General features: G+C 43.7%; 7 protein-coding genes and 2 pseudogenes across 7 annotated transcripts; 6 read left to right on the top strand and 3 right to left on the bottom strand.

Annotated features, from left to right (window-relative positions):
• Window positions 1–1054: 1054 nt before the first annotated feature.
• Window positions 1055–26377, bottom strand: znf248.L (zinc finger protein 248 L homeolog). The gene is made up of 9 exons (XM_041576349.1): window positions 26189–26377; window positions 23706–23879; window positions 23252–23375; window positions 20806–22097; window positions 12247–12432; window positions 10177–10347; window positions 9936–10073; window positions 5151–5274; window positions 1055–3707 (listed from the first exon to the last, which is right to left on the bottom strand). The coding sequence occupies exons 1-9, from the start codon at window positions 26363–26365 to the stop codon at window positions 2245–2247; spliced, it is 3849 nt and encodes a 1282-aa protein (XP_041432283.1). The 5' UTR covers window positions 26366–26377; the 3' UTR covers window positions 1055–2244.
• Window positions 26378–41261: 14884 nt separating this feature from the next.
• On the top strand, window positions 41262–42642 carry LOC121398059 (histone H1B-like). The gene has a single exon (XM_041576610.1). It carries the CDS (start codon window positions 41316–41318, stop codon window positions 41979–41981), a length of 666 nt encoding a protein of 221 aa, XP_041432544.1. The 5' UTR covers window positions 41262–41315; the 3' UTR covers window positions 41982–42642.
• A 165-nt stretch (window positions 42643–42807) lies between these two features.
• On the top strand, window positions 42808–58412 carry LOC121398064 (histone H3). Its single transcript, XM_041576614.1, has 2 exons — window positions 42808–44915; window positions 58093–58412. The coding sequence occupies exon 1, from the start codon at window positions 43179–43181 to the stop codon at window positions 43587–43589; it is 411 nt and encodes a 136-aa protein (XP_041432548.1). The 5' UTR covers window positions 42808–43178; the 3' UTR covers window positions 43590–44915; window positions 58093–58412.
• On the top strand, window positions 44873–58412 carry LOC121398092 (annotated as a pseudogene).
• Window positions 46072–46536, bottom strand: LOC121398071 (histone H2A type 1-like). The gene has a single exon (XM_041576621.1). The coding sequence runs from the start codon at window positions 46509–46511 to the stop codon at window positions 46119–46121; it is 393 nt and encodes a 130-aa protein (XP_041432555.1). The 5' UTR covers window positions 46512–46536; the 3' UTR covers window positions 46072–46118.
• LOC121398082 (histone H2B 1.2) lies at window positions 46831–47286 on the top strand. The gene has a single exon (XM_041576634.1). It carries the CDS (start codon window positions 46853–46855, stop codon window positions 47231–47233), a length of 381 nt encoding a protein of 126 aa, XP_041432568.1. The 5' UTR covers window positions 46831–46852; the 3' UTR covers window positions 47234–47286.
• On the top strand, window positions 54566–55285 carry LOC121398058 (annotated as a pseudogene).
• An 836-nt stretch (window positions 58413–59248) lies between the features above and the next one.
• Window positions 59249–59711, bottom strand: LOC121398072 (histone H2A type 1-like). Its single transcript, XM_041576622.1, has one exon. It carries the CDS (start codon window positions 59686–59688, stop codon window positions 59296–59298), a length of 393 nt encoding a protein of 130 aa, XP_041432556.1. The 5' UTR covers window positions 59689–59711; the 3' UTR covers window positions 59249–59295.
• Window positions 59712–59989: 278 nt separating this feature from the next.
• On the top strand, window positions 59990–60465 carry LOC108705671 (histone H2B 1.2). The gene has a single exon (XM_018242546.2). The coding sequence runs from the start codon at window positions 60030–60032 to the stop codon at window positions 60408–60410; it is 381 nt and encodes a 126-aa protein (XP_018098035.1). The 5' UTR covers window positions 59990–60029; the 3' UTR covers window positions 60411–60465.
• The last annotated feature ends 10578 nt before the right edge of the window (window positions 60466–71043 follow it).

Raw genomic sequence — 71043 nt, 5'->3', positions numbered from 1 at the left:
CATGCAATTAATTCCAGGTCTCCCATTTTACCTGACAAACTCCGTGCATTTGCAGCATACAACGGAGTTTACTAATTTCCTTATATAATTTACATTACTTAATGGAGAATTAGATCTTAAAGGGGTGGTTTACCTTTAAGGTAACTTTTATTATGTTATATGCCATTGTTATTGCTACTTTTTATTACTGATCCTTCTATTCAGGCCTCTCCTATTCCTATTCCAGTCTCGTATTGAAATCAATGCTTGGTTGCTAGGGGAATTTGGACCCTAGTTACCAGACTGCTTACGATGCAAATTGAAGAGCTGCTGAATAAAAAGCTAAATAACTCAAAAACCTTCAAAAAAATGAAAGCAAATTGTAAATTGTCTCAGAATATCACTGTTTACATCCTACTAAAAGTTATCTCAAATGTGAACAACCCCTTTAAGTTAGTAATAGCATGTTTTCCTTGTAACAGAGGGATCTCCTTAGCTGGTAAATTGTATGTCACCTCACTCCTCCCTCATGACTCCTTTCTAATCCCACTGCCCAGTCTACCCTAGCTTCCCCAGAATTCTTTAGCTCAACCCCACCCCTGCCTAGTTTAAACACTCCTCCAACTTCTTATCCATTCTTTCATTCTTCTGGGATGGTACCTATGGATTGGAGGAAAGCTACAGTATATTATTCCTTTTTTAAAAAGTAATTCCAATGTCAGCCTGGAAATTATAGGCCAGTAACTTTAACATCCATGGTCAAATGAAATTATGAGGAAAGACTGGCCAAATTGGGGATGTTCACGCTGGAGAGGAGGCGCTTAAGGGGAGATATGATAACTATGTATAAATACATAAGGGGATCATATAATAATCTCTCTAATGATTTATTTACCAGTAGGTCTTTCCAGCTGACACAAGGTCACCCATTCCGATTAGAAGAAAGGAGGTTCTATCAAAATATTGGGAAATTTTGTTTTTTCTAAACAGTGAGAGCTGTGAAGTTGTGGCATTCTCTCCCTGAATCAGTCATACAGGAAGATACAATAGAAAGCTTTACAAAGGGATTTGCGGCTTTTTAGAAAGCAAGAAAATAAAGTTTTATTGAAAATAGCTCATTACAAAGTTGATCTGGTGATTCGTTCAATCTTAAGATGGCCATAGACGCAAAGATCTGATCGTACAAATCGAGGATTCGTACGATTTTCGGACCGTGTGTGGAGAGTCCTGACATTTTTCATCCGGTGGAGATCGGTCGTTTGGTCGATCAGATGGGTTAGAAAATTTCTGTCGGCTGCCGATAATATCTCTGCGTGTATTGCCGATCGTACGATTTTCAGTGGGAGACTGTCAGCAGCTTTGGTTGGACATAGATATCGTACGATTGCTGTCAGGGGCAGAACATTGCTGATCTGTTCTTTAACTAATCTAACTGGTAAGACTTTGATCTGAATGGTTAGTGGCGGGTCGGGAGATGGGAAAGTCCAATCGTACCATGATTCGTACGATCGGATCTTTGCATCTATGGCTAGCTTTAGAGTCAGGGAGGATTTTTTTCCTCATCTAAGGTAAATTAGAGATGCTTCAGAAGGGGCTTTTACCTAAAACATATTTAAGTATTACACCCCCTTTTAAGTTATAGTAAAAACATATAACATATCCCAGTTGGGTACATCTCCATTATTTTATCCTCTGTGAAAGTGTTAGGGAAAAACATCTGCCAAAGTGATATCCTGGGAGTCTTGTATCCCTTGGAATAGGACTTGTTGTTCAATAAAATCCAGAATAGTATCTGTTGGTGACAAGCAGCGATATATCCCAGTGTCTCCTTAGACACGTCAGCTGCAAAGTATTAATAAAAGGATTGTCCTAAAGATAAATGATATTGTACATAAAGTTGTTCTCCTCTATAAATACTGAAGTACATATTAAGATCTAATCATTGTATAAGAAATGTTTGGCTGAGGCCTGATTTGTAACACATTTCCTACATGCAAAACAATTAAATGGTTTCTTCTCTGTGTGGGTTTGTCATCGATGAACATCTGATGAAGTTTGAAAATATTGGAATATGCATATTGAGATACATGTTTGGTTCATATGTTAAAACAAACTTATGGTTTTCCTTCTGTGTGAATTTAAAACAGTATTTTTAAATTACTGTTACATGAAAATCATTTTCTGTTTTAATAGAATAAAGAAAATGGTTCCTCCCCATGTGGGTTATTTTATGACGATTAAGGGATAATCTCGTTAAAAAAACATTTAAGGTTTCTCTCCCGTGTGAGCTCGCCCATGGACACGAAGGTGTGATGAAGTGGCAAAACATTTCCCACACTCGGAACAAGAATAAGGTTTCTCCAATGTGTGTTTTAGTCGTCGATGGACTGTAAGTTCTGTTGAACTGGCAAAGCATTTCTCGCATTCAGAACAAGCAAATGGTTTTTCCCCTGTGTGAGTCCTCTGATGACGAATACGGTTAGCTCGACTTGAAAAACATTTACCACACTGAAAACAGGAATAAGGTTTATCTCCCGTGTGGGTTCTAAGATGATCAACGAGGCACGATCGATTCGAGAAACACTTTTCACACTCAGAACAAGAATAAGGTTTCTCTCCTGTGTGAGTTCTCTGATGGGCAGTAAGTTCTTTTGATCTAGTAAAAGATTTTCCACATTCAGAACAAGCAAAGGGTTTCTCCCCTGTGTGGTTTCGTCGTTGATGAACAGTAAGTTCTGATGAAGTGATAAAACATTTCCCACACTCAGAACAAGAAAATGGTTTCTCTCCTGTGTGAGTTCTCTGATGGACAGTAAGTTCTTTTGGTGTAATAAAACTTTTTCCGCATTCAGAACAAGCAAAAGGTTTCTCTCCTGTGTGGTTTCGTCGTCGATGGACAGTAACTTCTGTTGAAGTGCCAAAAGATTTGCCACAATCTGAACAAAAAAAATGTTTCTTTATTTTCTGTTTTTTTTTATGTCCATCAAAGTCTAAAATGTGCATAAAATGTTTATGGCCCTCAATGGCATCATCATCATCATTATATTCATTACCCTTTATTTTTAAAGGGCTGCTAACCAGGCTGTATCCCATGATAGGAGTAGGTGTATCTGTTCCCTGTATCTGTTCAGTAAGTGGATTAATACTGTAATATGATTGGTTACTCTCTTCACATAAGGTTACTCCCCTGTTGACAGCATGTGAATCAGAATTAGATAAGATGCTTTTTTCACATGAATCTGCTTCCTCTTTTATAACGTCCAATATATGATTGGCTGACATGCTGTATCTCATGATAGGAGTAGGCATATCTGTTTCTTGTATCTGTTCTGTAAATGGATTAATGCTGTAATCTGATTGGTTTCCCTCTTCACAAGAAGTCACTTCCTCTTTGACAGCATGTGAATCAGAATTAGGTAACAAGATGCTTTTTTCACATGAATCTGCTTCCTCTTTTATAATGTCCAATATATGATTGGCTGACATGCTGTATCTCATGATAGGAGTAGGTGTATCAGTTCCCTGTATCTGTTCTGTAAATGGATTAATGCTGCAATCTGATTGGTTTCCCCATTCCCATGATGCTGCTTCCTCTTTAATCCAATTGGCTGGTGGGGGCTGTTCCACTGGAGAAATGTCAGGGATTGTGATATTTCCATCATTATTACAGGATAATGTTGCTTGCACATGTGATGTAACATTGCTCTCATCTTTATATCCACAGGCTGCTAAAGACAATAATAAGAGACTTATTTATGATTGATCAGAGTTATGTCAGATTTTAATGAGTTTATATTTTCTGCTGTTTTTTTTCTAACAGTAATCATTCGGGATGTTAGACGACGAGCACTACAATAATTAAAGATTACTTTCCCACTGTTGGGATTGCTTTCAGTGTGTCCGCTTGCTCTCCCAGCTCCTAAGCAAAAAGGGACAATATGTGGACTTTATGGTGTGATCACCCGAATGGTCCAGAACAACTGCAGACATGTGGGAATCATGTGCTTCTGCCCAGCCTCCCTAGACCACTATGAGCTTCCCCTCAAAAAAGATTTTCTGCCTCCCAGTGTTTCCTGCCCCAGGTAAGTGTCAAGCACACTCACATTTTACACACAGTTACATTTACACTTAAATATAAACATTCATTTTTAAGTGATTGGGGGGTTTTCATGCGCACAATTTGTCAACTTACACATACATATAAACACACAATTTGGTAGAAACCAGCGAATAGATATTTAGCCATTCTGCACTTCCAAAAAAATATATATATTTTCCTTGGGTTAAACCAACTACTAAACTACATAAAATTTCTACCACATTTTGAAAGCTTAGGTTGTTCTGAACAAACAATACTAATAGTCTGGTGTAAGGATGTGCAGCCACTCAACACCTATAGGTTGGGCAGGTTAGGGCTGACTATCACAAATTTTCGGGTGCACACCTACCCTGCCCCACTCCCTTTCTTGATATCAGAGATGGGCCAGTCAGGACTATAAATGGAGGTACTGGGCATGTTAGGGTCGGGTGTGGGTTGAATTTAACAATATCACTACTTTGGTGGTAATGTCAGCAGCTATAAACAGAAACAATTCTTTTTTTTTTTTAATCTTGGTTACCTTGGGGCAATAAACTTACAAAAGTAAAGGTCCCCATACATGGAGAGATCCACTCGTTTGGCGATGAGGCAATATCGGGCTGATCCGATCGTGGGCCCTAGGGCCCAACGATCGGATCCTAACGATGCCTAACGGGCGGTCAGATCGCGGGACCACATCAACGAATAGATGCGGCCCATCCGATCGAGATCTGGCCGACTTTCGGCCAGATCTCGATCGGTGAAGCCCATCGGGGGGGCCCATACACGGGCCAATAAGCTGCCGACACGTTCTGTCGGCAGCTTTTATCGGCCCGTGTATGGCCACCTTGAAAGATTTTTTTTAATTAAATGGATCTCTCCTGACATCTAGGTAATGAAGGGAGGGAGGGGGCGGTGCTAGAACTGAATTTTGTGGGGGGTTGGACAAACTGGATATGAAAAGTATGTGTCTCCTTTAATGTCTACATTTTTACCAAAATTAAAAATGTTCTATGATGGCTTGATGGCTACAGACCAACTATACCGCATAGATTCTATGCTTTACATATTATGTAAAATAACCATTACTCACCCAGTGGGTGGAGCTGCTGGGGCTCCGCCTTTATCCCTTCCCTGTAAAGGTCCTTGTTTCCTTTTATATAGTCCCACTCGTCCAAGGAAAAATAGATGGAAACATGGTCAGTCCTTATGGCAACCTGTCACACACAATGTTCCAGTCATCCCCCAGCCAGATTATCATACATTGAATATACATATATCAAAATTGGGACTTAACCACCAGTCTTATGCCCTGGCCTTGAGTATTGCAATTAGGGTTGCCACCCGGCCGGTAAAACACCTGCCACGGCCGGGCCGGTATTACAAATTTACCGGCAATGTAGCTGCCGGTAAATTTGTAATACCCTTCAAAAAGACCCCTCGGCCTGCCCCTAATCCCCTGTAACTTACCTTTTCTCCTCAGTCTATGGTTCTCTGTGATGTGGCCCCGCCCCTTTTGTTCCGCCCCCCCCCACCAGCCGGTAAAAAATATAAGAAAAGGTGGCAACCCTAATTGCAATATTATAAATAATCCAGACAAAAAAGATAAAAAGGCAATATTTATTCACAACCATGCCATGAAGTACTTGTTAATCAAATTAAAAGCAAACAGGGGGAGGGATCCCTCTCCTTGGAGTGCTTAACCCCACCACCCAATTATTGTAAATCAGATGTGAGGAAAATGCGTATGATCTAAAAGTAAAACAACTGCTGTTCTATGTAAAAAGCAGTGTACAATAAAGGGCTGGTATGGCTGTATAGTATACATTATATCCACATTAACAATGCACAATAAAAGGCAAAGCAGCATATATCATGTCCGGACCGATGTTTGTTGGTGACAAGATGGTTCCAGAGGACAAAGCCTTGCAGTGTATTGGATCAAGAATGGGGTGATGGTCAGAGATTAGCAGTATGGCTATTAGCTCAGCGATTGTGTATATGAAAGATATTGGATTAATAGGGCTGGTGATCTCAATGGGTCTTTGTGAGGCTGAGAAAGTCTCAAATGTATTGCAACTGAAGACCCGGTGTGGTGATTAAGTGAATACTCAGTCAGTGAGGTCTATATTGAAATAAACGCTCGATTGGATTGAATATCCATGAATAAAGTACTCAGTCCAGCGACATAATTAGCGATTAAGGAATTAGCAGCATTTCGAACATCAGTTCAGCACTCTGTGTCGGTGAAGTGGATGTTGTATCGCAAGGGTCCCGAATATTAGCAATGTCCTACTCGAGCCAGAAATAGAAATGTATACAGACTACATGTCCAGATACATCACCACCGAGCCATATTACATCAGTTGGATCCACCAAATACCCATAAGTGCCTTGAATCCTCTTACACTGCAAGTCCTTGGAGAGGGGCCCCATCTCACCGATGCAGCGCCGCGCATCGACAGCCATTTTGCCACCAATGGTAGATTTGACAAGAGGCCGAGCACCAGAAATAACATGGTCTTATAGGTACCGTCACATGACCGTGACATAACCCGCAACAGTGATGAATTAGCCAAGCAAAATTTATTTTTATATACGATTCTATACTGTGCATATGCACTTCTAATCTAAAATTGTCCACATAAGTATATCCAGTCCTCCATATGATCTGCAATGTCTTTAGCATGAAATCTAAGTATATGAACATTTATTTAGATGCATTATGATAGCGCAGTGGACCTATATTGTGGGGGAAAGATATAACCAATACAAAGTACAACGTGTGGCATCACTAAGGCTATAATACATCTCTGTTATATACTATAATGAAGGTAGTTACAATAATGATATAGAGAGAATGGAAATCACAATCCCAAAAAGAATGTATAAGCAATAAAAAATGAAAAAATAATGAAAAATAAGTAAAAAATTAAAAAAAAAAATAAGAGAAAATAGTGGAGGAAAATAAATTTAAATATGATTCAAAAAAAATAAAAAGCCAAACTAAAATAAAATGAGATAAATAGCCCAAGCGATGTCGGATGGGATAGGGTACGACAAGCTCCACCACATACAGATGAGCCTACTTGTAAATTTGAATGGCCATTTAGTCCAAAATCCGATTTATAAGTGTTAAGCTTTAATATACAAGTTGGAGTAATCGATTGTCGAGGTCACCAAGGACTCGGTCTATACCTTGAAAATAAAGCCTTACATATCTTCCCTTGTGTATACAATGGCTATGCTTGTGATGTTTGACAGAAGGACTTTCTTATGTCCAATAGGTGTTCATATATCCGCCTTTTTGTTTTTCCCAACATATAAACTAGCACAATGGCAGGTGAACAAATATATTACATGAGTGGTAGACCAACAAGTATAGTGATGCATGTTAAACCCTAAACCATCTCTCCCAAAAGTATTGGTCAATTTTTATAAGGGCATTGTTCTCAGGAGCCACATCTAAAGCTTCCCTGTGTTTTACAACAAGCCATGCCTGATCATTTCTGAAAGTGACTTTGGGTCATCAAATCCCCAATGCTGCTTTTTCTCCCATAGGTAAATAGTGGATGGGGAATGACCCGTTGGCTTAAAGTGGGGTCTTTGGATAAGATATCCCAGTGTTTATAAAATATACACTGAATGTCGCCATCATTTTCATAAAAGGTCAAAATAAATCTGGTCTGACCCTGATTACTTATTCCTCCTTTCCGGATCTTAGATTTATTGGGTTTGTAAAGTAAATCCTCCCTATACTGGGCAAGTGCCCATTGGTAGGCCTTATGGAGGGATTGAGTTTTATAACCCCTGCATCTTGAATCTCTGGTATAGTTTACAAGCCTCCTGCTTAAAATCCTCATCCTTAGGAATGCCTTCAATGCATTTAAAGAGTTGCATAGATTTAGCATGAAGGAGGCTGTTACTCGCTGTCTTTTTCCTATACAAACTGGTGGACACTAGGCCCCGATGATCCTTTTTAATCTCTATGTCCAGAAATTCCAATCTGGAACTATCATAGTTCATAGTTAAGGATAAATAGAAGTTATTGGTGTTGAGTTTTGTCACAAATTCTTTCAACAACAGCTCTGGGTCCTGCCAAATACGCATAATATCATCGATGTACCTGTGCCATCTGAGAATGTGGCACAGGTACATGTCATATTCATCAGCTGAAAATACGTGGCGTTCCCATTCACCTAAGTACAAATTAGTATAACTAGGGGCACATTTAGCACCCATGGCCACACCCTGATGTTGTAAATAATGGATGCCATCGAATAAGAAAACATTATGGTGCAGAACAAAATTTAAGGCTTGTAAAATGAAGCTATGTTGTTCAGTAATAGGTCTATGAATTCGCTCAAAGGCAAGCTTAAAGTGGACCCGTCACCCAGACACAAAAATCTGTATAATAAAAGTCCTTTTCAAACTAAACATGAAATCCAATTTCTATTTTTTATTAAAGCATTCATAGCTGTTGTAAGCTCATTTAAAAATCTCAGCTGTCAATCAAATATTGTCTGCCACTCCTCTATGCCAGTGGCATAGAGGCGGGGCAGACAATTACTTTCACTTTCCATTCAGCACTTCCTAGATGTCACTGCTTTCCCCACATTCCCCCGTTCTCTTTACTATTTAATTGTGTAACCAGGGCATTGGGATGGATATCGGGTCCAGCATTCTGGTGCACAAACAAGATTCTGAGATGATGCAAGGCTTGTCTTAATATTAAGTGTCCACAAAATGGCTGCTGCCTGCTTCGTATAATTTTGAATCCCCAGACTGAAGGAAGCAAGATTCAAATAATTTATATTGTGTAATTAAAGTTCATTTTGCTTGACTAATGTGATAAAATAGGATTTTGAATAATTTTTTTGGGTGACGAGTCCCCTTTAATGGTGTTTAATCCCAAAGAATGTGGTAAACTCTTGTATAGGGACTCCACATTTAGCCCTACTAGTATACAGTCAGAATCCAAGGTTAATTCATGCATTTCCCTCAACAAATGAGATTATCTAACACAAAATAATCCAGTTGTGTCACCAAAGGTTGTAATACCATATCTATAAATTCACTAATGGGTTCAGTAAGTGACCCACAACCGGAAACGATGGGTCTCCCCGGTGGTTCACTTATGGATTTATGGGCAGGGCATAGAAAGTTGGAATTCTTAGGTGATTGACCTTAAGAAAGTCACATGTACTCTGATGAATGACACCAGCCTGTTATGCTTGGTGAACCAAAGTAAATAATTTGTCCCTATAACTCTTTAACTGGAGCAATAAAAACGGGTTGGTACCATTGTTTGTTTTCCAGGATTTTCTTACACATGGAAACATACGTAGAGAAATTCATGATCACGATATTGGAGCCCTTGTCTGAGGGTTTTACAATAATATTGGAATTCATTTTCAATTGTTTAAATTCCAAGAATTCCTCTCTAGTGCGTTTGGGGTATTTGATATTTTTCGTGATATTAAGTAAGTCCTCAGTCACTCTGCTACAAAAATTTCAATGCTCCCATTTTCAGTGATATTAGCGACAAGATTTATTTTTAGATAGTAATTTGGTGCTGTCACCTGAATTGTCTAACTATAATTCCTGGATGTTTAGCAACACCTCATCATATTCTTCCTCTACTCTTGGCTCATCCCATAATTCCAATAGAATTTTAAGAGTTTTAAAGTCATTTCTATCAAAGTGGCTATAGTCTATGTTGCCCCTGGGATTGTTTTTCACCCGTTGAAGTTTCAGGAGTAATTTTCGTGCAAAAAGATGGACATCTTTGATCGTAGAAAAGTGATAAAAAAAATGATCAATTGATTTGGAGATTATCATCCACTGTTACTAAACAATAAGGGGCCGCTGTACCCACCTCTCCAGTCAGCAGCTGGATGATGTTGGACATGAGTTCCAGGATCTTCTTGTCATTCTTGTTATTTTCCTTCTGTATGACGGAGCCAGGGGCATGCAGGGCCCCCCCATCATCTGACTTCTTCCTAGGGATGTAGTGCTAAATATTGAAAGGAAGAGAGAATGGTGTTTGAGCTGCAGAGAGACCCCCTTTGTACAGACAGACAGTCTCTTGTCAGTGTGCCAGTCACAGTGCCCCTCACCTCTCCAGTCAGCAGATAGATCATCTCCAGTGTCAGATTCACCATTCTCTCCTTCTTCCCCCGCTCCTCCTCCTCATTTTTATCCTTCTTCTTCCCCTTCATCCCTGTGTCACTCGCTTCCTCCCACATTCCCATTGGCTCCTTGTGGGAGGGACTGACCTGGAAGTGACCCTGGAATTAAGCACTTACACATTTCTATACAGGATTATTCCCAGCAATTTCCCCCAATAGAATTACAGGGGCCTAAACCTATACCACATCAAGGCAAACCTCATATACTGGTCCTAACTAAGCTCCAGTCATATTTTTCATAGGCCGGTACCTCCCTGTACATTTGCATTTCTTTAGAAAAGTCTCCCAAGCCCACAGCATTGGTCTTAATCATGGGCGTGATCCTCTCTCACCATTAGATTTTAAAGGAGAGAGAAATTGCTAAGAATAAACTTGTAGCTAATTTGCACAGATAACAGCAAAGATAGTTCCTATCTGTTCTTAGGCTACAGTGCAATATATTGATTGCAATTGTCACTAGAAAACCCAGTCAGCCACATTGCCTCCTCTACACACACATGTAAATGTATGAGCATACGTGAACAATCACATGCCTGATTTGCCGACAGGGGTGGTGAGAGGACGAAGTGGCTAATGCAGCGACAATTTGCCAGCGTTGCCACCCACAGGGACATCCGCAATTCTCTAGCGGAAGAGACCCGTCACTAGCATTTGTTCGCACTCTATCGGCAGGTGACTTTTCGCTCTGGTGAAAGCTCATAACTCTGCAAATTCAGTAAAGTGCGGATTTTACTGAACGTTACCTTTTTCGCTAGACTTGACTTCGCCACCCCAGACCAGGTGCTAAAAAGAAGTTGTATCTTCCTCAACCTTCTGTCACTTACATCATATCCTGTGTGCCCGACAATGCATTAAAGTTACAAAAACGCTGGCAAAATGGGATTCCCTGCAAAAGTCCTAACAAGCTTTTTTTTCACAAGACAAAACATATGGAACATTCATTGTACAGTGGGTTCATGTGCAGGGAACTATATGAACTGTCTTGTCTTTATTAAGGTTCCCTGGACTTGTGTAATAAAAAGTGGTAACTTCAAGCACTTGCAGCAACATTTATAATAAAGACGTCCATACAACTTTAAATTACCCGCCCTATGCAAATTGATTAAGCGCATGATCACTAGGCACAAACGAACACTAGCGCATCTTCAATATGAAATGCTCTCACAGCCGAAGTAACTCTAGCGAAAAGCCACCAGCGTTCAGCGACCAGGACGAAACTCTGCATATTAGTGAATTGGTGTAGTCGTATTGCATTTGCGCCTGATGAACTGGTGTGAGCTGTGCGAAGCTGACGAAAATTTGCCTGTCAGTGAATCTACCCCCAGGTGTAGTCTACATATGAGGTACATGCCTGTATTCCACTAGCACTGCTCCCTATACACACGTCTCTTGTGCCTTCCCCTAGCTCCAGCCCTGCTCCCCTGCACAGCTTGGGAAAACAACCAGTAACAAGTGGAACATATTGGTGGGACTAGCAGGGTTTGGGGGAGGGAATTATTAAAAAAGAATCTCTAAACACTACTTTTCTCAGCACATTGTTTCTATAGCTAGAGGAGCATTAAGCTCTGGTACATTCTTGTTATTTGCATAATATGTCTCCTTTACAGGAGCAGTATTCCTAATATATCACTAATGTCCTTCCATTTCTATTGGCCTCAATGTGCCCCAATCCCCCCTCCCCCAAGCCTCCCCCTTATGTCACCACAGAGTCAGCCGACAGCCTATTCTTATCCCTACTATTCCCCCACTCTCCCTACCTGCTCCCCAGTATGTATAGCTGCCCCCCACACAGCTCCAGTCTGTATCATCCCCTCAGGCTGCAGGACTAACAAATAGCAATTCACTTGTGCTGCCTGGAGCTGCTGCTGCTGCTGCTGCTGCCACATAAACTGCACTGAGTCAGTACAAAGTGTCCCTGGGAATAATCAGCTCATGTGTTGGGAACAACAAGGTAACGCTGCTCCTTTATTGCTAGTGCAGCCCCGATCCCTTACTCACCTGTTTCCCACGTGTGATAAGCCAGTGCAGGAGTTGCACAACTAGAGGAATCCACACAGAGATGCCAGACTGCAGGCTACAATTCAGCTTTATTCCTCGCTCTTCTCTCCACACTCTCTGCTCCTCCCCCTCACTTCCCCTTCCTCTGTCCATAACCTTTCTTATAACTCCGCCCACATTCACATTCTCACAGGAATGAATGGTACAACATTACACCACACTGCTCTGCTGCCTGGAACTGTGCTGGACTGTGAGGAGAGCTGGGACCTCTCTCATTGGCTGTGACTGGAATGTGGGCGGTGCAGAAAGCAGCAGAGAACAATGATTGGATTAGTGAGCACGTGGGAGGGACAAAGAGTTAGGGACAGAGGGAAAACTCACAGATTGATTTGTGGATGTAAAAATAACTTTATTACTCAGGACTTTCAATCCCTGGAAACAGGAAGACTTATTAACAGCACAACAACACAACAGCTAGTAACTACAGCACAACAAATAGTAACTATAGCAACCCCTCAGCAATAGTTGAACTAATGTGTGTGGAGACGGAGTTAAACGTGTGCCTAGGAGTGTATACCTCCCAACTGTCCTGTTTTCAGTGGGACAGTCCCGCTTTTGACACCTCAACCCAGAGTCCTGCGCGGGTCCATTTTTTGGGACCCGAACCCGACCCGTACCTGCAATCTGCAACCCGGACCCGCAACCCGCATTCTTACCCGCTTGGACCCGCTACCAGACCCGACCCGCAAGTACCTTATCTGCAACCCAGACCCACTGACCATCAAGAATCAAGAACTGCTGTCATTGGAAACCGGAAGTGACGTCATCAGAAGTAGACGTGACCATAAAAAGGGAGTGGCAGAACCGCCGACCCGTGGGAACTTCTAAGCACAACCCGCAGGGTACTGCAGGTTTTTGCGGGTAACCAACCTGCTACAGGACTCTACCTCAACCCGTAGTCCTGCGTTTGTACTGGAAAGTCCCGACTTTCTTTGCACTGAACAGTCAGAAAAAGACAAAGTTTCTAACTTAATTGGCCCAGAACAGCCACAAAATTGTTACTTTTGTAACAATTTTGAGATCAGCAAATAACTAAATTGTAACAATTTAGATAAACAGGTCTCTTGGGAGGAGTTAGACTCACAGCTTAAAGAGATCCTGTCACGACTGAGGAAGGAAATAAAACTATTACAACAAACCACGTTCCTCAATTTATTTAAATCAAATCTCAGTAAATATCAATTTATAACTATATTTGAAAAAGTGCAGGAGATAGTGACTGAAGCAAGGCATCATGGGTAGAATCAGCCGTGCAGACTCGGGATATCCCCAGTTTGTGCAGCCGTCAGGGGCCGCAGGACTCCAGTGAACTTTATCATAGTGTAGGATTAGACATAGAAAGGGAACAGGGAAGCACAACATGAGTAGGTTTATCAGCAGGGAGGAGGTGTCAGATCTCAGATGAGTTCCATTTGTTGGCATTAGTAGCAACTAACGTTTAACCATGTGGCTGCTGCTTTAATTTGTAATAAGTTATAGAATGGCAATTCTAGGCAAACTTTCAATTGGTCTTTAATATTTTTTTGCCTTCTACTTCTGACTCTTTCCAGATTTTAAATGGACGTCACTGACCCCATCTTAAAAACAAATGCTCTGTAAGGCTACAAATGTATAGTTATTGCTGCTTTTTATGCCTCATCTTTCTATTCAGGCCTCTATTCATATTCAAATCATGGTTGCTAGGGGAATGTGGGTCCTAGCAACCAGATGGCAAAAATTGCAAACTGGAAAGCTGCTGAATAAAAAGCTAAATAAGCAGCTAAATAAGTCAAAACCCACAAATAATAAAAAAATGAAAACCAATTGCAAATTGTCTCAGAATATCCCTCTCTACATCATAGTGAATATTCATTTGAAGGTGGACAACCCCTTTAACCTTAAATCCCAGCAGTGCATTTGCATTATGACATATTACTGAATTTTACAACCAGTGCCTATATAAGTGGTATTGATTCATGTATGTGCCACTTCTCCACCAGATCTACAGACTGACAGACTGGGGATGCGCTTCTCTCAGCCTGCGTTTATGTAGGACCAATCCACTCAGTTCTGTATGTGACTGTGTATTATTGAAGGCTCTGCTCTGAGACAATTACTGATGATTTCTCATGATGTACTTTGAAAATGTAATAAGGTTCTGCTGGGAGTTAGAAATCTACATAAAACTATACATATTTACTATTGGTGCATTTGGGAGTCACGAGACTTTCCAGATCAGTTGTATTTAAGTGCATAATATGTTTATAGTATCAGGGCACAAAGGTGAGGGGCCTGGGACACCTCTTCTACCTACATTACCCCAGGTTTGCCCTGTTCCAAGTCTGGTGCACCAAATCTCCCTGCTTACAGTGTGTATCTCTGTGGGGGGATATGTAGTGTATGGGTCTGACCTTAGGTGATGTGTTGGGGGGTAGGATGGAGTATTATATGGGGGTGATCGGGGCAGAAGGTGTGCCTTTGTCACCCTCACATGTAGTTCCAACACTATCTAGTAAATAGCTTTTTATTATGAAAAGTATTTACTTTTTGCATTTTTCTTTATTTAGAGCCCAGTGGACTTACACAAAAAAAGCTTTTAAAATTCAGGATGTCCTAAAACAATATTCCAGGCATAATGAATTGCTACAGGTCTCTCTGATCAGTTCAGGAGTGCCAAGATTTATCCCTATAAAAAAAATCTGTGGCACAACTACCAGGGGGGGGGGGCGCAGGAGGTGCACCTAGGCCGCAATAGGGAATATTGTAAACAGGGGAATTTCCCAGTGCATGTGCTCAGCAACCGGATTTAGTGGGTGGGCACCCGAGGCCACGTGGTCCTGGTGCCCGGCCATAAGGTCCTAGCTCCTACCCACATACCCTCTTCCGGTGCAAGCTCTTCACCAGAGCACTGGGGAACTGCGCTCCCCAGTAAGCGACTGGCCGTGCCACCCCTATTATTCTGCCGCCCTAGGCCCGGCCCTTTGTGGCCTCGCCATAAATCCGGCCCTGCATGTGCTCAGAGGGCAGGGGAGCGCAAGTTTGGAGGGGAGATGATGTTACTCTGAAACAATTACATTATTTGATGTGTCAATAAGTCAGTCAGTTCATTTGGCTTAGTGAGATTAGTTTTTTTAATTCATTGGGGGGGTTAGTGGAATATGAATAACTTTTGAAGAATAATCCCAAAATCATGCTTATAGATATACAATTGGTTTTATTGTGGGGAGGGCCTTTGAGAGCAAATATTTAAGGTGCAGAAGCTATTCGTTTTATGAACGAATAGCGCTAAATCCTTCGACTTCGATATTCGAAGTCGAAGGATTTAACTTGGTTGGTTGGTTTGCAGTTTAGTCGTTTGTAGTAGAAAGACTGCAGCAGCGAGAGTGTCCGTCGTGAAAATTAAGCATGAGACTGTTCAATCTTTCATATTTATTGTGTTTTATTTCGCTACCTCGTCATATGTAAGAGAGAAAAAAGCTAAAAATGGAAGCTTTGAGGCAATTTTCAGAAATATCAAAACCACTAACAGAAAAGCTTTGTAGTTTGGAGTAGAAAGACATATTTACCCATTTTGGGTTCAGTGTACTTTCCATTGCAACTTGGTAGCTTGCAGCAAATAGACCTATTTACCCTTTTTGAATTTGGCTGAATATATGTGCTTATATTAAAGAGATTGTGTCATGATTTTTATGGTGTAGTTTTTATTTCTAAATGACACTGTTTACACTGCAAATAATTCCCTGTACAATATAAAATGTCATTCCTGAACCAGCAAGTGTATTTAGTTATAATATTGGTGTGTAGGTGCATCTCAGGTCATTTTGCCTGGTCATGTGATTTCAGAAAGAGCCAACACTTTAGGGGGCAAATTCACTAAAGAGCAAAGCGGCTAACGCTAGCGCAAATTTGCCAGCGTGACGTCATTTCGTTACTTCGCCAATTTACTAACGGGTGCTGGCGTAAATTTGCTGGGGAAGTGGACCTATTCTAGTGCTACTTTGCACCCTTACGCCAGGCGAAGTTGCGCTATGGCGATGGGACATAACTACGCTAATTCACTAACTTGCGCATTTTACTGAACGTTACCTCTTGCGCCAGACTTGCCTTCGCCACCTCAGACCAGGCGAAGTGCAATAGAGTAGATAGGGATTGCTTCAAAAAAAGTTCTAAGTCCCAATTTTTTAAGGGTGATAGGCTGAAAAAGGTTGTACATTTTTTTGGGGCTCCCCTCCTTCCCCCCTACATTTTCTAACATATGGCACCTTAATTATACAGTGGGCTCATGTATAGGGCAAAATAACAACTCTAATTTATTTTATAAAGCTTTCCCAGGTTTGTGTAGTGTAATGTATTTGCTGCTACATATACGTCCATTCAACTTTAACATGGCGGCATATGCAAATTAGGCATCACTAGCGTAACTTCGCTTTCCTTGACGAATTAACGCTAGTGCAACTTCGCTATCATTCGCCTCCCTGAGCGCAACTTCGGATTTTAGTGAATTAGCGGTGCCCTGGCGAAACTTTGCCTGGCATAGTGCGGCAAAGTGTGGCGAAGCCTGTGCTAGCGCAACTCCGCAGGTTAGTGAATTTGCCCCTTGGATGGAACTGCTTTCTGGCAGGCTCTTGTTTCTCCTACTCAATGTAACTGAATGTGTCTCAGTGGGACCTGGATTTTACTATTGAGTGCTGTTCTTAGATCTACCAGGCAGCTGTTATCTTGTGTTAGGGAGCTGATATCTGGTTACCTTCCCATTGATCTTTTGTTTGGCTACTGGGGGGGGGGGGGTGATATCACTCAGACTTGCACTACAGCAGTGACTGAAGTTTATCAGAGGACAAATAACATGACTGGGGGCAGCTGGGAAACTGACAATATGTCTAGCCCCATGTCAGATTTCAAAATTAAATTTAAAAACATCTGTTTGCTCTTTTGAGAAATGGATTTCAGTGTAGAATTCTGCTGAAGCACCACTATTAACTGAAAAAAAACATGTTTTCCCATGACAGTATCCCTTTAAGGAAAATATTACTTTATTTAAAAAATGTTATAAGCCTATATCTTGTTAAAGAAGTGGAATGACACAACAATTCCGCATATTTTGAAAGCTTAGATTGTCCCAAAAACAACATAGTTTTCCTAAGTAAACTAAAAATTCCCCTTTGAAATGGTTCTAAAGCAAAAGAGCACAAAATGTTCAAAACCATGTGGAAACAAAAGTGCCAAGGGGGTGGTGTTATAAAAGGGGTTAGCATTTAAGGTGGCTGCTAGATTGACACTGCACAGGCAGGATGATTAGTGCCAAGCAAGATATTACAATAGGAAGGATTCCCAGTTTCCCACTGAAGACTGCAGGGGGGCACAAGTCACATGACCAGGGGCAGCTGGGAAATTGACAAAATGTCTAGCCCCATGTAAGATTTCAAAATTGAATATAAAAAAATCTGTTTCCTCTTTAGAGAAATGGATTTCAGTGCAGAATTCTACTTGAGCAGCACTATTAACTGATGTTTTCCCATGACAGTATCCCTTTAATGGGAACAACTTTATAAACTGTTACATGACAATTTTATGGCACAGGTTGTTGAGGAACCAACCAGAAAAAAATGCTATTTTGGATCTAGTGATCTCTAATGACCCAGAACTTATAGCAAATGTGCAAGTCATTGAACCACTGTGTAATAGTGACCATAATGTTATATCTTTTAATGTCTGGTGCAAAAAAAAAATATACACTGGGGCAACAAAAACCATGATTTTCAGAAAAGCTAATTTTAGTGCCTTTAGGGCTGCCCTTCAGAGCATAGATTGTGGCATTATGTTTTAAGCTAAAAATGGTTGTCATTTAAAATGATACTAAATTGTTACTCTTCTCAATTTATTCCCTTACTGAGTAAATGTAGAAATACTATGAATGACCCTATGTAGCTTAATATAGAAGTAAAGAAGTTAATAGGAAAGAAGAGAAAGGCGTTTTAAACTACAAGTCTGTTGGGACAGAAACTGCATTTAATGAATATAAACAATATATATAATGTTGTAAAACAGCAATCCGGAAGGCAAAGGTAGGAAATGAGGAGTGCACTGCGGCTGAGGCTAAGACTAAAACACAATTTTTTTAAATATATTAAAAGTAAAAAGTTACAGGTTGAGAGTGTTGCTTCTTTAAATAATCAGTATGGTTGTAACTGATACAGAAAAGGCAAATGTGCTAAATCAGTTCTTTTCTTCAGTGTATACCAGGGGTGCCAAGGACGTTGATCGCCGTCTACCAGTAGATCCCGGCATTGTTCCTGGTAGACCGCGACCTGCCAACTGGCTGCGTGCGCCCTCCAAACATAAAGAGAATGCTGAAGAAGGCAGAAGAATGATGAGAATGCAGACTTGCCTGCAGTTGTGATCTCCCCCCTCGTGGCTCATTCCTCAGCCCTACGTGCTCAGCTTAGCTTGTAAACCAGCTGATGGCTGAGGGGAGCGAACTCACAGCACAGCCTCTTGTCTGGTTGCCCATCCCTCTCATGGAATGGTGCAAATCAGCTCCATCCAGTCTCCCTCCATCAACTGCCAGCCCCCTCTCCATCCCTTTCCCCTCACATAGAATGGTACACTGATGTGTGCATTTCCATCACTGTGGGCCCATAGGTTGAATTGACCAGTAAAAGGGTGGGTTTCCTATATCCTGCTGCACTGCTAATGAGGATGCCCCTCTCCCATGTGTCATGAGAAAAGGTTCCTGTCCTCTGCCCAAGGTGCCATTCCTGGGCCCATCCTCATTACTGTGAGTGTGGGGCTGGGCAGTGTGTCATAATAGTCAGCGCATATTTTATTCAGCGTGTGGTGAGTACTGCCTGCTAGTGTATTTTTAAGGCAATAAGTTATTACATTTACCTCTTAGTTAAGGATACTAGCCTGGGGCTTGTACCACACATCACCCTCACCTTACCTATAGCTGCCTGTGTATGCAGACCGTTGCATTTTAATAGCAGGGAGTAATGTAGGTTGGACTTTGCTTAAGTTTTTTAAAGGATCTGCTAAGGCAGGCAAGTCTGCATTCTTCTGCCTTAGGAGCCGGGCAGCACCTGCCATGAGGCAAGGTGAGATTGGTCAAGTCCCTAAGGGCCTGCAGCTCCTTTTCCTCTGGCTTCTAGTAGGTTAATATGGATGAGGCAGAGTTTTGCAGCAGGCTCCAGGGACCAACTATATATAATACACTATAGTATTATAACCATTTTATGGGCTGGATACTTGTTCTTGTGCCGTATGGTAGACGGCCCACTATTTTTATTAAGGTAGATCTCCTGATGAGGGCCAGGTGTCAAGAGTAGATCCCAGTGTAACAAAGTCTGGGCACCCCTGGTGTATACAATAGAGGAGCCACAGTTCCCAGGCTCACTTCATAGCTGCACTGTTGGCTCAGTTTGATCTAGTCAGTGGCTGACTCAGGATATGGTTCATAAAGCTTTAATAAAAATCAATGTGAACAAGGAGCCAGGGCCAGATGGCATACACTACCAGCCCCTATTTCTGATTTTCTCTGATTCACTTCCATCTGGTAAGGTACCTATAGATTGGAGAAAATCTGATTTCATTACAATATTTAATAAGGGGTTACAATCTCAGCCAGGCAATTATCAGCCAGTAAGTTTGACATCTGTGGTGGGCAAATTTTGTCCTAGTGAATGGCATTATGAGCAGCAATCAGCATGGCTTTATGAAGGATAGGTCATGTCAGACAAATTTGATTGCTTTTTATGATGAGGTAAGTAAGATGCTGGACAGGGTGATATGATAACTATGTATAAATATATCAGGGGATAATATAATAATCTCTCTAATGCTTTATTACTATTAGATCTTTTCAACTGAGACCGGGCATCCATTCTGATTAGTAGAAGGGAGGTTTTATTAAAATATTGGGAAATAGTTTTTGTGAGAGCTGTGAAGTTGTGGCATTCTCTCCCTGAATCAGTCATATTGGAAGATACAATAGAAAGCTTTACAAAGGGATTGGGAGGCTTTTTAGCAAGCAAGAAAATGACGTTTTATTGAAAACAGCTCATTACAAAGTTGATCCAGTGATTAGTTCAACTTTAGAGTCAGGAAGGAATTTTTTTAGGACTTGTTCAATAAAATCCAGAATAGTATCTGTTGGTGACAAGCAGCGATATATCCCAGTGTCTCCTTAGACACGTCAGCTGCAAAGTATTAATAAAAGGATTGTCCTAAAGATAAATGATATTGTACATAAAGTTGTTCTCCTCTATAAATACTGAAGTACATATTAAGATCTAATCATTGTATAAGAAATGTTTGGCTGAGGCCTGATTTGTAACACATTTCCTACATGCAAAACAATTAAATGTTTTCTTCTCTGTGTGGGTTTGTCATCGATGGACATTAAAGTCTGATGAAGTTTGAAAATATTGGAAGATACATATTGAGATACATGTTTGATTCACATGTTAAAACAAACTTATGGTTTTCCTTCTGTGTGAATTTAAGAGAGTATTTCTAAATTACTGTTACATGAAAATTATTTTCTGTTTTAATAGAATTAAGAAAATGTTTTTTCCCCATGTGGGTTCTTTCGTGGCGAGTAAGGGATAATCTCGTTGAAAAACATTTCCCACACTCCGAGCAAGAATAAGGTTTCTCTCCTGTGTGAGCTCTTCCGTGGGCACGAAGGTTTGATGAAGTAGCAAAGCATTTCCCACACTCCAAGCAAGAATACGGTTTCTCTCCCGTGTGAGCTCGTCCGTGGGCACGAAGGTGTGATGTAGTGGCAAAGCATTTCCCACACTCGGAACAAGAATAAGGTTTCTCCCCTGTGTGGTTTCGTCGTCGATGGACAGTAAGTTCTGTTGAACTGGCAAAGCATTTCTCACATTCAGAACAAGCAAATGGTTTTTCCCCTGTGTGAATCCTTTGATGACGAATACGGTTAGCTCGATTTGAAAAACATTTACCACACTGAAAACAGGAATAAGGTTTATCTCCCGTGTGGGTTCTAAGATGATCAATGAGGCACGATCGATTCGAGAAACACTTTTCACATTCAGAACAAGAATAAGGTTTCTCTCCTGTGTGAGTTCTCTGATGGACACTAAGTTCTTTTGGTGTAATAAAACATTTCCCACATTCAGAACAAACAAAAGGTTTCTCTCCTGTGTGGTTTTGTTGTCGATGGACAGTCAGTTCTGATGAAGTGCCAAAAGATTGCCCACAATCAGAACAAAAAACATGTTTCTTTATTATCTGGGTTTTTTTATGTCCATCAAAGTCTAAAATGTGCATAAAATTTGTATGGCCCTCAATGGCATCATCATTATATTCATTACCCTTTATTTTTAAAGGGCTGCTAAGCAGGCTGTATCCCATTATAGGAGTAGGTGTATCTGTTCCCTGTATCTGTTCAGTAAGTGGATTAATGCTGTAATATGATTGGTTACTCTCTTCACATGAAGTCACTTCCTCTTTGACAGCATGTGAATCAGAATTAGGTAACAAGATGCTTTTTTCATATGAATCTGCTTCCTCTTTTATAATGTCCAATATATGATTGGCTGACATGCTGCATCCCATGATAGGAGTAGGCATATCTGTTTCTTGTATCTGTTCTGTAAGTGGATTAATGCTGCAATCTGATTGGTTTCCCTCTTCACGTGAAGCCACTTCCTCCTTAATCCAATTGGCTGGTGGGGGCTGTTCCACTGGAGAAATGTCAGGGATTGTGATAGTTTCATCATTATTACAGGATAATGTTGCTTGCACATGTGATGTAACATTGCTCTCATCTTTATATTCACAGGTTGCTAAAGAGAATAATAAGAGACTTTTTTTTCTAACAATAATCAATCAGATGTTATACGACAAGCATTAAAGTAATTAATTATGACAACATCCCACTGTTGGGATTGCTTTCAGTGTGTCCGCTTGCTCTCCCAGCTCCTAAGCAAAAAGGGACAATATGTGGCCTTTATGGTGTGATCACCCCAATGGTCCAGAACAACTGCAGACATGTGGGAATCATGTGTTTCTGCCCAGCCTCCCTAGACCACTATGAGCTTCCCCTCAAAAAAGATTTTCTGCCTCCCAGTGTTTCCCCCCTGATTTCCTCCCCCAGGTAAGTGTTAAGCACACTCAAATTTTACACATAGTTACATTTACATAGTATACATTTAATATGTACAATATAGTATACCTTTTTGAGTGATTTAGGGGTTTTTTTATCACTCATATATGTATGTGCACAATTTGTCAACTTACACATACATATAAACACACAGTCCTTGGGGTAAACCTACTGCTAAACTACATAAAATTTCTACCACATTTTGAAAGTTTAGCTTGTCCTGAACAAACAATAATAATACTTTGGTGTAGTGATGTGCGGGCCACTCAACACCCGTAGGTTGGGCGGGATAAGGCTGACTATCACACATTGGGTTACGGGTGGGGAGAGCAGAAAAACAGCAAAAAAAACCCCTTAACTTGCCAGCTTCCGGCTGCACCAGCCTCCATTTTTAGGTGCACACCTGCCCTGCCCCACTCCCTTTCTTGATGTCAGAGCTGGGCTGGTCATGCGCAGAACTATAAATGGAGGCACTGGGCATGTTAGGGTGGTTGGGGGTTGAATTTTCATCGATATCACTACTTTGGTGGTAAGAAACAATTCTTTTTTTTTTATCTTGGTTACCTTGGGGCAATAAACTTACAAAAGTAAAAAAGTTTTTTTTTTCTTAAAATGTATCTCTCCTCACTCTGACATTTAGGAAAGGAAGGGAGGGAAAGGGGCAGTGCTAGAATTGAATTTTGTGGGGAGTTGGACAAACTGGATATGAAAGGTATGTGTCTCCTTTTATGTCTAAATTTTTACCGAAATGTAATATGTTCTACGATAGCTATAGACCAACTTTCCCGCATAGATTCTATGCTTTACATATTACAGAAAGCACCCGTTACTCACCCAGTGGGTGGAGCTGCTGAGGCTCCTCTTTCATTCCTTCCCTGTAAAGGTCCTTGTTTCCTTTTATATAGTCCCACTCGTCCAAGGAAAAATAGATGGAAACATGATGAGTCCTTATGGCAACCTGTCACACACAATGTTCCAGTCATCCCCCAGCCAGAGAAAGGGATTATCATCCACTGTTACTAAACAATAAGGGGCCGCTGTACCCACCTCTCCAGTCAGCAGCTGGATGATGTTGGACATGAGTTCCAGGATCTTCTTGTCATTCTTGTTATTTTCCTTCTGTATGACGGAGCCAGGGGCATGCAGGGCCCCCCCATCATCTGACTTCTTCCTAGGGATGTAGTGCTAAATATTGAAAGGAAGAGAGAATGGTGTTTGAGCTGCAGAGAGACCCCCTTTGTACAGACAGACAGTCTCTTGTCAGTGTGCCAGTCACAGTGCCCCTCACCTCTCCAGTCAGCAGATAGATCATCTCCAGTGTCAGATTCACCATTCTCTCCTTCTTCCCCCGCTCCTCCTCCTCCTCATTTTTATCCTTCTTCTTCCCCTTCATCCCTGTGTCACTCGCTTCCTCCCACATTCCCATTGGCTCCTTGTGGGAGGGACTGAGCTGGAAGTGACCCTGGAATTAAGCACTTACACATTTCTATACAGGATTATTCCCAGCAATATCCCCCAATAGAATTACAGGGGCCTAAACCTATATCAAAGCAAACCACATATACTGGCAGTAACTTTAAGCTCCAGTTATATTTTTGACTAGGCTGGTACCTACCTGTATAGTTGCATTTCTTTGGAAAATTGTCTAAAGATCATGGGCTTGATCCTCTCTCTCACCATTAGCTTTTATAGGAGAAAGATTGCTAAGACGGAGGGTCAGATTTATCAAAATGTGAGTTTAGAGCTTAATAAACAAAAAAAAAACTCATCCGCATTCTTTTCATTCCTATGGGATTTTTAGAACTGTATTTATCAAATGGTGAGTTCTAACTTTCACTCATTTATAAAAACGGTTCTGAACATCCCTCAGGAATGAATAGAATGTGGCTGAGTTTATTTTTTATTTTTTTTGTAACTTGCATTTTATTGATTTTCATAAAAACAAGAAAAGTACAGACATTTCCAATAATGCCAGGTAGCTAAGGTAAGTAACAATGGAATATCACTAGCAAACGCTGGCTACATTCAATACATATCCGTTGAAAGAAAAATCATAGGGAACAAGTGGGGGGAGGGTTAACAAAAAATAAGAACAAGCCCTACGAGATGCCTTCAAGTGTACAAGGTGGAGCAGCCCAGGGAGCCATTTCCTTACACATATACAATCAAACACAATGAATCATCAGCTCTCGTAAGAGTGAGCTTCTGCAGTCGTTAGGAAGTAGTTCCAGTTACCCCAGACTCTATCATGTAAGTGCAATGTGTTACTTATTCGGGAGGTCATTTCCTCAAATCTCTTATTACTCTCAAGCCTAGAAATAACCTCCCGAATAGTGGGAAGTGCAGGGGACTTCCATTTGGAGGTGATTGCCAACCGTGCCACCGTCGACACCTGGTTAACCCACTTTTGACCAGCGTTGCCTATACCAGTGACAGGGAGGGCTAACAACAAATGGGGCATCTCAATATCCAGAGAGGTTTTAAAAACCTTTGTTATCAGCTTAATAATATTTTCCCAAAAGTGTGTTAGTTTCGGACATTCCCATAAAACATGAAATAGAGAGCTCTTTTGTTGGCAGCCTCTCCAGCACATAGTACTGCATTGAGCAAACATTTTAGAGAGTCAGTCTGGGGTGAGGTACCACTTCATCTTCGTTTTATAAATACTCTCTTTCTGCTGGGTACACAACCGTCATTTTCTGCGCGTTCTCCCACATCCTTCCCCATTGGGAATGGGACCATTCCTTCCCCCCAAGCTTTTTCCCAGTATTGCATATAAGAGTGCTTAGGGAATGGCTTGTCCGGCATGGCATTGAGTAGGCAATATAATTGTGAGATCAGCCCCTTGTAAGGGAAACTGCTACCTAATATTTTCTCAAATGGAGACAGCTGTATCTGGGAATGTCGCCCTAACAAAGATGTAATGTAATGTTTAATCTGGAGATATTCCAGCTTTTTCCCCGTGCTCCAGTTACATTTTCTTAACAATTCGTCGTATGTGTATAACTGCTTCCTCAGCGGGTTAATAAAATCATTTATCCTATTAAACGCATGTGCTGCCCAATCCCATTGGTATGATGGCCCTTGGAGTCCGGATTAGCAGAGAGCAACAATAAAGCTGAAGGATATTTGCTAATCCGATATTTCGTTAAGCAATGTTTCCAGATCGAGAGGGTGAAAGTTATGGGCTTTGGGGCCAACGGTGAGTTTATTTATTAAGCGCTAAACTCACATTTTGATAAATCTGCCCCTAAGCTTGTAACTGATTTGCCCTGTCAGAGATATTTCCCTCTCAGGTCTCAGGCTTTGTTTCTATAGCTAGAGGAGCATAAAGCTCTGGTACATTCTTGTTATTTGCATAATATGTCTCCTTTACAGGAGCAGTATTCCTAATATATCACTAATGTCCTTCCATTTCTATTGGCCTCAATGTGCCCCAATCCCCCCTCCCCCCAAGCCTCCCCCTTATGTCACCACAGAGTCAGCCGACAGCCTATTCTTATCCCTACTATTCCCCCACTCTCCCTACCTGCTCCCCAGTATGTATAGCTGCCCCCCCACACAGCTCCAGTCTGTATCATCCCCTCAGGCTGCAGGACTAACAAATAGCAATTCACTTGTGCTGCCTGGAGCTGCTGCTGCTGCTGCTGCTGCCACATAAACTGCACTGAGTCAGTACAAAGTGTCCCTGGGAATAATCAGCTCATGTGTTGAGAACAACAAGGTAACGCTGCTCCTTTATTGCTAGTGCAGCCCCGATCCCTTACTCACCTGTTTCCCACGTGTGATAAGCCAGTGCAGGAGTTGCACAACTAGAGGAATCCACACAGAGATGCCAGACTGCAGGCTACAATTCAGCTTTATTCCTCGCTCTTCTCTCCACACTCTCTGCTCCTCCCCCTCACTTCCCCTTCCTCTGTCCATAACCTTTCTTATAACTCCGCCCATTACTGAGCTGCTAAACTGCTTCACTGTAACTGTGAATGTGATTGGGACCTCTCTCATTGGCTGTGACTGGAATGTGGGCGGTACAGAGAGCAGCAGAGAACAATGATTGGATTAGTGAGCACATGGGAGGGACAAAGAGTTAGGGACAGAGGGAAAACTCACAGATTGATTTGTGGATGTAAAAATAACTTTATTACTCAGGACTTTCAATCCCTGGAAACAGGAAGACTTATTAACGGCACAAAAACTAGTAACTATAGCAACCCCTCAGCAATAGCTAAGTGTGGAGTTAAACGTGTGCCTGGGAGTGTATTGTGGCTGCACACTTGTTACAAGAGGCTTGATAAAGGGCCCTGCAAGGCCCCAAATGTTGCCATTTGTTGTCTACTTGATAAAATGAGCCAATAAATTCCCATTGCTGAAGAATCACTACATTTAACAGTGTGCTGCAGTTATTTGATTTTACATGTTAATTCCCTGACCAGTGGCAGGTGGGGTAAATCACTGCTGAGCACCTGATCCCAAGGGATTATAGACAAGGTCTGAGCGCTCCATTATTGTGTGCAGCAGGGAGACACATTGGGGGGAATTCACAAAAGTGTCGGGAACGAAAAAATGTCTTTAAAATGTCGTAGAAAGTGTCGTAGCAACAGCCGACAAATTCACAGAGCATTTCTCCGCCAATTTCCCGACATGCACGTCACTTTTGAATTAGTGATGTTAAAAATGGGCGTGGATTTTTCGGCGCCACTTTTCCCAACATTTTTATGAATTACTCGTAAACTCATTTTTTTTTACCGACAATTTTTCAGACACTTTAGGCTCTCCAAAATGAAAATGTCTGTCAAATTGTCTTTTGTAAATGACGTTTGTACGATGAAAAGATATACGACATTTTAGAAAATTGTTGGACTTACGAGACATTCAGAGATGGTAACATCTGCCTTTGTGAATTTGCCATTCGTTTGACATTTTACAAATTTGTCAACCGCCACTTCTGGGTTACTTATTTTACTGACACTTTTGTGAATTCCCCCCAATGTCTGCAATGTCTCAGTGCATGAGCATTAACTGATCAAACGGAAGGGGTTGGGGTACATAGAGGTACCAGGGACAAAGTTAGAGGAGGTGGTGAAGTTCTCAAGAACAATTTTAAAAAACTAGGAGTAAAGTTGAGGGCGAGGACTTCCAAGGTAATTTCCTCAGATATATTCCCTGAGCCACGAGCAACACTAAGAAGACAATGGGAGATTAATGCCTGGCTGAGAGATTGGTGTAGGGAGGAGGGTTTTGGGTTTTTGGAGAACTGGGCTGATTTCTCAGTAGGCTACAGGCTCTTTGCTAGGGATGGGGGCACCTCAATGATGATGGGGCAGCTGTTTTGGGAGAGAAGATGGCTAGAGGGTTGGAGGAGATTTTAAACTAAGCGTGGGCAAAGGAAGGGAAAATGCAGAGGAAATTTGGTTGGGGTTAAGGATAGGGAGGAGCACATGTCATATGTTCAATGTGGTACCAGTATTAAATGTATGTTTGCAAATGCAACAAGTCTGACTGGTAAAATGGGAGAGCTGGAGGTGCTGGTGGGAAAATATGATGTGATTGGCTGAAACATGTCTGAATGAGTCACATGACTGGGCAGTAAATATCAGTGGCTATACTTTGTTTCGGAGGGACAGAGGCAATAGAAAAGGAGGAGGAGGGGTATGTCTGTATGTTAGGCAGGATTTAAAAGCTTATATAAAGGAGGAGGTTATGTTAGAAAATGAGTGACGAGGAGGAGGCGAAGCTCCTTATGCAAATAGATAAAGGCTGCTAGTTTGGGTAAAGTAATGACACTACCACAGTCAATGTCTGGATAATTGTAGATACCCATAATAATAACATGACCTAGTTGTGACATTGACTCTATTTGAAATAGTATCTGGACTTCCTTTACATCACTTATACAAGGTGGTTTATAGCACACACCAATGATAATTTTCTTTGTAACCTTTTGCCCAGTCAAAATCTCTACCCCAGAGGGATTCTACTCCCTCCCCTGTGCCATCCATGGTTATTGCTTTAGAACATAGCTTTAATTCAGGCTTTACATACAAACACACTCATCCAGCCCAGTCACATGTTTCATCCCACCAGGTCTCAGTTATACCGATATCATAATTTTTAGAGCATGCAATAAAAGGAGCACAGTAGGAGGGGGACAGCCAATCACAGCCCTGCAGTCACACAAGCACAGACAGGCTTCAGTTCCCTATCAGGTCCTGCTAGCTGCTGATTGGTTCCTGTCCTACAGTGCAGTGAGCTGAGTGCACAGCCTGGGAATTCAGGGAGCAGCAAGTGGAAGAGAAGGGAGGGATTATTAGGGTTTTTGCAGAAATATTCAATAAATCAGCCTGAAACACTACTTTTTAAAGCACAATTCTTCTATATCTAAATGAGTATAATGTACTGGTACATTCTTATTTTTTACACAACATGTCTCCTTTAACTCTAGCTTTCCCATTTCACCTGTGCATTTGCCAGAATACAGCAGAGGTTACTACTTTTCCTTATGTAATTTACATTACTTAAAGGAGAATTAGATCTTAAAGGAGAACTAAAGTTTAACTAAAGAAGGTAGAAATGTTGTACATGATGTTTTGGGTTTCTGTAACAGCCCAACACAACCACAGCCCCTTAGCAGTAAAGATCTGTGTCTCCAAAGATGCCCCAGTAGCTCCCCATCTTCTTTTCTGCTGATTCACTGCACATGCTCTGTGCTGCTGTCACTTACTGAGCTTAGGGAGCCACTCACAATATACAGTACACATAGAATAGAAATGTCACAATATAAGGTTGATTAGTAATTAATACACATAATTACTACATGGCAGCACAGAAACCAGTGCAATTAGCATCAGCATTTAATAATCAGCAAACCTGTAGCATCAGCTTATATTACAGGGGAAGCTCATTTTCTGCTGGATAATTAGTGACGAGCCCTAAGCTTAGCTTCTCAACAGCCAATCAGAGCCCACTGAGCATGTGAGTGTCACAGACACTTTCCAAGATGGTGACCCCCTGTGACAAGTTTGAAGTCCTGGATCATTGCTGCTATTGACAAGCTCAAACTTTAGCCTCGTGCAATAAGTTCACTATATAAAATATGCCATTTTTAGCCATATTCAGTTTTAGGGTTTAGTTCGCCTTTGAGTTAGTAATAGCATGTTTTCCTTGTAACAGAGGGATCTCCTTAGCTGGTAAATTGTATGTCACCTCACTCCTCCCTCATGACTCCTTTCTAATCCCACTGCCCAGTCTACCCTAGCTTCCCCAGAATTCTTAAACTCAACCCCACCCCTGCCTAGTTTAAACACTCCTCCAACTTCTTAGCCATTCTTTCATTCTTACTTACATCTGGGATGGTACCTATGGATTGGAGGAAAGCTACAGTATATTATTCCTTTTTTTAAAAAGTAATTCCAATGTCAGCCTGTTAGTTTAACATTCGCGGTCAAATGAAATTATGAAGGAAGACTGGTGCTTAAGGGTAGGGATGTCGCGGACTGTTCGCCGGCGAACTTGTTCGCGCGAACATCGGCTGTTCACGTCCGCCGCAAGTTCGCGAACGTCGCGCGACGTTCGCCATTTTGGGTTCGCCTTACCTGGCGCTTTTTTTTGACCTCTCACCCCAGACCAGCAGATACATGGCAGCCAATCAGGAAGCTCTCCCTCCTGGACCACCCCCACACCCCCTGGACCACTCCCCTTCCATATATAAACTGAAGCCCTGCAGCGTTTTTTCATTCTGCCTGTGTGTGCTTGGAAGAGCTAGTGTAGGGAGAGAGCTGCTAGTGATTTCACTGATTTGAGGGACAGTTGATAGTAAGTTTGCTGGCTAGTAATCTACTTGATACTGCTCTGTATTGGAGGGACAGAAGTCTGCAGGGGTTTGAGGGACATTTTAGGGTAGCTTTGCTGGCTAGTAATCTACCTTCTACTGCAGTGCTCTGTATGTAGCTGCCTGCTGTGGGCACTGATCTCTTCTGATCTCATCTGCTGACTGCTGTAATAACCCAATAGTCCTTGTAAGGACTGCTTTTATTTTCTTTTTTGTTGTTTTACTTTGCTACTTTAACAGCTAAGTGCTATTAGTCTAGCAGTGTTGGGGAGTGGGACTGGTGTGCTACTGTGCTGCTCCTAGTAGTTCAGCAGCACCAACCCGAGAATATTTTTTTTTTTTAATATACATATAATTTTTTTTTTATTTTACTTATCTTACTGTTCTTTAAGGTGTCCAGTGCTGTTTGCTGTTCTTCATAGTAGTGCACCAATAGTAGTGCACTTGCAGGCATTATTTGCCCAGTGGCCATCTAGCTGTGTGAGCTTGTTCACATTCTGACTAAATATCAATAATAATACCGTCTCCAGAAACACCACCTGAGTGACGTTTTTCAAGCAGCAATAATATATTCCGTATCCACCACTGCTGTAGTGTATACGTTGACCTTGTAGGCATTATTTGCCCAGTGTGTTCTTCATTTTCAAACCACTGCCACTTAGCTGTGTGAGCTTGTTCACATTCTGTCTAAATATCAATAATAATACCGTCTCCAGAAACACCACCTGAGTGACGTTTTTCAAGCAGCAATAATATATTCCGTATCCACCACTGCTGTAGTGTATACGTTGACCTTGTAGGCATTATTTGCCCAGTGTGTTCTTCATTTTCAAACCACTGCCACTTAGCTGTGTGAGCTTTTTCACATTCTGTCTAAATATCAATAATAATACCGTCTCCAGAAACACCACCTGAGTGACGTTTTTCAAGCAGCAATAATATATTCCGTATCCACCACTGCTGTAGTGTATACGTTGACCTTGTAGGCATTATTTGCCCAGTGTGTTCTTCATTTTCAAACCACTGCCATCTAGCTGTGTGAGCTTGTTCACATTCTGTCTAAATATCAATAATAATACCGTCTCCAGAAACACCACCCGAGTGACGTTTTTCAGGCAGCAATAATATATTCCGTATCCACTGCTGTAGTAGTGTATACGTTGACCTTGTAGGCCTTGTTTGCCCAGTGTGTTCTTCTTCTTCTTCATTTTCAAACAACTCCCATCTAGCTGTGTGAGCTTGTTCACATTTTGTCTAAATATCAATAATAATACCGTCTCTAGAAACACCACCCGAGTGACGTTTTTCAAGCAGCAATAATATATTCCGTATCCACCACTGCTGTAGTGTATACGTTGACCTTGTAGGCATTATTTGCCCAGTGTGTTCTTCATTTTCAAACCACTGCCACTTAGCTGTGTGAGCTTGTTCACATTCTGTCTAAATATCAATAATAATACCGTCTCCAGAAACACCACCTGAGTGACGTTTTTCAAGCAGCAATAATATATTCCGTATCCACCACTGCTGTAGTGTATACATTGACCTTGTAGGCATTATTTGCCCAGTGTGTTCTTCATTTTCAAACCACTGCCACTTAGCTGTGTGAGCTTGTTCACATTCTGTCTAAATATCAATAATAATACCGTCTCCAGAAACACCACCTGAGTGACGTTTTTCAAGCAGCAATAATATATTCCGTATCCACCACTGCTGTAGTGTATACGTTGACCTTGTAGGCATTATTTGCCCAGTGTGTTCTTCTTTTTCAAACCACTGCCACTTAGCTGTGTGAGCTTTTTCACATTCTGTCTAAATATCAATAATAATACCGTCTCCAGAAACACCACCTGAGTGACGTTTTTCAAGCAGCAATAATATATTCCGTATCCACCACTGCTGTAGTGTATACGTTGACCTTGTAGGCATTATTTGCCCAGTGTGTTCTTCATTTTCAAACCACTGCCATCTAGCTGTGTGAGCTTGTTCACATTCTGTCTAAATATCAATAATAATACCGTCTCCAGAAACACCACCCGAGTGACGTTTTTCAGGCAGCAATAATATATTCCGTATCCACTGCTGTAGTAGTGTATACGTTGACCTTGTAGGCCTTGTTTGCCCAGTGTGTTCTTCTTCTTCTTCATTTTCAAACAACTCCCATCTAGCTGTGTGAGCTTGTTCACATTTTGTCTAAATATCAATAATAATACCGTCTCTAGAAACACCACCCGAGTGACGTTTTTCAAGCAGCAATAATATATTCCGTATCCACCACTGCTGTAGTGTATACGTTGACCTTGTAGGCATTATTTGCCCAGTGTGTTCTTCATTTTCAAACCACTGCCACTTAGCTGTGTGAGCTTGTTCACATTCTGTCTAAATATCAATAATAATACCGTCTCCAGAAACACCACCTGAGTGACGTTTTTCAAGCAGCAATAATATATTCCGTATCCACCACTGCTGTAGTGTATACGTTGACCTTGTAGGCATTATTTGCCCAGTGTGTTCTTCATTTTCAAACCACTGCCACTTAGCTGTGTGAGCTTGTTCACATTCTGTCTAAATATCAATAATAATACCGTCTCCAGAAACACCACCTGAGTGACGTTTTTCAAGCAGCAATAATATATTCCGTATCCACCACTGCTGTAGTGTATACGTTGACCTTGTAGGCATTATTTGCCCAGTGTGTTCTTCTTTTTCAAACCACTGCCACTTAGCTGTGTGAGCTTGTTCACATTCTGTCTAAATATCAATAATAATACCGTCTCCAGAAACACCACCTGAGTGACGTTTTTCAAGCAGCAATAATATATTCCGTATCCACTGCTGTAGTGTATACGTTGACCTTGTAGGCATTATTTGCCCAGTGTGTTCTTCTTTTTCAAACCACTGCCACTTAGCTGTGTGAGCTTGTTCACATTCTGTCTAAATATCAATAATAATACCGTCTCCAGAAACACCACCTGAGTGACGTTTTTCAAGCAGCAATAATATATTCCGTATCCACCACTGCTGTAGTGTATACGTTGACCTTGTAGGCATTATTTGCCCAGTGTGTTCTTCTTTTTCAAACCACTGCCACTTAGCTGTGTGAGCTTGTTCACATTCTGTCTAAATATCAATAATAATACCGTCTCCAGAAACACCACCTGAGTGACGTTTTTCAAGCAGCAATAATATATTCCGTATCCACCACTGCTGTAGTGTATACGTTGACCTTGTAGGCATTATTTGCCCAGTGTGTTCTTCATTTTCAAACCACTGCCATCTAGCTGTGTGAGCTTGTTCACATTCTGTCTAAATATCAATAATAATACCGTCTCCAGAAACCCCACCCGAGTGACGTTTTTCAGGCAGCAATAATATATTCCGTATCCACTGCTGTAGTAGTGTATACGTTGACCTTGTAGGCCTTGTTTGCCCAGTGTGTTCTTCTTCTTCTTCATTTTCAAACAACTCCCATCTAGCTGTGTGAGCTTGTTCACATTTTGTCTAAATATCAATAATAATACCGTCTCTAGAAACACCACCCGAGTGACGTTTTTCAAGCAGCAATAATATATTCCGTATCCACCACTGCTGTAGTGTATACGTTGACCTTGTAGGCATTATTTGCCCAGTGTGTTCTTCATTTTCAAACCACTGCCACTTAGCTGTGTGAGCTTGTTCACATTCTGTCTAAATATCAATAATAATACCGTCTCCAGAAACACCACCTGAGTGACGTTTTTCAAGCAGCAATAATATATTCCGTATCCACCACTGCTGTAGTGTATACGTTGACCTTGTAGGCATTATTTGCCCAGTGTGTTCTTCATTTTCAAACCACTGCCACTTAGCTGTGTGAGCTTGTTCACATTCTGTCTAAATATCAATAATAATACCGTCTCCAGAAACACCACCTGAGTGACGTTTTTCAAGCAGCAATAATATATTCCGTATCCACCACTGCTGTAGTGTATACGTTGACCTTGTAGGCATTATTTGCCCAGTGTGTTCTTCTTTTTCAAACCACTGCCACTTAGCTGTGTGAGCTTGTTCACATTCTGTCTAAATATCAATAATAATACCGTCTCCAGAAACACCACCTGAGTGACGTTTTTCAAGCAGCAATAATATATTCCGTATCCACTGCTGTAGTGTATACGTTGACCTTGTAGGCATTATTTGCCCAGTGTGTTCTTCTTTTTCAAACCACTGCCACTTAGCTGTGTGAGCTTGTTCACATTCTGTCTAAATATCAATAATAATACCGTCTCCAGAAACACCACCTGAGTGACGTTTTTCAAGCAGCAATAATATATTCCGTATCCACCACTGCTGTAGTGTATACGTTGACCTTGTAGGCATTATTTGCCCAGTGTGTTCTTCTTTTTCAAACCACTGCCACTTAGCTGTGTGAGCTTGTTCACATTCTGTCTAAATATCAATAATAATACTGTCTCCAGAAACACCACCTGAGTGACGTTTTTCAAGCAGCAATAATATATTCCGTATCCACCACTGCTGTAGTGTATACGTTGACCTTGTAGGCATTATTTGCCCAGTGTGTTCTTCTTTTTCAAACCACTGCCACTTAGCTGTGTGAGCTTGTTCACATTCTGTCTAAATATCAATAATAATACCGTCTCCAGAAACACCACCTGAGTGACGTTTTTCAAGCAGCAATAATATATTCCGTATCCACCACTGCTGTAGTGTATACGTTGATCTTGTAGGCATTATTTGCCCAGTGTGTTCTTCATTTTCAAACCACTGCCATCTAGCTGTGTGAGCTTGTTCACATTCTGTCTAAATATCAATAATAATACCGTCTCCAGAAACACCACCTGAGTTGTTGTTGTTTTTGTTTTAAAAATAATGCCAGGCAAAGGCAGGCCGCCACGCAGAGGCACTAGGGGCCGTGCTGCTATGCTATCCTGTGGCCCTAGGAAATTGCCCAGTTTTAAAAAGGCAATGACCCTGAACTCCCAAAATGCTGAAGAGGTAGTTGACTGGCTTACACAGCACACCCCATCCTCTACCGTTTCTAACTTTACCACAACATCCTCATCCTCCACTGCTATGGGCACCCCACGTAACACTTCCTCCACCACCGGCGCCCCTTCTTCACTGGAGTCAGAGGAGTTATTTTCACATGAGTTTCTTGAACTGAGTGATGCGCAACCATTATTGGCAGAAGAAGATGAAGGAGATGAGGACGTTACACCAGATTTAATTCTGGCAGAGAACACAACAGAGATGGACATAATGAGTGATGGCGAGGAGGTCCCCGCTGCTGCTTCCTTCTGTGAGCTGTTAGAAGAAATTGATGCATCTGAGGAGAATGATGATGAGGAGATTGATGTTTTGTGGGTGCCCAGTAGAAGAGAGCAAGAGGAGGATAGTTCAGATGGAGAGACGGAGAGTCAGAGAGGCAGGAGGAGAATAAGACTTAGAAGAAGCAGGGAGGACAGCTCGCAGGGAACAGTAGGGCAACAACATGTATCGGCACCTGTGGTCAGCCGGCCAACGCACCCGCCATTGCCGCCAACGGCCGCCGACTTCTACTTTTACCGCCAGATTGCCAGCCTCAAAAAGGTCAGCAGTGTGGGATTTTTTTAATGTGTGTGCCTCTGACAAAAGCGTTGTAATTTGCAATGAGTGCAGTCAGAAACTGAGTCTTGGGAAGCCCAACAGCCACATAGGTACAACTTCTATGCGAAGGCACATGAACGGCAAGCACAAAGCACTTTGGGAGCAACACCTCAAAGGCAACAGGCAAACTAAAAGCCACCCTCCTTCTGGTCCAGCATCTTACTGCTCTACCTCTGCTGTCCTTGACCCGTCTGAACCACCCTCCACTCCGCCTTCCACCTTGACCACCAGTTCCCATTCCCAGTCATCTGCCCCCAGCCAAGTTTCTGTGAGGGCCATGTTTGAGCGTAAGAAGCCAATGTCTGCGAGTCACCCCCTTGCCCGGCGTCTGACAGCTGGCTTGTCCACACTCTTAGCCCGCCAGCTTTTACCATACCAGCTGGTGGACTCTGAGGCCTTCCGCAAATTTGTAGCAATTGGGACACCGCAGTGGAAGGTACCCAGCCGCAATTTTTTTTCAAAAAAGGGAATACCACACCTGTACCACCATGTGCAGAGCCAAGTCACCGCATCTCTGTCACTTAGTGTTGGGCCAAAGGTCCATGTGACTACTGACGCATGGTCCTCCAAGCATGGTCAGGGCAGGTATGTCACCTACACTGCCCACTGGGTGAACTTGGTCATGGCTGGGAAGCAGGAAATGTGTGGCTCAACAACGACAGTGGAGTTGGTGTCACCGCCACGGATTGCACGCGGTTCTGCCACCACCTCTACTCCTCCTTCGCTCTCTACCTCGTCTTCTTCCTCTTCTTCGTCCTCTGCTGCTGGGTCCTCCTCCTCCACACCTGTGCACCCCCAGCTCCCCCTAGGCTATTCGACGTGCCAGGTACGCCGTTGTCATGCTGTCTTGGGGATGACGTGCCTGGAAAGCAAAAACCATACCGGATCTGTACTCCTGTCATCTCTGCAGTCACAGGCCGATCGGTGGCTGACCCCACACCAACTGAAGATCGGAAAAGTGGTGTGTGACAACGGAAGCAATCTGTTGGCAGCACTGAGACTGGGCAATTTAACACATGTGCCCTGCATGGCACATGTTCTGAATTTAATAGTACAACGTTTTGTCTCAAAGTACCCAGGATTCCAGGACGTTCTCAGGCAGTCCAGGAAGGTGTCGGCCCATTTCAGACGTTCCTATACAGCCATGGCACGCCTTGCTGACATTCAGCAGCGGTACAACATGCCAGTCAGGCGTTTGATTTGCGACAGCCAGACTCGCTGGAATTCAACGCTCCTCATGTTGGAACGTCTGCTGCAACAACAAAGAGCCGTCAACGAATACCTGTTTGAACTGGGTGGTAGGACTGGATCTGCAGAGCTGGGGATTTTTTTCCCCCGTTACTGGGTGCTTATGCGCGATGCCTGCAGGCTCATGCGCCCTTTTGAAGAGGTTACAAATATGGTCAGTCGCACCGAAGGCACCATCAGCGACCTAATACCCTTTGCTTTCTTCCTGGAGCGTGCCGTGCGACGAGTGACAGATGAGGCTGTAGACCAGCGTGACGAGGAGCAGGAAGCGCACGATTTCTGGTCGGAATCACCAGAACGAACCCAGGCACCTGCTGCAACGCAGGGAGAGGTGTCAGAAGTGGAGTCAGAGGAGGAAGGTGGCTTTGTGGAGGAGGAGGACCAACAGGAGCAGGCTTCCCAGGGGGCTAGTGGTGACCTTTTGGGGACCCCTGGTCTTGTACGTGGCTGGGGGGAGGAGAACGTGGATGATGCAGTCCTTGATAACGAGGAAGCGGAGATGGATACCTCTGCATCCAACCTTGTGAGAATGGGGTCTTTCATGCTGTCATGCCTGTTGAAGGACCCCCGTATCAAGAGGCTTAAGGAGAAGGACCTGTACTGGGTCGCGACTCTACTAGACCCTCGGTACAAGCATAAAGTGGCAGAAATGTTACCAACATACCACAAGTCTGAAAGGATGCTGCATTTACAAACCAGCCTGCAAAACATGTTGTACAATGCTTTTAAGGGTGATGTCACTTCAGGAACTCATCAACATTCCAGGGGCAGAGGTGCCAGTAATCCTGCCACGAGCGCACCTGCAAGGACAAAGCACTTTGGCCACTCTGTAACGTCAGACATGCAAATGTTTTTTTGTCCAAGGCAGCGGCAGAACCCTTCTGGATCCACCCTCAAAGAACGCCTCGACCGGCAGGTAGCGGACTACCTGGCATTAACTGCAGATATCGACACTCTGAGGAGCGATGAACCCCTGGACTACTGGGTGCGCAGGCTTGATCTGTGGCCAGAGCTGTCACAATTTGCCATGAACCTCTTGTCTTGCCCAGCCTCAAGTGTCCTCTCAGAAAGGACCTTCAGTGCAGCAGGAGGGATTGTAACTGAGAAGAGAACTCGCCTAGGTCACAAAAGTGTGGATTACCTGACCTTTATTAAAATGAATGAGGGGTGGATCTCGGAGGGTTACTGCACGCCGGAAGACTTGTTCTGAGTTTCTGATTCTGACTCCCCATGCAGCTGTCCTTCTCTGCACGCCTCATGACTCCACATACAGCTGTCCTTTAGCGTCCTCCTCCCTCCACCACCGTTACAAACTAGGGTGCAAACCCTACTGGTTTAATTTGATTCCAGGTAAATCCTGAGTTTTTCTGGCCTCTGTGCTTCAGTGGCTGCGACCAAAAAAAACAGAATATTTTCAGCATTTATATGGCATATTTTTTCTGGCCTCTGTGCTTCAGTGGCTGTGACAAAAAAAATGAATATTTTCAGCATTTATATGGCATATTGTTTCGGCCTCTGTGCTTCAGTGGCTGTGACAAAAAAATGAATATTTTCAGCATTTATATGGCATATTTTTTCTGGCCTCTGTGCTTCAGTGGCTGCGACCAAAAAAACAGAATATTTTCAGCATTTATATGGCATATTTTTCCTGGCCTCTGTGCTTCAGTGGCTGCGACAAAAATAAATGAATATTTTCAGCATTTATATGGCATATTTTTTCTGGCCTCTGTGCTTCAGTGGCTGTGACAAAAAAATGAATATTTTCAGCATTTATATGGCATATTTTTTCTGGCCTCTGTGCTTCAGTGGCTGCGACCAAAAAAAACAGAATATTTTCAGCATTTATATGGCATATTTTTCCTGGCCTCTGTGCTTCAGTGGCTGCGACCAAAAAATTTAATATTTTCAGCATTTATATGGCATATTTTTTCTGGCCTCTGTGCTTCAGTGGCTGCGACAAAATAAATGAATATTTTCAGCATTTATATGGCATATTTTTTCTGGCCTCTGTGCTTCAGTGGCTGCGACCAAAAAAAACAGAATATTTTCAGCATTTATATGGCATATTTTTCCTGGCCTCTGTGCTTCAGTGGCTGCGACCAAAAAAATTTAATATTTTCAGCATTTATATGGCATATTTTTTCTGGCCTCTGTGCTTCAGTGGCTGCGACAAAAATAAATGAATATTTTCAGCATTTATATGGCATATTTTTTCTGGCCTCTGTGCTTCAGTGGCTGTGACAAAAAAATGAATATTTTCAGCATTTATATGGCATATTGTTTCGGCCTCTGTGCTTCAGTGGCTGCGACCAAAAAAATGGAATATTTTCAGCATTTATATGGCATATTTTTTCTGGCCTCTGTGCTTCAGTGTCTGCGACAAAAAAATTTTATATTGTTAGCATTTATATGGCATATTTTTCCTGGCCTCTGTGCTGCAGTGGCTGCGACAAAAATTTTTTTTATATTGTTTGCATTTATATGGCATATTTTTTCTGGCCTCTGTGCTGCAGTGGCTGCGACAAAAAAAAATTAATATTGTTTGCATTTATATGGCATATTTTTTCTGGCCTCTGTGCTGCAGTGGCTGCCACAAAAAAAAATTAATATTTTCAGCATTTATATGGCATATTGTTTCTGGCCTCTGTGCTTCAGTGGCTGCGACAAAAAAAACATAATTTTTCAGGAAAGTACACATGCCTAATTTTTCAGGGTTCTGCAACAGTGGCAAAATCGCATCTTTTATGGTCACCGCAGGTGATCAATAAAGTAGACCAAAACTGGGCCCACACTGCAGAATCAGTGTTTTTTGGTTCACTTCACTGTACATTGAATTACCTCTGCCTGACCGTGCACGTGCGCACAAGCACGGTGACTGCTAAACACACCACTACAGAAATATTGCCACCAACAGGACGAACATCCTGGAGGTGACAAGCAACTAGTAATTAAAAACTATTATTTGCTCACTTGACGGTATCATTCATTAAAGCTCTTTGCGTCTTTTAGCGTTGCAGTAAGCGCCGCGTTTCGTCTTTGCGTGTGAACAGGCTGTAACCTTTACACGACTTGATTGGCATGTAGACGCTGGACGTTTTAAAGCATTTTATTACACAGGTTTAGAAATGTAGTGTGATTTCTACCCTTTACAGCACAAAACGCAGCGCTGTGTCAACAATGGATTTTTTAGAAACATATTTGCCCTTGATCCCCCTCTGGCATGCCACTGTCCAGGTCGTTGCACCCTTTAAACAACTTTAAAATCATTTTTCTGGCCAGAAATGTCTTTTTTAGCTTTTAAAATTCGCCTTCCCATTGAAGTCTATGGGGTTCGCGACGTTCGCGAACCGTTCGCATTTTTGACGCAAGTTCGCGAATATGTTCGCGAACTTTTTTTCCGACGTTCGCTACATCCCTAGCTGACACTACTGGTAGCCCCGCCTATGTGAACTAACTTTTTTGAATGCTTCTGTTGCTCTCCAAATTCTAATTACGTTTGAATGTAGCTCAGAGGTTGAAAAGGTTGGGGATCCTTGATCTATAATGTAAGAACAAAATAAATCCAGTGCAGTGAGTGGGACCCTCCCCTGAGTGCTGCACTCCAGATCCCACAGCAAAGCCTCCTGCACTGTGTTACTTGTCTGGAAGTCCGGAGCCCACACATTCCCCTTATTGCCTCCCCTCTCAACCACATCTGCCCATATTGTACCCGGGGGGCTCCTCTATCTCTGGGGGGAAGGTGGAAGAGAAAGAATTTATGGAACATGATACAAATATGAAAGAAATGAGCCCACGAAAAGAACCGGAATATTTCCAGGGAGAATCCTGAATAAACCTGAGCTGTTCCGGCCAATCTCTGTAACCAGCGACCAAATAAGCCCTTTAGTGGGCACGGGCATATACTAGGGAACAGGATCCCACACAAACTGGGCGCATTTATCATCAGAGAGAAGAGAAACCCCCCATTTTTCAGACTCTGGAAACACAGACCGATATATGCCCCAAAACTTCCACAAGCGACAATACATGGGCGGGGTTTGTATAATCACCCAATAAGAACTAAAGTCGAACTCTGAGAGCTGACCAATCAGCGATCCGGAAAAGCTGAATATAAGGAGGTCGGGAAACTAAAGATATTCGATTTTAGGCAGCTCGTGTGAGTGAATTGGATCGAGAATGGCAGCTACAACTGAGTCCGCTCCTGTTGCTCCCCCGGCAGAACCAGCCGCTGCCAAGAAGACAAAGAAGCAGCAGCCGAAGAAAGTAGCGGGAGGCGCAAAAGCCAAGAAACCCTCCGGGCCCAGCGCGTCTGAGCTGATCGTCAAAGCCGTGTCCGCCTCTAAGGAGCGCAGCGGGGTGTCCCTGGCCGCTCTCAAGAAGGCTCTGGCTGCCGGAGGCTACGATGTGGACAAGAACAACAGCCGCCTCAAGCTGGCTCTCAAGGCCTTGGTCACTAAGGGGACTCTCACCCAAGTCAAAGGCACCGGAGCCTCCGGATCCTTCAAGCTCAACAAGAAGCAACTGGAGACCAAGGACAAGGCGGTGGCCAAGAAGAAGCCCGCGGCGCCCAAAGCCAAGAAACCAGCAGCCGGGGCAAAGAAGGCGCCCAAGTCCCCGAAAAAGCCCAAGAAGGTCTCGGCAGCAGCAAAGAGCCCCAAGAAGGTGAAGAAACCGGCAAAGGCCGCCAAAAGCCCCAAGAAACCGAAGGCTGTTAAAGCCAAGAAGGTGGCCAAGAGTCCCGCTAAAAAGGCCACCAAGCCCAAAACTGCCAAGAGCCCAGCAAAGGCCAAAGTCTCCAAACCCAAAGCGGCTAAAGCCAAGAAGCCTGCGCCTAAGAAATAATGTGCCCGCAACCCCTGCTCGTCCCACCAAAGGCTCTTTTCAGAGCCACCACTTCCTCCATTAAAACAGCTAATACTGTATGAATGGCTTAATTATCTCACGGGAAGGGTTTCCAGTATCATCACCTGAATCTCCCATCAAATTATACTTTTGGACCTCCGCTCCATTTTCCACTTATATTTGTATCACACGCAACTCACTGCGCAAATTTACAGTATTACACTGCCACCGTGTGGCCAATTGCACCTATTTCACATAAGTACTTCCAATGCTTTCCAAAATGCTTCGGGTTTCCTGCTGTGCTTTTTATAAATGATTGTGAAATCCAGCTGGATGTTTCTAAGACTAATATAGGCCGATTTTGTGTCATAAAGCTGTACATTTAACAACTCAGACCCCACTTACTGTGCTCAATTTCTACTTTCCTTTGGGGATTGGGTTGAAGCACCCTGGGAATGCGAATGATCCCAGTCTCCCCTCCCCCCTTTTATCTGAGCCGGATGCCAAACTCTCACTTTCTCTCTATTAATATTGGATACAACTGTATATGAACGGAAGGGACTTGTACTGGATACATTTATATCCTTCTCTTGCTCTACCCACGGCTGATTTTGGAAAGTTTTAATGACTTCCTGGAATAAAACTTACGTCTTTATTTTGATAATTGAATCCATGCGTTATGATTGGATTTTGAAGGTGCCAATCAATGTTCGTTTATTGAGGTATGATCTATTTATGTTCAATTGTTTTAAACTGAAATGTTCCCCTGCGTGAGATTAATACGCCTTCACGGGTAAGGCGCCGGCTCCAATACAATCTGAGATTATCTAAACGGAATATAAGAATGGGACACTGACTGTGCTTTATAGACACTGAGATTATTTTGGCGGGCTGGCTATGGCAGGGTTTTTTCACTGGTCCAAAAGGAATTGTGATTTACATGACTTCAAGTTCCTTATTAGCAAATCAAAGAAGAAGATTTAGAGCGGGCTCTTTTAAATTTGAATTCTAGCCTTCCCGCCAGGGTATAATTACGTCACAGAACGACTGGTTATTGATCAGCAAATCAAATGGGAGTATTTAAAGCGGGCTCTCACATTCGATGTTATAGCCTTCCAATCAAAAACGAGAGACTGTGTATAAATAAGAGGCACGAAACCATTCGCTTCATAACATTTTTTGTTGCGTTGTATAGCTATGGCTCGTACAAAACAGACCGCCCGCAAGTCCACCGGAGGGAAGGCTCCTCGCAAACAGTTGGCCACTAAGGCAGCCAGGAAGAGCGCTCCGGCCACTGGGGGTGTCAAGAAGCCGCATCGTTACCGCCCAGGTACTGTCGCTCTCCGAGAAATCCGACGTTACCAGAAATCGACCGAGCTGCTGATTCGCAAATTGCCTTTCCAGCGCCTGGTTCGTGAGATCGCTCAGGATTTCAAGACCGACCTGCGTTTCCAGAGCTCGGCAGTCATGGCTCTGCAGGAGGCCAGCGAGGCTTATCTGGTCGGCTTGTTTGAGGACACCAACCTGTGCGCCATCCACGCCAAGAGGGTCACCATCATGCCCAAGGACATCCAGCTGGCCCGCAGGATCCGAGGCGAGAGGGCTTAGATACAGTTGCGACTTTTCTTACTAAACACAAAGGCTCTTTTCAGAGCCACCAAATCCCAAATTAAATGAGTTCAACGCTCCAATATCTGTTCATTCGGGGAAGCCCGTGAGATCCTTGTGTAGAACCAATTTCGAACAGCGGCAACAGCTGTGGTACCGGCATCATTAATGCTTTTGTTTGTTTCTGCAATCTCCCCCTTATATAATGTGTAGCAATTTCAAACTTGCCACGATATCTCGCTCAGTTATCCACAAACATAAGGGCTAATACGAACATCTGCGTTATATCTAACCAACTTCTAGACCTGCAACTTTTATTGTGGCATCCTCGTTTTTCAAGTATTTACATTGTAATAGTCGTCGACCCCAGTGCTAAACCCATCAGTCCCGCTGTATAATCGGTAGAATGTGACATTTCTGTACGGACATCCTTCCCGTGAATGTAACATATCATATTAGCAACCGAACCAAGGAGCAGAGGCCGGTCTGAGCGATGTTGTGGTAGATTGATCTAAGTATTATCAGCGCCACCTAGTGTCACATGCACATTAAAAAAAGTGTTTGGGCACTTGGGCAATCGTACTGATTATTACACCTAAAAAATATAGATTAATTAGATAAACGAATACATCTCGCAGATTTGTTTACAGAATTAAGCTCGTCAGAGACGATGAGTCACTTACAAAGATTGAAATTCAGATATCGCCAAGAGCTTCAAATGGGCCAATAGGAGGTCAACAATATTTTTAAGGTAGCCAATAGGACAGAAATTTGTAATCGTGTACCACTGGGCAAATTTAAAACTTAAAATCATTATCTTGTAAATTGTAAATATTGCTTCTTTAAATTTCTTCCGGCATTCTATGAATGAAATTGAATTTTGTATTGCCCCAAAGTAACACTGGAAATTCGCAGTTGGTTGAGGTTCATAAGACTCTGTTAATAAGCGATATAGTTAGAGAATAAAAACTAGATACAATTGACACATCGTTGATTCCCCAAACCTTTCAATGATACAACATGACAATGTGTTTATCATTGGATGAGATTCATTATTTCGGTTAAAGCCTAAATAGCAAATGACACACATTGCGGAAGATTTCTACATATTCTAAATGTTTATTTACTGACGGGAGTGGAAAACAGAAATAAAATCTAACTACACGGAAGCGTTATTAGCCCCGCCCAAATGTCTAGTTCCCTATCAGGTCGACTTTAGTGCTATATAAGGTGTAGTTATGTGAGTGACGAGGCAGTTTGTACAGAACGCATATTTAGTGATCATGTCTGGACGCGGCAAAGGCGGAAAGGGTTTAGGGAAAGGAGGTGCTAAGCGGCACAGGAAGGTGTTGCGGGATAACATTCAGGGCATCACTAAACCCGCCATCCGCCGCCTGGCCCGGAGAGGGGGAGTCAAGCGCATCTCAGGTCTTATCTACGAGGAGACTCGTGGCGTTCTCAAGGTTTTTCTAGAAAATGTTATTCGAGACGCTGTCACCTACACAGAACACGCCAAGAGGAAGACTGTTACCGCCATGGATGTGGTGTACGCTCTCAAGCGCCAGGGCCGCACTCTCTACGGCTTCGGAGGCTAAATCTTCTATTGCCCATCAATCTTATACCCAAAGGCTCTTTTCAGAGCCACCCACCCATTCATATTAAGAGTTGTGATATTTTGAACGAGATTTTTTTCTTCTAGACTTTCATTTAATGCTTTATGGTACTTAAGTTATTGTAGTTGCTGCATTTCTATTTATGGATTGGAGCGCACTCTTTTCTAGCACCATTATAACTTTATAGTGTGGGTTGTGCCCCCTGTCCAGTAAATGGCCCTGCCTTCCTAGAGTAGATTGTGTCGCTGGGCATCTCACGATACAGCCAATTTGTTTGGAGACTTTCACTGCAGCAAAGTAGAGCTGGACACAAACAGCATGGATCTCCCATTAGCCTCTTTGAAATAAATTGATACTGGCTATGGGCGGGAGTTATCCATGTACCATTACATCTTCAGGGTAAAATGCCCCATTGGTTGCTCTACCCCGCCCACTGTGCAATACTTGCGCGCTATTGGCTAATTTAAATTAATGGTTTCTATGCAAGTGACCGTTTATTGCCGCCAAAATAACGAGTGTTCCCCAAAGATGAAAAACGACGAGAACTCCCAAGGTAGATTACTATTGCAAGTTCTGTTCAGTAAAAACAGATTAAAACCATTGCATGTGTCAAATATCATGCGTAAACGTATTTCTACGTGGATCACATATGTAACTTAGAATTCTAAGAAATAAAAGTTTTGGCAAAGTGAGTAAAGATCCAGTACTAATGGATTATACGGATTCCACGGGAGACACCGTTACGGGGAGCGTTATGGTTTTTTTTTTTTTTTTTTATACCCACGAGCCTCATACAAACACCAGTCGTTAACAATGCGCAAATTTAGTTTCTCTAAATATGAAGAATCTCAGCCTTTTTAGCAGGTGTGGGTGGCTCTGAAAAGAGCCTTTGTGTTCAGATTGGGGACAGGGCAGCTCACTTGCTCTTAGCCGACTTGGAACTCTCGGTTTTCTTGGGCAGCAGCACGGACTGGATGTTGGGCAGGACTCCACCCTGAGCGATAGTGACTCCTCCGAGCAGTTTGTTCAATTCCTCATCGTTGCGCACAGCGAGCTGCAGGTGCCTAGGGATAATACGGGTCTTTTTGTTATCTCGGGCAGCGTTCCCAGCCAATTCCAGGATCTCAGCAGTCAGATACTCGAGCACTGCAGCCAAATAGACCGGAGCTCCGGCTCCCACCCGTTCAGCATAGTTGCCTTTCCTCAACAGACGATGAACACGACCAACTGGGAATTGCAGCCCAGCACGAGATGAGCGAGTCTTTGCCTTGGCACGGGTTTTCCCTCCTTGTTTGCCTCTGCCTGACATGTTGCCAAAACTCTAGTACAATCTAGCAATAAACACCAAGCCGCCGGATCGCTCATTTATAGAGTGTACCTGTTCGCTGATTGGGTGAGTTTCAAGCAGCCAAAGCCAGACGTGTATTAACAGGAACCAACCAAAAGATCACAAGGCTAATCTTTGCGTTGATTGGATAATGTCGCGTATGCTTCTGCTTTGACGTAGTCTTTGCAGTGGGCGTTTAGCTCATGTGACAGAAATGGCCAATAGAAAACTCAAAGACAGAGCTGCCTCGTTTGCATGAGAGGACTATAAAAACGATCAGCAATACAGTGTACAGAGACAAAGAATATTGAGTTTTGCTGAAAATGCCTGAACCAGCAAAGTCCGCGCCAGCCCCGAAGAAGGGATCCAAGAAAGCGGTGACTAAGACCCCGAAGAAAGATGGGAAGAAGCGCAGAAAGAGCAGGAAGGAGAGTTACGCCATTTACGTGTACAAGGTGATGAAGCAAGTGCACCCCGATACCGGTATTTCCTCCAAGGCCATGGGGATTATGAATTCCTTTGTCAACGATATATTTGAGCGCATCGCAGGGGAAGCCTCCCGCCTGGCTCATTATAACAAGCGCTCCACCATCACCTCCCGGGAGATCCAGACCGCGGTCCGACTGCTGCTGCCTGGGGAGTTGGCCAAACACGCCGTGTCCGAGGGCACCAAGGCTGTCACCAAGTACACCAGCGCCAAGTAACTGCTCCTTCCCTTGTCCTACTCCCAGCAACACAAAGGCTCTTTTAAGAGCCCCGCCACCTTCTCTCCGGAAGATCTGTAACCGGCTCTTGTGGTGAATAGGGGCTGTGTTTAATGGGGTGGGTATTTAATTAACTGCCTGTGAACCGAATCGCTGTTCTCAGGAATGTTTGAGTTGGGGGATCTTTAGATACCTGAGCTGAACATTTTTCTCAATCACAATCTGACGCGCTAATAGCGCCAGCGCAGTTCTTTCTATACATGGCGAAGCCTTATATTTCCATCTGTGAAGTCCGAGCCAGTTAAAGAGCAGAATGACCGGCTCGTTGCTTTCTATACCGAAGCGGTTTAGCAGAAAGTGAGGCATGAAATGGAATTTAGGACTTGGGTAAAAAGGCGCGGGACTGGGAGCTGTTAGTAGCTCAGTGCTGCCCCTTATGGTTATACTTGTTACACCCGTCTCTCCCTTGCGCTGCACTTTCCTGGTTTCTATGGGAAACCGCTGGGAGGATGAAGTAGTGAGACCATGGGGGGGGGGAACAGTCAAGAGAAAACCGTTTTGGAGAGAAATCGGTATTGGCTGACGGTTTCCTAAAGAACAATGAAAGAGAATGAATTAGGAATGGGCGGGGCAGTTCTCTACTTACAGTTCAGTCATTGTTTCATGGCCGGAGCCTCACATAAACCTGTAGCAATGTAACAACAGAGGACGGCAACAATGTAAGGCTGTTAGTTAGATTGTTGCCGCCAGCTGGTACTAGTTTGGCAAATGAAGTATTGGAATCCAAGTAGACCAGTATGATGAATAGTGCAACTAAAGGGGAAATTAACCTTCCAATTACTTTTTTTTATCCGTTCACCAGAAATAAATATATTTTTTAAATGACATTTAGTGATTGGTAACTGGCTGCCCCCACCTCCCAGTAGGGGCTGCAATGCTGAACTTGCAACCTTCTCCATAACAAAGAGGGACATGCAAATATGATGCACTGGTAAAACTTTCCGAGATTTTCTTTTCCTGGCCATCCTCCCTGGCACAATAACAATTTGGGTTTTATCCCTGCACCGGTCGGACACAGAAGGGTTAACAAGCAATCTTGCGGAGCATTTCGGCAGCTGAATTCATAAAACCTTCATTTATTGGGCATAGTACTATACCCCAATAAATGCAGGTTTTGTGATTTCAGCTGCCGAAATGCTCCTCAAGTTCTGTTATGTGTTCATATGATATTAGCCTGGACCGGGGCGTGTTGCGTACAAGCACAAAGGTTGGCTGAATCAAACGTGCAGGTGAGAGGGGGAGTGCTCCCATTTGATGTTTTAACAAGCAATCTTACAAATTACCACCCCTCCCTCACCAGTCTTTACCTGATGTTGACTGATTGATGCTTGATAACAGAATCTTCATTGGGTTACAGCGGAGGTCTGCAGTACTGAACTCCCAAACTGAGCCAAAGGAGCAGATCTATCATCTAATTTATGATTAATAAATGTGTTCAGAGTTGTACATGTTGCAGTCTGCAGATTGACTCAGGTTGTGCTCCTGCTGCCCATGACAATGCAAGGACCCTCATGGAATGTGCTCTGATGCCCTCAGCCACCAGCTTACCCTGTTCTTTATAGGCTTTCTGTATTACTGTCACTAGTGATGGGTGAATCTGTGGCGTAAAAAAAAGCTATATTTACTGAAAAAATTTGCAAATTTACTGAAAGATTTGCAAAAAAAAGAAAAAATTTGCATACTTACAGAAAAATTTTGAAAATTTTCAGAAAAATTCGCAAATCTACAGAAAAATTCACAAAACAGCGAAAAATTAGCAAAACGCATTGAAGTCAAAGGGTGTCAACATAATTTTGATGCGTGCAACAATTTTTATACACACGATTATTTTGTCCCAATGCATTAAAATCAACAGGCATCCAAATAATTTGGACACGTGACAATTTGTATGTGCGCAACGAGTCTGACATGCAACATATTCTTTTGTAGAGGTGGATTTGTTGTGGGCAATTTTTTGCCACAGTTTCTCAAATTTATTAGCTGGCGGCGAAATGCAGTTATTCACCGCAAATCCCATGCCTGGCAAATCTATTTGCCATCAATAGCCATCATTAGCCATCTCCTCAATGTTGCAGTTTTGACTGCCTCTCCCTTCCTAGTCCCAGCTTGGACTATAAATAGAGATGTCGCGAACTGTTCGCCGGCGAACTTGTTCGCGCGAACATCGGGTGTTCGCGCTCGCCGGAAGTTCGCGAACGTCGCGCGACGTTCGCCATTTTGGGTTCGCCATTGTTGGCCGCTTTTTTTTGCCCTCTCACCCCAGACCAGCAGGTACATGGCAGCCAATCAGGAAGCTCTCCCCTGGACCACTCCCCTTCCCTATAAAACCGAAGCCCTGCAGCGTTTTTTCACTCTGCCTGTGTGTGCTGAAGAGATAGTGTAGGGAGAGAGCTGCTGCCTGTTAGTGATTTCAGGGACAGTTGAAAGTTTGCTGGCTAGTAATCGTTTTGATACTGCTCTGTTATTGGAGGGACAGAAGTCTGCAGGGGTTTGAGGGACATTTTAGCTTAGGTAGCTTTGCTGGCTAGTAATCTACCTTCTACTGCAGTGCTCTGTATGTAGCTGCAGTGGGCAGCTGTCCTGCTTCTGATCTCATCTGCTGACTGCTGCAATAACAGTAGTCCTTGTAAGGACTGCTTTTATTTATTTTTTTTGTTGTTTTACTACTACTACTACTACTACTATAAGAGCCCAGTGCTATTAGTCTAGCAATGTTGGGGAGTGGGACTGGTGTGCTAATCTGCTGCTCCTAGTAGTTCAGCAGCACCAACTTTAATTTTTTTTTTTAATATTCATTTTTTTTTTATTTTACTTTTTTTTATTTTACTACCGCTGTAGTAGTGTATAAGTTGACCTTTTAGGCATTATTTGCCCTGTAGGCATTTTTTGCCCAGTGTGTTATTCAACCAACTGCCATCTAGCTGTGTGACCTTGTTCACATTCTGTCTAAATATCCATAATATTACCGTCTCCAGAAAAAACACCGGAGTGACTTTTTTCAAGCAGCCATAATATATTTTACGTAATCCGTATCCACCGCTGTAGTAGTGTATACATTGACCTTGTAGGCATTATTTGCACAGTGTTTTCTTCAACCCGCCATCTAGCTGTGTGAGCTTGTTCACATTTTGTCTAAATATTGATAATATTATCGTCTCTAGAAAAACCACTTGAGTTACTTTTTTTCAAGCAGCATTCATATATTTTAACGTAATCCGTATCCACCGCTGTAGTAGTGTATACGTTGACCTTGTAGGCATTATTTGCACAGTGTTTTCTTCAACCCGCCATCTAGCTGTGTGAGCTTGTTCACATTTTGTCTAAATATTGATAATATTATCGTCTCTAGAAAAACCACTTGAGTTACTTTTTTTCAAGCAGCATTCATATATTTTACGTAATCCGTATCCACCGCTGTAGTAGTGTATACGTTGACCTTGGTAGGCATTATTTGCACACTGTTTTCTTCAACCCGCCATCTAGCTGTGTGAGCTTGTTCACATTTTGTCTAAATATTGATAATATTATCGTCTCTAGAAAAACCACTTGAGTTACTTTTTTTCAAGCAGCATTCATATATTTTACGTAATCCGTATCCACCGCTGTAGTAGTGTATACGTTGACCTTGTAGGCATTATTTGCACACTGTTTTCTTCAACCCGCCATCTAGCTGTGTGAGCTTGTTCACATTTTGTCTAAATAATTGATAATATTATCGTCTCTAGAAAAACCACTTGAGTTACTTTTTTTCAAGCAGCATTCATATATTTTACGTAATCCGTATCCACCGCTGTAGTAGTGTATACGTTGACCTTGTAGGCATTATTTGCACAGTGTTTTCTTCAACCCGCCATCTAGCTGTGTGAGCTTGTTCACATTTTGTCTAAATATTGATAATATTATCGTCTCTAGAAAAACCACTTGAGTTACTTTTTTTCAAGCAGCATTCATATATTTTACGTAATCCGTATCCACCGCTGTAGTAGTGTATACGTTGACCTTGTAGGCATTATTTGCACACTGTTTTCTTCAACCCGCCATCTAGCTGTGTGAGCTTGTTCACATTTTGTCTAAATATTGATAATATTATCGTCTCTAGAAAAACCACTTGAGTTACTTTTTTTCAAGCAGCATTCATATATTTTACGTAATCCGTATCCACACTGTAGTAGTGTATACGTTGACCTTGTAGGCATTATTTGCACACTGTTTTCTTCAACTGCCATCTAGCTGTGTGTATTATCGTTTCCAGAAAAAACAACTGAGTTTTTGTTGTTGTTGTTTTTTTAAAAATAATGCCAGGCAAAGGCAGGCCGCCACGCAGAGGCCGTGCTAGGGGCCGTGCTGCTATGCAATCCTGTGGCCCTAGCAAATTGCCCAGTTTTAAAAAAGCCAATGACCCTGAACTCCCAAAATGCTGAAGAGGTAGTTGACTGGCTTACACAGCACACCCCATCCTCTACCGTTTCTAACTTTACCAAACATCCTCCTCATCCTCCACTGCTATGGCCACCCCACGTAACACTTCCTCCACCACCGGTGCCCCTTCTTCACTGGAGTCAGAGGAGTTATTTTCCCATGAGTTTCTTTAACTGAGTAATGCGCAACCATTATTGCCAGAAGAAGATGAAGGAGATGAGGACCTTACACCAGATTTAATTCTGGCAGAGAACACGATAGAGATGGACATAATGAGTGATGAGGAGGAGGTCCCCGCTGCTGCTTCCTTCTGTGATGTGTCAGAAGAAATTGATGCATCTGAGGAGAATGATGATGAGGAGATTGATGTTTTTGTGGGTGCCTAGTAGAAGAGAGCAAGAGGAGGTAGTTCAGATGGAGAGACGGAGAGTCAGAGAGGCAGGAGGAGAATAAGACTTAGAAGAAGCAGGGAGGACAGCCCGCAGGGATCAGTAGGGCAACAACATGTATCGGCACCTGTGTTCAGCCGGCCAACGCACCCGCCATTTGCCGCCAATGCGCCACTTCTACTGTTACCCGCCAGATCGCACACTTCCAAAAGTCAGCAGTGTGGGATTTTTTTAATGTGTGTGCCTCTGACAAAAGCATTTGTAATTTTGCCAATGAGTGCAGTCAGAAACTGAGCCTTGGTAAGCCCAACAGCCACATAGGTACAACTTCTATGCGAAGGCACATGAGTGGCAAGCACAAAGCACTTTGGGAGCAAACACCTCAAAGGCAAAGGCAAACTAAAAGCCACCACTCCTTCTGGTCCAGCATCTTACTGCTCTACCTCTGCTCTCCTTGACCCGTCTGAACCACCCTCCACTCCGCCTTCCACCTTGACCACACCTGTTCCCATTCCCAGTCATCTGCCACCAGCCCAAGTTTCTGTGAAGGCCATGTTTGAGCGTAAGAAGCCAATGTCTGACTGTCACCCCCTGCCCGGCGCTCTGACAGCTGGCCTTGTCTGCACTCTTAGCCCGCCAGCTTTTACCATACCAGCTGGTGGACTCTGAGGCCTTCCGCAAATTTGTAGCAATTGGGACACCGCAGTGGAAGGTACCCCAGCCGCAATTTTTTTTCTAAAAAGGGAATACCACACCTGTACCAAACATGTGGCAGAGCCAAGTTACCGCATCTCTGTCACTTAGTGTTGGGCCAAAGGTCCATATGACTACTGACGCCATGGTCCTCCAAGCATGGTCAGGGCAGGTATGTCACCTACACTGCCCACTGGGTGAACTTGGTAATGGCTGGAAGCAGGGAATGGGTAGCTCAACAACAACAGTGGAGTTTGGTGTCACCGCCACGGATTGCACGCGTTCATGCCACCACTCTACTCCTCCATCGCTCTCTACCTCGTCTTCTTCCTCTTCTTCTTCTTACTCTGCTGCTGGGTCCTCTTCTTCCTCCATCCACACCTATGCCAACCCAGCTCGCCTAGGCTATTCGAACGTGCAGGTACGCGTTGTCTACGCTGTCTTGGGATGACGTGCTGAAGAAAACCATCCCGCGGATCTGTACTCTGTCATCTCTGCAGTCACAGGCCGATGTGGCTGACCCCACAACCCACCTGCAGATCGGAAAGTGTGTGTGTGACAATGGAAGCAATCTGGTTGGCAGCGTTGAGAACTGGGCAATTAACACTATGTGCCCTGCATGGCAATGTGTTAATTTAAATAGTCCACTTTTGTTCAAGTCCAGGATTCCAGACGTTTCTCACCAGTCCAGAAAGGTGTCGGCCATTCAGACGTTCTAACACTGCCATGGCCCGCCTTGCTGACATTCAGCAAGGCTACATACATCCAGTCAGGCGTTTGATTTCTGACAGGCCAGAACTCGCTGGAATTTCAACGCTCCTTATGGTTGGAGAACGTCTGCTGCAACAACAAAGGGCGCGTCAACGAGTACTTTTGAACTGGGTGGTGGACTGACTGCGAGCTGGGATTTTTTCCCCGTTATGGGTGCTCATGCGCGCTTGGCCGCAGGCTCATGGCGCGACTTTTGAACGAGGTGACAAATATGTCAGTCGCCCGAAGGCAGCCATCAGCGCCTAATACCCTTCGTTTCTTCCTGGAGCGTTGCCGTGCGACGCAGTGACAGATGAGGCTCGTAGACTCATGCGGGGGTGACGGGAGTCTGAGAAGCGTGCGATTTCTGGTACGGAATACCAGAAGAACCCAGGCACTGCTGCAATCCGCAGGGAGAGGTGCCAGAAGTGGAGTCAGAGGAGGAACGGTGGCTTTGTGGAGGGAGGGGAGGAGGACCAACAGGAGCAGGCTTCCAGGGGGCTAGTGGTGACCTTTGGGGACCTGCCTGGTCTTGTCGGGCTGGGAGGAGACGTGAATGACTGCGTTCCTTGATAATGAGGAGCGGAGATGGATGCTCTGCATGCCAACCTTGTAGACTGGGGTCTTCATGGCTGTCATGCCTGTTGAAGGCCCCCGTATACAAGAAGGCTAGGAGAGGACTGTACTGTGGTCGCAACGGCTACTAGACCATCGGTACATAGCGATAAACCGGCGCAATCTCTGTAACCAGCGACCAAATAAGCCTTTTAGTGGGCACGGGCATATACTAGGGAACAGGATCCCACACAAACTGGCGCATTTATCATCAGAGAGAAGAAGGAAACCCCCCATTTCAGACTCTGGAAACACAGACCGATATATGCCCAAAACTTCCACAAGCGACAATACTGGCGCGGGGTTGTATAATCACCCAATAAGAACTAAGTCGAACTCTGAGAGCTGACCAATCAGTCGATCCGGAAAGCTGAATATAAGGAGGTCGGAAACTAAGATATTCCGATTTAGGCAGCTCGTGTGAGTGAATTGGATCGAGAATGGCAGCTACAACTGAGTCCGCTCCTGTTGCTCCCCCGGCAGAACCAGCCGCTGCCAAGAAGACAAAGAAGCAGCAGCCGAAGAAAGTAGCGGGAGGCGCAAAAGCCAAGAAACCCTCCGGGCCCAGCGCGTCTGAGCTGATCGTCAAAGCCGTGTCCGCCTCTAAGGAGCGCAGCGGGTGTCCCTGGCCGCTCTCAAGAAGGCTCTGGCTGCCGGAGGCTACGATGTGGACAAGAACAACAGCCGCCTCAAGCTGGCTCTCAAGGCCTTGGTCACTAAGGGGACTCTCACCCAAGTCAAAGGCACCGGAGCCTCCGGATCCTTCAAGCTCAACAAGAAGCAACTGGAGGGGAAGGACAAGGCGGTGGCCAAGAAGAAGCCCGCGGCGCCCAAAGCCAAGAAACCAGCAGCCGGGGCAAAGAAGGCGCCCAAGTCCCCGGAAAAAGCCCAAGAAGGTCTCGGCAGCAGCAAAGAGCCCCAAGAAGGTGAAGAAACCGGGCAAAGGCCGCCAAAAGCCCCAAGAAACCGAAGGCTGTTAAAGCCAGAAGGTGGCCAAGAGTCCCGCTAAAAAGGCCACCAAGCCCAAAACTGCCAAGAGCCCAGCAAAGGCCAAAGTCGCCAAACCCAAAGCGGCTAAAGCCAAGAAGCCTGCGCCTAAGAAATAATGTGCCCCGCAACCCCTGCTCGTCCCACCAAAGGCTCTTTCAGAGCCACCACTTCCTCCATTAAAACAGCTAATACTGTATGAATGGCTTAATTATCTCACGGGAAGGGTTTCCAGTATCATCACCTGAATCTCCCATCAAATTATACTTTTGGACCTCCGCTCCATTTTCCACTTATATTTGTATCACACGCAACTCACTGCGCAAATTTACAGTATTACACTGCCACCGTGTGGCCAATTGCACCTATTTCACATAAGTACTTCCAATGCTTTCCAAAATGCTTCGGGTTTCCTGCTGTGCTTTTTATAAATGATTGTGAAATCCAGCTGGATGTTCTAAGACTAATATAGGCCGATTTTGTGTCATAAAGCTGTACATTTAACAACTCAGACCCCACTTACTGTGCTCAATTTCTACTTTCCTTTGGGGATTGGGTTGAAGCACCCTGGGAATGCGAATGATCCCAGTCTCCCCTCCCCCTTTTATCTGAGCCGGATGCCAAACTCTCACTTTCTCTCTATTAATATTGGATACAACTGTATATGAACGGAAGGGACTTGTACTGGATACATTTATATCCTTCTCTTGCTCTACCCACGGCTGATTTTGGAAAGTTTTAATGACTTCCTGGAATAAAACTTACGTCTTTATTTTGATAATTGAATCCATGCGTTATGATTGGATTTTGAAGGTGCCAATCAATGTTCGTTTATTGAGGTATGATCTATTTATGTTCAATTGTTTTAAACTGAAATGTTCCCCTGCGTGAGATTGAGATTATTTTGGCGGGCTGGCTATGGCAGGGTTTTTTCACTGGTCCAAAAGGAATTGTGATTTACATGACTTCAAGTTCCTTATTAGCAAATCAAAGAAGAAGATTTAGAGCGGGCTCTTTTAAATTTGAATTCTAGCCTTCCCGCCAGGGTATAATTACGTCACAGAACGACTGGTTATTGATCAGCAAATCAAATGGGAGTATTTAGAGCGGGCTCTCACATTCGATGTTATAGCCTTCCAATCAAAAACGAGAGACTGTGTATAAATAAGAGGCACGAAACCATTCGCTTCATAACATTTTTTGTTGCATTGTATAGCTATGGCTCGTACAAAACAGACCGCCCGCAAGTCCACCGGAGGGAAGGCTCCTCGCAAACAGTTGGCCACTAAGGCAGCCAGGAAGAGCGCTCCGGCCACTGGGGGTGTCAAGAAGCCGCATCGTTACCGCCCAGGTACTGTCGCTCTCCGAGAAATCCGACGTTACCAGAAATCCACTGAGCTGCTGATTCGCAAATTGCCTTTCCAGCGCCTGGTTCGTGAGATCGCTCAGGATTTCAAGACCGACCTGCGCTTCCAGAGCTCGGCAGTCATGGCTCTGCAGGAGGCCAGCGAGGCTTATCTGGTCGGTTTGTTTGAGGACACCAACCTGTGCGCCATCCACGCCAAGAGGGTCACCATCATGCCCAAGGACATCCAGCTGGCCCGCAGGATCCGAGGCGAGAGGGCTTAGATACAGTTGCGACTTTTCTTACTAAACACAAAGGCTCTTTTCAGAGCCACCAAATCCCAAATTAAATGAGTTCAACGCTCCAATATCTGTTCATTCGGGGAAGCCCGTGAGATCCTTGTGTAGAACCAATTTCGAACAGCGGCAACAGCTGTGGTACCGGCATCATTAATGCTTTTGTTTGTTTCTGCAATCTCCCCCTTATATAATGTGTAGCAATTTCAAACTTGCCACGATATCTCGCTCAGTTATCCACAAACATAAGGGCTAATACGAACATCTGCGTTATATCTAACCAACTTCTAGACCTGCAACTTTTATTGTGGCATCCTCGTTTTTCAAGTATTTACATTGTAATAGTCGTCGACCCCAGTGCTAAACCCATCAGTCCCGCTGTATAATCGGTAGAATGTGACATTTCTGTACGGACATCCTTCCCGTGAATGTAACATATCATATTAGCAACCGAACCAAGGAGCAGAGGCCGGTCTGAGCGATGTTGTGGTAGATTGATCTAAGTATTATCAGCGCCACCTAGTGTCACATGCACATTAAAAAAAGTGTTTGGGCACTTGGGCAATCGTACTGATTATTACACCTAAAAAATATAGATTAATTAGATAAACGAATACATCTCGCAGATTTGTTTACAGAATTAAGCTCGTCAGAGACGATGAGTCACTTACAAAGATTGAAATTCAGATATCACCAAGAGCTTCAAATGGGCCAATAGGAGGTCAACAATATTTTTAAGGTAGCCAATAGGACAGAAATTTGTAATCGTGTACCAGTGGGCAAATTTAAAACTTAAAATCATTATCTTGTAAATTGTAAATATTGCTTCTTTAAATTTCTTCCGGCATTCTATGAATGAAATTGAATTTTGTATTGCCCCAAAGTAACACTGGAAATTCGCAGTTGGTTGAGGTTCATAAGAATCTGTTAATAAGCGATATAGTTAGAGAATAAAAACTAGATACAATTGACACATCGTTGATTCCCCAAACCTTTCAATGATACAACATGACAATGTGTTTATCATTGGATGAGATTCATTATTTCGGTTAAAGCCTAAATAGCAAATGACACACATTGCGGAAGATTTCTACATATTCTAAATGTTTATTTACTGACGGGAGTGGAAAACAGAAATAAAATCTAACTACACGGAAGCGTTATTAGCCCCGCCCAAATGTCTAGTTCCCTATCAGGTCGACTTTAGTGCTATATAAGGTGTAGTTATGTGAGTGACGAGGCAGTTTGTACAGAACGCATATTTAGTGATCATGTCTGGACGCGGAAAGGGCTTAGGGAAAGGAGGTGCTAAGCGGCACAGGAAGGTGTTGCGGGATAACATTCAGGGCATCACTAAACCCGCCATCCGCCGCCTGGCCCGGAGAGGGGGAGTCAAGCGCATCTCAGGTCTTATCTACGAGGAGACTCGTGGCGTTCTCAAGGTTTTTCTAGAAAATGTTATTCGAGACGCTGTCACCTACACAGAACACGCCAAGAGGAAGACCGTTACCGCCATGGATGTGGTGTACGCTCTCAAGCGCCAGGGCCGCACTCTCTACGGCTTCGGAGGCTAAATCTTCTATTGCCCATCAATCTTATACCCAAAGGCTCTTTTCAGAGCCACCCACCCATTCATATTAAAAGTTGTGATATTTTGAACGAGATATTTTTTTCTTCTAGACTTTCATTTAATGCTTTATGGTACTTAAGTTATTGTAGTTGCTGCATTTCTATTTATGGATTGGAGCGCACTCTTTTCTAGCACCATTATAACTTTATAGTGTGGGTTGTGCCCCCTGTCCAGTAAATGGCCCTGCCTTCCTAGAGTAGATTGTGTCGCTGGGCATCTCTCACGATACAGCCAATTTGTTTGGAGACTTTCACTGCAGCAGAGTAGAGCTGGACACAAACAGCATGGATCTCCCATTAGCCTCTTTGAAATAAATTGATACTGGCTATGGGCGGGAGTTATCCATGTACCATTACATCTTCAGGGTAAAATGCCCGATTGGTTGCTCTATCCCGCCCACTGTGCAATACTTGCGCGCTATTGGCTAATTTAAATTAATGGTTTCTATGCAAGTGACCGTTTATTGCCGCCAAAATAACGAGTGTTCCCCAAAGATGAAAAACGACGAGAACTCCCAAGGTAGATTACTATTGCAAGTTCTGTTCAGTAAAAACAGATTAAAACCATTGCATGTGTCAAATATCATGCGTAAACGTATTTCTACGTGGATCACATATGTAACTTAGAATTCTAAGAAATAAAAGTTTTGGCAAAGTGAGTAAAGATCCAGTACTAATGGATTATACGGATTCCACGGGAGACACCGTTACGGGGAGCGTTATGGTTGTTTTTTTTTTTATACCCAGGAGCCTCATACAAACACCAGTCGTTAACGATGAGCAAATTTAGTTTCTCTAAATATGAAGAATCTCAGCCTTTTTAGCAGGTGTGGGTGGCTCTGAAAAGAGCCCTTGTGTTCAGATTGGGGACAGGGCAGTTCACTTGCTCTTAGCGGACTTTGAACTCTCGGTTTTCTTGGGCAGCAGCACGGACTGGATGTTGGGCAGGACTCCACCCTGAGCGATAGTGACTCCTCCGAGCAGTTTGTTCAATTCCTCATCGTTGCGCACAGCGAGCTGCAGGTGCCTGGGGATAATACGGGTCTTTTTGTTATCTCGGGCAGCGTTCCCAGCTAATTCCAGGATCTCAGCAGTCAGATACTCGAGCACTGCAGCCAAATAGACCGGAGCTCCGGCTCCCACCCGTTCAGCATAGTTGCCTTTCCTCAACAGACGATGAACACGACCAACTGGGAATTGCAGCCCAGCACGAGATGAGCGAGTCTTTGCCTTGGCACGGGTTTTCCCTCCTTGTTTGCCTCTGCCTGACATGTTGCCGAAACTCTAGTACAATCTAGCAATAAACACCAAGCCGCCGGATCGCTCATTTATAGAGTGTACCTGTTCGCTGATTGGGTGAGTTTCAAGCAGCCAAAGCCAGACGTGTATTAACAGGAACCAACCAAAAGATCACAAGGCTAATCTTTGCGTTGATTGGATAATGTCGCGTATGCTTCTGCTTTGACGTAGTCTTTGCAGTGGGCGTTTAGCTCATGTGACAGAAATGGCCAATAGAAAACTCAAAGACAGAGCTGCCTCGTTTGCATGAGAGGACTATAAAAACGATCAACAATACAGTGTACAGAGACAAAAAATATTGAGTTTTGTTGAAAATGCCTGAACCAGCAAAGTCCGCGCCAGCCCCGAAGAAGGGATCCAAGAAAGCGGTGACTAAGACCCCGAAGAAAGATGGGAAGAAGCGCAGAAAGAGCAGGAAGGAGAGTTACGCCATTTACGTGTACAAGGTGATGAAGCAAGTGCACCCCGACACCGGTATTTCCTCCAAGGCCATGGGGATTATGAATTCCTTTGTCAACGATATATTTGAGCGCATCGCAGGGGAAGCCTCCCGCCTGGCTCATTATAACAAGCGCTCCACCATCACCTCCCGGGAGATCCAGACCGCGGTCCGACTGCTGCTGCCTGGGGAACTGGCCAAACACGCCGTGTCCGAGGGCACCAAGGCTGTCACCAAGTACACCAGCGCCAAGTAACTGCTCCTTCCCTTGTCCTACTCCCAGCAACACAAAGGCTCTTTTAAGAGCCCGCCACCTTCTCTCCGGAAGATCTGTAACCGGCTCTTGTGGTGAATAGGGGCTGTGTTTAATGGGGTGGGTATTTAATTAACTGCCTGTGAACCGAATCGCTGTTCTCAGGAATTTTTGAGTTGGGGGATCTTTAGATACCTGAGCTGAACATTTTTCTCAATCACAATCTGACGCGCTAATAGCGCCAGCGCAGTTCTTTCTATACATGGCGAAGCCTTATATTTCCATCTGTGAAGTCCGAGCCAGTTAAAGAGCAGAATGACCGGCTCGTTGCTTTCTATACCGAAGCGGTTTAGCAGAAAGTGAGGCATGAAATGGAATTTAGGACTTGGGTAAAAAGGCGCGGGACTGGGAGCTGTTAGTAGCTCAGTGCTGCCCCTTATGGTTATATTGTTACACCGTCTCTCCCTTGCGCTGCACTTTCCTGGTTTCTATGGGAAACCGCTGGGAGGATGAAGTAGTGAGACCATGGGGGGGGGGGAACAGTCAAGAGAAACCGTTTTGGAGAGAAATTGGTATTGGCTGACGGTTTCCTAAAGAACAATGAAAGGGAATGAATTAGGAATGGGCGGGGCAGTTCTCTACTTACAGTTCAGTCATTGTTTCATGGCCGGAGCCTCACATAAAACCTGTAGCAATGTAACAACAGAGGACGGCAACAATGTAAGGCTGTTAGTTAGATTGTTGCCGCCAGCTGGTACTAGTTTGGCAAATAGGGATGTAGCGAACTGTTCGCCGGCGAACTTCGACCGTTCGCGTCCGCCGAATCTTCGCGAACGTCGCGCGACGTTCGCATTTTGCGTCCGCGTTCGATTCGAATACAAATCATTCGACCATTCGAATTCCTTCGACCGCTAAAAATCGAACGATTTCCATTCGTTCGAACGATTGTAAGCATTCGATCGAATGAAAAGCATTTGATCGAATGCTTCGATCGTTTGATTCGAATGAAAATCGTTCGATCGAACGATTAAAATCCTTCGATCGTTCGAATCGAACGATTTTAGCGGGTGTTCGAAGTTTGCGAACGTTCGCATTTTTTGCCGGTGTTCGCGAACACCAAATCGGCAGTTCGCTACATCCCTATTGGCAAATGAAGTATTGGAATCCAAGTAGACCAGTATGATGAATAGTGCAATTAAAGGGGAAATTCACCTTCCAATTACTTTTTTTATCCGTTCACCAGAAATAAATATATTTTTTTTAAATGACATTTAGTGGTTGGTAACTGGCTGCCCCCACCTCCCAGTAGGGGCTGCAATGCTGAACTTGCAACCTTCTCCATAACAAAGAGGGACATGAAACCTTGGGAAACAACGACCAACTGATAAATGAATGAAAAATGAATGTGTTTTAAAGTAGTAAAAATATGATGCACTGGTAAAACTTTCCGAGATTTTCTTTTCCTGGCCATCCTCCCTGGCACAATAACAATTTGGGTTTTATCCCTGCACCGGTCGGACACAGAAGGGTTAACAAGCAATCTTGCGGAGCATTTCGGCAGCTGAATTCATAAAACCTTCATTTATTGGGCATAGTACTATACCCAATAAATGAAGGTTTTATGATTTCAGCTGCCGAAATGCTCCTCAAGTTCTGTTATGTGTTCATATGATATTAGCCTGGACCGGGGCGTGTTGCGTACAAGCACAAAGGTTGGCTGAATCAAACGTGCAGGTGAGAGGGGGAGTGCTCCCATTTGATGTTTTAACAAGCAATCTTACAAATTACCTCCCCTCCCTCACCAGTCTTTACCTGATGTTGACTGATTGATGCTTGATAACAGAATCTTCATTGGGTTACAGCGGAGGTCTGCAGTACTGAACTCCCAAACTGAGCCAAAGGAGCAGATCTATCATCTAATTTATGATTAATAAATGTGTTCAGAGTTGTACATGTTGCAGTCTGCAGATTGACTCAGGTTGTGCTCCTGCTGCCCATGACAATGCAAGGACCCTCATGGAATGTGCTCTGATGCCCTCAGGCACCAGCTTACCCTGTTCTTTATAGGCTTTCTGTATTACTGTCACTAGTGATGGGTGAATCTGTGGCGTAAAAAAAAGCTATATTTACTGAAAAATTTGCAAATTTACTGAAAGATTTGCAAAAAAAAGAAAAAAATTGCATACTTACAGAAAAATTTGAAAATTTTCAGAAAAATTCGCAAATCTACAGAAAAATTCACAAAACAGCGAAAAATTAGCAAAACGCATTGAAGTCAAAGGGTGTCAACATAATTTTGATGCGTGCAACAATTTTTATACACACGATTATTTTGTCCCAATGCATTAAAATCAACAGGCATCCAAATAATTTGGACACGTGACAATTTGTATGTGCGCAACGAGTCTGACATGCAACATATTCTTTTGTAGAGGTGGATTTGTTGTGGGCAATTTTTTGCCACAGTTTCTCAAATTTATTAGCTGGCGGCGAAATGCAGTTATTCACCGCAAATCCATGCCTGGCAAATCTATTTGCCCATCAATAGCCATCATTAGCCATCTCCTCAATGTTGCAGTTTTGACTGCCTCTCCCTTCCTAGTCCCAGCTTGGACTATAAATAGAGATGTCGCGAACTGTTCGCCGGCGAACTTGTTCGCGCGAACATCGGGTGTTCGCGCTCGCCGGAAGTTCGCGAACGTCGCGCGACGTTCGCCATTTTGGGTTCGCCATTGTTGGCGCTTTTTTTTGCCCTCTCACCCCAGACCAGCAGGTACATGGCAGCCAATCAGGAAGCTCTCCCCTGGACCACTCCCCTTCCCTATAAAAACCGAAGCCCTGCAGCGTTTTTTCACTCTGCCTGTGTGTGCTGAAGAGATAGTGTAGGGAGAGAGCTGCTGCCTGTTAGTGATTTCAGGGACAGTTGAAAGTTTGCTGGCTAGTAATCGTTTTGATACTGCTCTGTTATTGGAGGGACAGAAGTCTGCAGGGGTTTGAGGGACATTTAAGCTTAGGTAGCTTTGCTGGCTAGTAATCTACCTTCTACTGCAGTGCTCTGTATGTAGCTGCAGTGGGCAGCTGTCCTGCTTCTGATCTCATCTGCTGACTGCTGCAATAACAGTAGTCCTTGTAAGGACTGCTTTTATTTATTTTTTTGTTGTTTTACTACTACTACTACTACTACTATAAGAGCCCAGTGCTATTAGTCTAGCAATGTTGGGGAGTGGGACTGGTGTGCTAATCTGCTGCTCCTAGTAGTTCAGCAGCACCAACTTTAATTTTTTTTTTTAATATTCATTTTTTTTTTATTTTACTTTTTTTTATTTTACTACCGCTGTAGTAGTGTATAAGTTGACCTTTTAGGCATTATTTGCCCTGTAGGCATTTTTTGCCCAGTGTGTTATTCAACCAACTGCCATCTAGCTGTGTGACCTTGTTCACATTCTGTCTAAATATCCATAATATTACCGTCTCCAGAAAAAACACCGGAGTGACTTTTTTCAAGCAGCCATAATATATTTTACGTAATCCGTATCCACCGCTGTAGTAGTGTATACATTGACCTTGTAGGCATTATTTGCACAGTGTTTTCTTCAACCCGCCATCTAGCTGTGTGAGCTTGTTCACATTTTGTCTAAATATTGATAATATTATCGTCTCTAGAAAAACCACTTGAGTTACTTTTTTTCAAGCAGCATTCATATATTTTACGTAATCCGTATCCACCGCTGTAGTAGTGTATACGTTGACCTTGTAGGCATTATTTGCACAGTGTTTTCTTCAACCCGCCATCTAGCTGTGTGAGCTTGTTCACATTTTGTCTAAATATTGATAATATTATCGTCTCTAGAAAAACCACTTGAGTTACTTTTTTTCAAGCAGCATTCATATATTTTACGTAATCCGTATCCACCGCTGTAGTAGTGTATACGTTGACCTTGTAGGCATTATTTGCACACTGTTTTCTTCAACCCGCCATCTAGCTGTGTGAGCTTGTTCACATTTTGTCTAAATATTGATAATATTATCGTCTCTAGAAAAACCACTTGAGTTACTTTTTTTCAAGCAGCATTCATATATTTTACGTAATCCGTATCCACCGCTGTAGTAGTGTATACGTTGACCTTGTAGGCATTATTTGCACACTGTTTTCTTCAACCCGCCATCTAGCTGTGTGAGCTTGTTCACATTTTGTCTAAATATTGATAATATTATCGTCTCTAGAAAAACCACTTGAGTTACTTTTTTTCAAGCAGCATTCATATATTTTACGTAATCCGTATCCACCGCTGTAGTAGTGTATACGTTGACCTTGTAGGCATTATTTGCACAGTGTTTTCTTCAACCCGCCATCTAGCTGTGTGAGCTTGTTCACATTTTGTCTAAATATTGATAATATTATCGTCTCTAGAAAAACCACTTGAGTTACTTTTTTTCAAGCAGCATTCATATATTTTACGTAATCCGTATCCACCGCTGTAGTAGTGTATACGTTGACCTTGTAGGCATTATTTGCACACTGTTTTCTTCAACCCGCCATCTAGCTGTGTGAGCTTGTTCACATTTTGTCTAAATATTGATAATATTATCGTCTCTAGAAAAACCACTTGAGTTACTTTTTTTCAAGCAGCATTCATATATTTTACGTAATCCGTATCCACCACTGTAGTAGTGTATACGTTGACCTTGTAGGCATTATTTGCACACTGTTTTCTTCAAACTGCCATCTAGCTGTGTGTATTATCGTTTCCAGAAAAACCAACTGAGTTTTTGTTGTTGTTGTTTTTTTAAAAATAATGCCAGGCAAAGGCAGGCCGCCACGCAGAGGCCGTGCTAGGGGCCGTGCTGCTATGCAATCCTGTGGCCCTAGCAAATTGCCCAGTTTTAAAAAGCCAATGACCCTGAACTCCCAAAATGCTGAAGAGGTAGTTGACTGGCTTACACAGCACACCCCATCCTCTACCGTTTCTAACTTTACCACAACATCCTCCTCATCCTCCACTGCTATGGCCACCCCACGTAACACTTCCTCCACCACCGGTGCCCCTTCTTCACTGGAGTCAGAGGAGTTATTTTCCCATGAGTTTCTTTAACTGAGTAATGCGCAACCATTATTGCCAGAAGAAGATGAAGGAGATGAGGACCTTACACCAGATTTAATTCTGGCAGAGAACACGATAGAGATGGACATAATGAGTGATGAGGAGGAGGTCCCCGCTGCTGCTTCCTTCTGTGATGTGTCAGAAGAAATTGATGCATCTGAGGAGAATGATGATGAGGAGATTGATGTTTTGTGGGTGCCTAGTAGAAGAGAGCAAGAGGAGGGTAGTTCAGATGGAGAGACGGAGAGTCAGAGAGGCAGTAGGAGAATAAGACTTAGAAGAAGCAGGGAGGACAGCCCGCAGGGATCAGTAGGGCAACAACATGTATCGGCACCTGTGTTCAGCCGGCCAACGCACCCGCCATTGCCGCCAATGCCGCCAACTTCTACTGTTACCGCCAGATCGCACACTTCCAAAAAGTCAGCAGTGTGGGATTTTTTTAATGTGTGTGCCTCTGACAAAAGCATTGTAATTTGCAATGAGTGCAGTCAGAAACTGAGCCTTGGTAAGCCCAACAGCCACATAGGTACAACTTCTATGCGAAGGCACATGAGTGGCAAGCACAAAGCACTTTGGGAGCAACACCTCAAAGGCAACAGGCAAACTAAAAGCCACACTCCTTCTGGTCCAGCATCTTACTGCTCTACCTCTGCTCTCCTTGACCCGTCTGAACCACCCTCCACTCCGCCTTCCACCTTGACCACCTGTTCCCATTCCCAGTCATCTGCCACCAGCCAAGTTTCTGTGAAGGCCATGTTTGAGCGTAAGAAGCCAATGTCTGACTGTCACCCCCTTGCCCGGCGTCTGACAGCTGGCTTGTCTGCACTCTTAGCCCGCCAGCTTTTACCATACCAGCTGGTGGACTCTGAGGCCTTCCGCAAATTTGTAGCAATTGGGACACCGCAGTGGAAGGTACCCAGCCGCAATTTTTTTTCTAAAAAGGGAATACCACACCTGTACCAACATGTGCAGAGCCAAGTTACCGCATCTCTGTCACTTAGTGTTGGGCCAAAGGTCCATATGACTACTGACGCATGGTCCTCCAAGCATGGTCAGGGCAGGTATGTCACCTACACTGCCCACTGGGTGAACTTGGTAATGGCTGGGAAGCAGGGAATGGGTAGCTCAACAACAACAGTGGAGTTGGTGTCACCGCCACGGATTGCACGCGGTTCTGCCACCACTCTACTCCTCCATCGCTCTCTACCTCGTCTTCTTCCTCTTCTTCTTCTTACTCTGCTGCTGGGTCCTCCTTCTCCTCCTCCACACCTGTGCACCCCCAGCTCCCCCTAGGCTATTCGACGTGCCAGGTACGCCGTTGTCACGCTGTCTTGGGGATGACGTGCCTGGAAAGCAAAAACCATACCGGATCTGTACTCCTGTCATCTCTGCAGTCACAGGCCGATCGGTGGCTGACCCCACACCAACTGCAGATCGGAAAAGTGGTGTGTGACAATGGAAGCAATCTGTTGGCAGCGTTGAGACTGGGCAATTTAACACATGTGCCCTGCATGGCACATGTGTTAAATTTAATAGTCCAACGTTTTGTCTCCAAGTACCCAGGATTCCAGGACGTTCTCACCCAGTCCAGAAAGGTGTCGGCCCATTTCAGACGTTCCTACACAGCCATGGCACGCCTTGCTGACATTCAGCAGCGCTACAACATGCCAGTCAGGCGTTTGATTTCTGACAGCCAGACTCGCTGGAATTCAACGCTCCTTATGTTGGAACGTCTGCTGCAACAACAAAGGGCCGTCAACGAGTACCTTTTTGAACTGGGTGGTAGGACTGGATCTGCAGAGCTGGGGATTTTTTTCCCCCGTTACTGGGTGCTTATGCGCGATGCCTGCAGGCTCATGCGACCTTTTGAAGAGGTGACAAATATGGTCAGTCGCACCGAAGGCACCATCAGCGACCTAATACCCTTCGCTTTCTTCCTGGAGCGTGCCGTGCGACGAGTGACAGATGAGGCTGTAGACCAGCGTGACGAGGAGCTGGAAGCGTGCGATTTCTGGTCGGAATCACCAGAACGAACCCAGGCACCTGCTGCAACGCAGGGAGAGGTGCCAGAAGTGGAGTCAGAGGAGGAAGGTGGCTTTGTGGAGGAGGAGGAGGAGGACCAACAGGAGCAGGCTTCCCAGGGGGCTAGTGGTGACCTTTTGGGGACCCCTGGTCTTGTACGTGGCTGGGGGGAGGAGACCGTGGATGATGCAGTCCTTGATAATGAGGAAGCGGAGATGGATAGCTCTGCATCCAACCTTGTGAGAATGGGGTCTTTCATGCTGTCATGCCTGTTGAAGGACCCCCGTATCAAGAGGCTTAAGGAGAAGGACCTGTACTGGGTCGCAACGCTACTAGACCCTCGGTACAAGCATAAAGTGTCAGAAATGTTACCAACATACCACAAGTCCGAAAAGATGCGGCATTTACAAACCAGCCTGCAAAACATGTTGTACAATGCTTTTAAGGGTGATGTCACTTCAGGAACTCATCAACATTCCAGGGGCAGAGGTGCCAGTAATCCTGCCACGAGCGCACCTGCAAGGACAAAGCCCTTTGGCCAGTCTGTAACGTCAGACATGCAAATGTTTTTCTGTCCAAGGCAGCGCCACAACCCTTCTGGATCCACCCTCAAAGAACGCCTCGACCGGCAGGTAGCGGACTACCTGGCATTAACTGCAGATATCGACACTCTGAGGAGCGATGAACCCCTGGACTACTGGGTGTGCAGGCTTGATCTGTGGCCAGAGCTGTCACAATTTGCCATGAACCTCTTGTCTTGCCCAGCCTCAAGTGTGCTCTCAGAAAGGACCTTCAGTGCAGCAGGAGGGATTGTAACTGAGAAGAGAACTCGCCTAGGTCACAAAAGTGTCGATTACCTGACCTTTATTAAAATGAATGAGGGGTGGATCTCGGAGGGTTACTGCACGCCGGAAGACTTGTTCTGACTTCTATGCAGCTGTCCTTCTCTTCAAGCCTCATGACTCCACACACAGCTGTCCTTTAGCGTCCTCCTCCCTCCGCCACCGTTACAAACTAGGGTGCAAACCCTACTGGTTTAATTTTTTCTGGCCTCTGTGCTTCAGTGGCTGCAACCAAAAAAACTGGGCAAACAATGTCTACAAGGTCAACGTATGGCAAAAAATGACAATTTTCAGCATTTATATGGCATATTTTTTCTGGCAACTGTGCTTCAGTGGCTGCGACCAAAAAAATGCATATTTTCTGCATTTATATGGCATAATTTTTCTGGCCTCTGTGCTTCAGTGGCTGCAACCAAAAAAATTTATATTTTCAGCATTTATATGGCATAATTTTTCTGGCCTCTGTGCTTCAGTGGCTGCAACCAAAAAAATTTATATTTTCAGCATTTATATGGCATAATTTTTCTGGCAACTGTGCTTCAGTGGCTGCGACCAAAAAAATGACTATTTTCAGCATTTATATGGCATATTTTTTCTGGCCTCTGTGCTTCAGTGGCTGCGGCCAAAAAAACTGGGCAAACAATGCCTACAAGGTCAACGACGTTGACCTTGTAGGCATTGTTTGCCCAGTTTTTTTGGCCGCAGCCACTGAAGCACAGAGGCCAGAAAAAATATGCCATATAAATGCTGAAAATAGTCATTTTTTGCCATACGTTGACTCAACGTATATGGCAAAAAATGACTATTTTCAGCATTTATATGGCATATTTTTTCTGGCAACTGTGCTTCAGTGGCTGCGACCAAAAAAAACTGGGCAAACAATGCCTACAAGGTCAACGTATGGCAAAAAATGACTATTTTCAGCATTTATATGGCATATTTTTTCTGGCAACTGTGCTTCAGTGGCTGCAACCAAAAAAACTGGGCAAACAATGTCTACAAGGTCAACGTATGGCGAAAAATTACTATTTTCAGCATTTATATGGCATATTTTTTCTGGCAACTGTGCTTCAGTGGCTGCGTCCAAAAAAACTGGGCAAACAATGCCTATAAGGTCAACGTATGGCAGTTGTTTAAAGAGAACAGTAGATTACTAGCCAGCAAAGCTACCTAAGCTAAAATGTCCCTCAAATCCCTGCAGACTTCTGTCCCTCCAATACAGAGCAGTATCAAGCAGATTACTAGCCAGCAAACTTACTATCATCTGTCCCTGAAATCACTAACAGCTCTCCCCCTACACTATCTCTTCCAAGCACACACAGGCAGATTTTTCAGATACATTTTTGCCCTTGATCCCCCTCTGGCATGCCACTGTCCAGGTCGTTGCACCCTTTAAACAACTTTAAAATCATTTTTCTGGCCAGAAATGTCTTTTTTAGATGTTAAAGTTCGCCTTCCCATTGAAGTCTATGGGGTTCGCGAACCGTTCGCGAACCGCTCGCGTTTTTGCGCAAGTTCGCGAATATGTTCGCGAACTTTTTTTCCGACGTTCGCTACATCCCTAACTATAAACAGTCTCAATCAGTTTTCCTGATGACCAGGGCACAAATAGGCACTCCAGATCTCACTCAGTAAATATAGATGTGACCAATGGACCATGGACATGTACAATGTCTGTTAGAGGCTAATTTGGCTTCTGGAGCACAGAAGATGAGTTAATTTGGGCAGTTGAGTACAGTGACTGGGGCATCTGGGGCCCACCAGAGAACCTGGGACCTTAGGGAAGGGTTTGATGAGAATGTACCAATAAAGTAGGTGAACAATATTATAGCTATATTTTTTATATATATAAGACATTCACTGGCAGCTTGTTTCCTCCACACCCAGGGCCCAGACAGGCAAATTCCATTTCCCCTCCCCCATCAGATTGTTTGCTCACCAACAGAGGAGTAGTCAAGAAGGTAGCAATATGCGGCTGCAGCTGAGAGGAAACAGTGAGAGGGAATAGTACTAGCAGCACACAGGCAGTCCGACATCCCCAGTGGATCAATCCCCAGAGGCCAGGAACCGCATCAGTATGCTTCATTCACAGCCGATCCCTCCCTGACGCACCACTCTCGGATTCCCCCACCCACGTGAAGGGCGCCAGCGAGTGACGTCATCAGGGCGCACATGGGTAAAAATGAACCCAACCGGGGTGCAGCAGGTACAGTGGAGCTACTATAGCAGTATACGGGTACTACTAGTACTAGTACCGTACTAGATGGAGTGGCAGCGGGGCCCACTAGGTCCCGGAGGGACCTTATAGCTGTGGGAAACATAATTTTTCTGCGCAAAACTGGAGCGCATGATGGAGCGAGTGGTCTAATGGACTCAGGGGCCCACAAGGACTGGGGCCCACCGGGATTTTTCCCGGTGTCCCGGTGGGCCAGTTCGACCCTGGTTGAGTAGGGAATTTGCATGAATATGAAATCTAATTGGTGATTGTTACTTTGGGGAGAGCAAGACATTGAATGGGAAACATCTACAGCAGGGATCCCCAAGCCTTTGAACCCTTGAGCAACATTCAGAAGTAAAATGAGATGGGGAGCAACACAAGCATGAAAAATGTTCTTGGGGTGCCAAATAAGTGCTGTGATTGGCCATTTGGTAGCCCCTATGTGGATTGTC

This window comes from Xenopus laevis, chromosome 9_10L (genome assembly GCF_017654675.1).
Source record: "Xenopus laevis strain J_2021 chromosome 9_10L, Xenopus_laevis_v10.1, whole genome shotgun sequence".
Classification (NCBI taxonomy): Eukaryota; Metazoa; Chordata; class Amphibia; order Anura; family Pipidae; genus Xenopus; species Xenopus laevis.
Note: the sequence above shows the minus strand (reverse complement) of the source record. Positions and strands in the feature narration are given on the sequence as shown.

Excerpts from the sequence above, each read along its gene's own strand:
- znf248.L (XM_041576349.1), bottom strand. The coding sequence starts at position 26,365 with ATGGGCGGAGTTATAAGAAAGGTTATGGACAGAGGAAGGGGAAGTGAG. Across the intron at positions 23,880-26,188 it reads TTATCACACGTGGGAAACAG|GGTCACTTCCAGCTCAGTCC; the intron begins GTGAGTAAGGGA and ends GCTTAATTCCAG. Across the intron at positions 5,275-9,935 it reads TCCAGCTGCTGACTGGAGAG|GTTGCCATAAGGACTGACCA; the intron begins GTGGGTACAGCG and ends TGTGTGTGACAG.
- LOC121398059 (XM_041576610.1), top strand. The coding sequence starts at position 41,316 with ATGGCAGCTACAACTGAGTCCGCTCCTGTTGCTCCCCCGGCAGAACCA.
- LOC121398064 (XM_041576614.1), top strand. The coding sequence starts at position 43,179 with ATGGCTCGTACAAAACAGACCGCCCGCAAGTCCACCGGAGGGAAGGCT.
- LOC121398071 (XM_041576621.1), bottom strand. The coding sequence starts at position 46,511 with ATGTCAGGCAGAGGCAAACAAGGAGGGAAAACCCGTGCCAAGGCAAAG.
- LOC121398082 (XM_041576634.1), top strand. The coding sequence starts at position 46,853 with ATGCCTGAACCAGCAAAGTCCGCGCCAGCCCCGAAGAAGGGATCCAAG.
- LOC121398072 (XM_041576622.1), bottom strand. The coding sequence starts at position 59,688 with ATGTCAGGCAGAGGCAAACAAGGAGGGAAAACCCGTGCCAAGGCAAAG.
- LOC108705671 (XM_018242546.2), top strand. The coding sequence starts at position 60,030 with ATGCCTGAACCAGCAAAGTCCGCGCCAGCCCCGAAGAAGGGATCCAAG.